At 45.2% G+C, this 71,729-nt stretch overlaps 2 protein-coding genes across 3 annotated transcripts in view; both read right to left on the bottom strand.

Moving 5' to 3' along the window:
• LOC107130694 (uncharacterized) overlaps nt 1-5,479 on the bottom strand; it is a 309,505-nt gene extending 304,026 nt beyond the window's left edge. The window contains exon 1 of the mRNA XM_073999932.1: nt 5,411-5,479. Coding sequence (XP_073856033.1) covers nt 5,411-5,479 — 69 coding nt within the window. The remainder of the gene's footprint in view (nt 1-5,410) is intronic.
• Nucleotides 5,480-50,407: 44,928 nt separating this feature from the next.
• Nucleotides 50,408-55,629, bottom strand: MYC (MYC proto-oncogene, bHLH transcription factor). Of its 2 annotated transcripts, none has more exons than XM_005564062.4 (3): nt 55,236-55,629; nt 52,823-53,594; nt 50,408-51,455 (listed from the first exon to the last, which is right to left on the bottom strand). In XM_005564062.4, exons 2-3 carry the CDS (start codon nt 53,577-53,579, stop codon nt 50,893-50,895), a joined length of 1,320 nt encoding a protein of 439 aa, XP_005564119.1. In that variant the 5' UTR covers nt 53,580-53,594; nt 55,236-55,629; the 3' UTR covers nt 50,408-50,892. The 2 variants fall into 2 exon arrangements, with proteins under 2 accessions (XP_005564119.1, XP_045254610.1); XM_045398675.2 differs by having other exon boundaries at nt 52,823-53,591.
• Nucleotides 55,630-71,729: the final 16,100 nt, after the last annotated feature.

Below are 71,729 nucleotides of genomic sequence, written 5' to 3'. Positions count from 1 at the left end.
TGGTATTTTATACACACACACACACACACACACACACATTGTAAAACATTAAAACTCTGCAAAAAAAAAATAGAGAAGAAAAACAAATTTTATCAGCCAGAAATAATTTTCCTGAATATCAGATGAGGACTTTTTGGGCACAGATGAATACATATAGGCATACATCTTGATATATAGTTGGATGCAGGATTGAAAAATAGATAAGAAAAATATTCGAAAATGTTAATATATCATAGTTGCAATTTTTAAGAAATCTAATTTTCTTTTAATAGAAGAAAAGAAAGCTAACATAAAGCTAAAGGAATTGTTAAGTTTTAAATATTTATTTCCCACATGAGAAGTACTGCTTTCTAAATAAGGCTACAAAGGCTCAGAAAAGATAATGAAAAGCAAGAAAAGAGTGACGTGATGTTTTATTTGTAGGCCTCATCATTGTAAAATCCAGGCAACTTTTTACTATTACATTTGCACATTTTCTCACATCTCCCTTTACTTCACCTATCTTTGTTAGTTGTTTTCTGTTTTTGTTTTTGTTTTGAGACAGCATCTCACTCTGTCACCCAGACTGAAGAGCAGTGGCGCAATCTCAACTCACCTCTCAGGCTCAAGCAATCCTCCCACCTCAGCCTCCTGAGTAGGTACGTGCCACCATGCCTGGCTAACTCCTGGGCTCAAGCCATTCACCTGCCTCGGCCTTTCAAAGTGTTGGGATTACAGGCATGAGCCACTGCACTAGCGTAGTTGTGCTGTTGTCTTTCAATTAAAACTCTCCATTCTGTAAGTACAGTTATCATGGTTGTTTAGTATTAGGTCTATAATTAAGTAATTTTATGTTCAGTACCAGTCTTCACCTTCTCTATATCTGCGTCCTTCTCTTTTTTTTTTTTGAGATGGAGTCTAACTCTGTCACCAGGGTGAAGTGCAGTGAAGTGCAGGCTGAAGTGCAGTGACGCGATCTGGGCTCACTGCAATCTCCGCCTCGTGGCTTCAAGCGATTCTCCTGCCGCCAAGCGATTTTCCTGCCTCAGCCTCCTGAGTGGGGATTACAGGCGTCTGCCACCATGCCCAGCTAATTTTTGTATTTTTTATAGAGACAGGGTTTCACCATGTTGGCCAGGCTGGTCTCAAACACCTGACCTCAAGTAATCTGCCCATCTCAGCCTCCCAAAGTGCTGGGATTACAGGCGTGAGCCACCATGTCCGGCCCTATATCTGCATCCTTATCTACAAAACCCATTAATTCCTTTATCAAACATTATCAAATTCCTCTTATGTGCCAGGCACTGTGCTAGTCCTCAGGACTATGTGTGCAAGAGACAGCCCAAGTCCCTGCTCTTGTTAGGTTGACATTCTAGTGAGAAGAAGCAGACAAGCCAATAAACAAGGTAATTTCAACACTAGGAAATACTATTGAGACAATAAATCTCAGCAGAGAGCTAGAGAGAAAATGGGTCAAGAAGAGAATTGATTCAAGATAATTTGACCAACAGGCCGGGCGCGGTGGCTCAAGCCTGTAATCCCAGCACTTTGGGAGGCCGAGACGGGCGGATCACGAGGTCAGGAGATCGAGACCATCCTGGCTAACACAGTGAAACCCCGTCTCTACTAAAAATACAAAAACTTAGCCGGGCGAGGTGGCAGGCGCCTGTAGTCCCAGCTACTCGGGAGGCTGAGGCAGGAGAATGGCGTGAACCCGGGAGGCGGAGCTTGCAGTGAGCTGAGATCCGGCCACTGCACTCCAGCCTGGGTGACAGAGCGAGACTCCGTCTCAAAAAAAAAAAAAAAAAAAAAAAAAAAAGATAATTTGACCAACAAGAAGAAGCCAGCTGTCCAGGTGCAGTGGCTCATGCCTATAACCCCAGCACTTTGGAAGGCCAAGGGAGGCAGATCACTTGAGGCCAGGAGTTCGAGACCAGCCTGGCCAACGTGGCAAAACCCCATCTCTACAAAAAAATACAAAAATTAGCTGGGCATGGTGGTGCAATCAGACCAGGCGTGATGGCTCACTCTTGTAATCCCAGCACTTTGAGAGGGTGAGGCGGGAAGATCACCTGAGCCAGGATTTTGAGACCAGACTGGGCAGCATGGCAAAACCCCATCTCTACAAAAAATACAAAAATTAGCCAGGCATGGTGGTGCAAGCTTGTAGTCCCAGCTCCTGGGGAGTCTGAAGCAGGAGGATTACCTGAGCCCAAGGACGTCAAGCCTGCAGTGAGCAGTGATCACACTACTGCACTCCACTCTGGGAGACAGACTCTGTCTCAAAAAATAAAAATAAAAATAATTTTAAAATAACTGCCTAGACCAGGACCAGGCACAGTGGCTCACACCTGTAATCCCAGCACTTTGGGAGGCCGAGGCAGTCTGATCACCTGAGGTCAGAAGTTTGAGACCAACCTGGACAACAAGGTGAAACCCCATCTCTACTAAAAAAAAGAAAAAGAAAAAAAAAGTATTTGGGTGTGGTGGCATGTGCCTGTAATCCCAGCTACTCTGGAGGTGAGGCAGGAAAATCGCATGAACCTGGGAGGCAGAGGTTGCAGCAGTGAGCAGAGACCACACCCCTGCATTCTAGCCTGGGCGGCAGAGTGAGACTCCATCTCAAAAATAAAAATAATAATAATAATTGCTCAGACAAAAGAAACTTGGCATTTTTGAATGTCTACCTATTGACAAAATGTTCTTCAGAACAGTTTTACCTGTGAACTTGTACATTTCCCTCTACTCCCAACCAGGCTCTATTCTTTTCATGGGGGGAAAACATTCCAGTTCAATGGGTTGGGAATAAAAAGAGAGACATTTCATTCTTGTTTTAATTACATACTGGTTTATTACCAAATTCTTGCACGCCTGATTATTGGCTCATTGTACTTTATTTTATGAACATATTTTGCTTAGGCCCATTGACCACTCTGCTGTTGAGGTGTTCATTTACTTTTCGGTATATGTTTCCTAAATTAAGTTCCTTTACTTGTTTATTTTATTACAAATGCAATGCATGCTCAGTAGTTTAAAAAAATCAACAAATATGACCAGGTGCAGTGCTTGTAATCCCGGCACTTTGGGAGGCCGAGGCAGGTGGATCGCCTGAGGTCAGGAGTTCAAGATCAGCCTGACCAACATGGTGAAACCCTGTCTCTACTAAAAATACAAAAATTACCTGGGCATGGTAGCAGGTGCCTGGGTGCCTGTAATCCCAGCTACTTGAGAGGCTGAGGCAGGAGAATCGCTTGAACCCGGGAGGCAGAGGTTGCAATGAGCCGAGATTGTGCCATTGCACTCCAGCCTGGGTGACAGAGCGAGACTGTCTCAAAAAAAAAAGAAAAGAAAAATCAACAAATATACCATCCATCAGAAATGGCCATTGTTAACTCTGGAATACACACCCTTCTACATAATTACACGCACATACACACACACACATACTCCTACATTTTTCTTCAGGTATATAGAAACAAACCATGTGCATTATTTGTTTTCTGATTTTGTCACTTAATAATACATCACAATCATCTTTTCATAACAGTACGTATATTTCTGCGAGGTTGTTTTTCAATAGTCCTGTAGCATTCCTTTGTAAGTTTATATCATATTTTACCTAACCAGTACCTTACTGCTGGGAATTAATCTTGCTTGCAAATTTCCATTTTTTTTCTTTTTTTTTTTGGCGGGGGGACGGAGTCTCGCTCTGTCGCCCAGGCTGGACTGCAGTGGTGCGATCTCGGCTCACTGCAAGCTCCGCCTCCCTGGTTAATGCCATTCTCCTGCCTCAGCCTCCCGAGTAGCTGGGACTACAGGCGCCCGCCACCTCGCCTGGCTAATTTTTTGTATTTTTTAGTAGAGACGGGGTTTCACTGTGTTAGCCAGGATGGTCTCGATCTCCTGACCTCGTGATCCACCCATCTCGGCCTCCCAAAGTGCTGGGATTACAGGCGTGAGCCACCTCGCCTGGCCTGCAAATTTCCATTATTAAACACGTTTCTGCTACAAACATCTTTGTAACTGAATCATCGCATATGTCCTTAATGATTTCCTTAAGGTGAATTTTTAGAAGTGACTTATGAGATATTAACACTTTATTTGCCATGTAAATCGCAAATATTTATCCCTGATGTCTTATTTGCCTTTTCCTTTTGTTTATGAGTGGTTTTATAAATTTGCTTTTATATCAGTAAGCTCATATTCACCAGTCCTTTAATTTGTTATTTATTCCTACGGTTTTTATATTCAGAAAGTCATTATTTATCTTGTGATCACATTTACCTGCTATAGGGCATGCTTTGATTGATGCCCCAGGATCCATTCTACTCAATGATCAGTCTAAGCCTAGCGTGTGATTCTACTTCCTTTGTTAGCGATCAATTCAGGAATTGGCTCAGCCGATCCAATTCTGGCCAATAGCATGCGAGAGGAAAGCTAGTGGGGAGCTGCTGGGAGAACTTAGACAATTCTAAGTGAGAGATAAAGGAAGAGATCACTTTTCCTCTTCTTATGTAAAAAAACAATACTCTTTGTTGTTTGAGTTTAATATTGTCCGAGCAGCATATTCTTGGTCTTGGGCATCACATCCACGGTTAAAGCAGGAATAAGTAAAAGAAGCAGCCTAAGCCAAGTATGTCCCTTTTGCCAGAAAAAGCAAAAACCTTCCAACCAATCCTTAGTAAAACAGCCTCATTAGCTAGAGCTCTTATATGGCCTCTGCTAGCTGCAAGTAAAGCTGGGATAGCAAGTATTGGAGTTTTCCAACCTCTGTAGCAGAAGCAGGCAAGGAGGAAAGGGATTAGGAATTGGGATTGTGTTAACCAAGGTTCAGTATGTGCCTCAGTCAGTTTACTTACTTGTTTGTTTGGTTAGTTTATTATTATTTTTTGAGACAGAGTCTCAGTCTGTCACCCAGACTGGAGTGCGGTGGTGCAATCCTAGCTCACTGCGGCCTCAAACTCCTGGGCTCAAGTGATGCTCCCACGTCAACCTCCTGAGTAGCTGGGACCTCAGGCACACACCACCACACCTGGCTAATGTTTTATTAATTTTTTTTTTGTAGAGACAAGATCTTGCTATGCTGCCAGGCTAGCCTTGAACTTCTGGACTCAAGCAATCCTCCCGCCTCAGCCTCCCAAAGTGCTGGGATTACAGCCACTATTCCCGGCAGAGTTCGGTTCTTTGAGTTGTCATCCCACCCACCACCTCTGACAGCCCCAGCATTTAGTGTTTTAGGTACTCCCAGATCCAGGATGTGTAGTAATAGGCCAAAGGCATCATTGTTTTCTAGAATGCATTGCACCACTTAGCAAATAAGCTCTGTGATGCCACAGGTTTTGTGATTTTCCCAAGCAAACTTCACCATCCCTTTCCCATTGCCTCATCACTTACTCTTGTTTGCACAGAGCCCTGGCTCTAATTTATTTACCTTTTCCTCAATCCTCCCATCTGTTTCTCCAGGAATCACCCTCAGAAATGAGGACACCATGACCGCCATCAGTCTAGTGAGCACCTGAATGAGGATGGCCCCCAGGGTCTGTACATTTCCTGGGGAGAAACTGAGGCTGGGGTCTGGGATCCTCTTATCTCAGTTCCTGAGTTGCTGAAATTAAAGATATGAGCCACAGTGCCCAGCCAAACTGAGATTCCTATTGTTTGAAGAGCATCTTAAACAGAAGACCTGATTTTTTTTTAATTCTAGTTGTCAGGTTTCTTCTAGTTTCCTTTGTTACTTAGTAACTTCTTAATCCATCTGAAATTTAGCTTTATTAGATTATAGAATGCTGGAACTTTCTAGGAGAGCATATGAACCTCACCAGTACCTCAGAATATGAGAATGTACATTTGCACAGCAAATCCTGCAAAAGAGCCTGCATACTAATGTTCAGAAGTTTATGATGAAAAACCATCTCCCTGATCCTATGTGCCAGTCTGGAAGAACTTCAGGAGATCTGTGGCTGTATTTCATCAGAACTGTGCAACTTAGCACCCTGGGTCAGAGTGCAGTGCTTCTGAATCCAAACTCGTATGCTCCATCCCCTAACACCCAAGCTAGCAAGATCCAAACAGAGAGAAATTTCTGTTTTATAGCTGCAACCTCTTCCTGTAAACCAAGTCAGGTGCCTTCATTTGAAGAATGAGATTATTCAAAGGAGACATTGAGTTTGAGATGCTGAAGACGACTTCAACAAATGGAAATAATTGCAAGGCAAAAAATAGCTACCATTAATCAAGCACCTAATCTCTATCAGTTACAGTATATACATATATGCATGTACTTTGTGTACATGGCACTACATTTGGAGCCAAAATGATCCGGTTCCAATGTGCTTCTGCCACTCTCCAGGTACATGATCATAAATAGACAACTTTTTGACCACACAGATCCTCAGCTTGCTTATATTTATAAATTTTAAAAATGAGAATAATAACATATTTCAAAGGGTTATACAGACGAGCAAATGAAGATTGGGGATGTAGGTGTGGTATCGTAGATGTAGGTGTGAAGATTGTGGTAGGGAGTTTGGTACATAAGCTCTTCATAAACATTTGTTAAGAATAACCAGTACTTAGGCCGGCCGCGGTGGCTCACGCCTGTAATCCCAGCACTTTGGGAGGCCGAAACGGGCGGATCACGAGGTCAGGAGATCGAGACCATCCTGACTAACACGGTGAAATCCCGTCTCTACTAAAAAAATTACAAAAAAAAAAAAAACTAGCCGGGCGAGGTGGTGGGCGCCTGTAGTCCCAGCTACTCGGGAGGCTGAGGCAGGAGAATGGCGTGAACCCGGGAGGCAGAGCTTGCAGTGAGCTGAGATCCGGCTACTGCACTCCAGCCTGGGTGACAGAGCCAGACTCCATCTCAAAAAAAAAAAAGAATAACCAGTACTTAAGTTCTTGCTGGGACCCATCTGCATCAGTATTTCCCGGGTTTCATTTGTAAACTAACGGAATAAGCCCAACGGGGTGATGACAAAGATTCTCTTCTTGACCTATCTCTTACCAGGTCTTAACCTCAGCCTATAAAGACTTGGACAGGCTGGGCATGGTGGCGCACGCCTATAATCCAGCACTTTGGAAGGCCGAGGAAGTAGGATTACTTGAGCCCAGCAGTTGAAGACCAGTCTGAGAAACAGGGAGACCCCATCTCTACAAAAATATTTTTTAAAAAACTAGTCAGACATGGTGGTGTGCACCTGTGGTGTCAAGTACTCAGGAGGTTGAGGTGGGAGGATCACTTGAGCCTAAGGAGTTCAAGGCTGTAGTGAGCTGTGATTGCACCATTGCACTCCAGCCTGGGCAACAGAGTGAGACCGTGTCTCTGAAAAAAAAGAAAAAGAAAAAAAGACTTGGACACACACTAACATGGTTCCAACAGCACAAGGACACACCCCCTAGCATGATTCAAGCCCACCCTGAAAGTGCCTGCCTATAAAATTCAAAGAGCTTACTGTTTATTCCAGCCAACACCTGAAGACAGGGTCCTGTGCTAGTCTCAGCCACATGGGCCAAGCCCTTTTCCCTTCCTGCTCTTTGTAATTTCTCACTTCCTTAACTCATCTTAAGCCCTGCCATCCCCCCGCTCACTCCTTCTCCCTTTAAAATGCCCAGATACCTGGGCACAAATTGGAATGGAGCTCAGATCTTTCCCTGTCAGTAGTATTGAATAAAATCTGTTTTAATTGCTTCAGCGAATGTCCAGCTGGTCCAACACAGATGCTCAGGTGGTGAGGCAGCTCTTCCAGGCAGTCATTCAGGGCTCTAGGTTGCTGACAACTCTTCATCTTCAATGTGTAGCTTCCAAGTTGCCCTGGGGTCACCATTCCAAACAGCCTAAAGGAGAAAAGTCTGTGTGGGAGTAAGCATGGGGTGGGGTGGGGGTTTATAGGCCAGACCTGGAAGTGATGCCCATGACATTCATCCACATTCCTTTTGCCAGAGTTCAGTGACATACGGTATACCCAAAGAAGAGGGAAAGAGATAGGTGCACAGCTGGTAGTCTCTGACACACATTCTAATGTACTCCATCCCACCCATCTCTGACTCTCTCTCTTTTTTTTTTTTTTTTTTTTTGGCCCTGTCACCAGGTTGGAGATCAGTGGCACGACCTTGGCTCACTGCAACCTCCACCTCCCAGGTCCAAGTGATTCTCATGGCTCAGCCTCCCTAGTAGCTGGGATTACAGGTGCCTGCTACCACACCTGGCTAATTTTTGTATTTTTAGTAGAGACAGGGTTTCACCATGTTGGCCAGGCTGGTCTCCAACTCTTGACCTCAAGTGATCCGACTGCCTCGGCCTCCCAAAGTGCCGGGATTACAGGTGTGAGCCACCGCACCTGGCCTCTTCTGTCTTTATAGTTGACATTGTTCCTAACAGTTTAAATATTGTATCCTCAATATCTTCAAGGAGTTCCTTGAAAGTTCTCTGTTTTGCTCTTGGCAAGCGAGAAGGGAGAAGCCAGTTATTGAGCATGAATTATATACCAGTTAGCTTTTGCTGCAGTGTACCAGTTAGCTTTTACCACAGTAACAAATAGCTCCAAAGTTTCAGTGGTTGGCAGCTTGCTTTCTTGTTCACAGATGTGCAGTTTAACTGTGGCTGTGTTCAACATGGTTCCGTGCGTCTGCTCATTAGGGGATCTGAGCAGATGGATGAACTCATATATGGGATGTGTTGTTCTCATGGCAGAGCGCAAAATCAAGGGAGACATTTCTAACTCCTGAACATGCATTTAATGATTTTTCTCAGACTTGGCATCTATCACACCCACTCACAGCCCCCTGGTCAAAGTAATTATCATTGATAAGCCCAAAGTCAATAACTCAGAAGTATATTCTACCTAGAGGGAAGCAGGGCAAGAATGGGAGAAAGTGTACAGGAGAGAACAAGCAATACAATCTCTCAATCTGGCTCAGCTGGACATTATATCAAAGACATAACAAATATTATTCCATGAATCTCAGTTTTGTTCTTTTTTTTTTTTTTAAGTGTATTTTGAGACAGAGTATCACTCTATAGCCCAAGCTGGATTGCAGTGGTGTGATCCTAGCTCAATGCAGCCTCAAACTCATGGGCTCAAGTGATCCTCCTGCCTCAGCCTCCCAAGTAGGGATTACAGGCATGAGCCACCACACCTGACCAAAACTTTGTATTGTTTTATAATACTTGTCCATATTTATGGGAATACATCAGTATTTTGATACATGCATACAATGTGTGATAACCAAATCAGTGTATTTAAGATGTCCATTACCTCAAATGTGTATTATTTTGTTGTATTGGGAACACTTTAAATCTTCTCTTCTAGTTATTTTGAAATATACAATATATTGTCATTAACTATAATCACCTTACTATGCTATCTCGAACACTAGAAATTATTTTTCTTTTTTTTTTTTTTTTTTTGTTGAGACAGAGTCTCACTCTGTTGCCCAGGCTGGAGTGCAATGGGGGGAACTCGGCTCACTGCAAGCTCTGCCTCCCGAGTTCACACCATTCTCCTGTCTCAGCCTCCCGAGTAGCTGGGACTACAGGTGCCCGCCACCATGCCTGGCTAATTTTTTGTATTTTTAGTAGAGATGGGGTTTCACCGTGTTAGCCAGGATGGTCTCGATCTCCTGACCTCATGATCTGCCTGCCTTGGCCTCCCAAAGTGCTGGGATTACAGGCGTGAGCCACTACACCTGGCTAGAAATTATTTTTCTTTTTTTTTTTTTTTTTTTTTTTTGAGACAGTGTTTCACTCTCACCCAGGCATGGCTCATTGCAACCTTGATTTCCTAGAGCTCAGGTGATCCTCCCACCTCACCCTTCTGTGTAGCTGGGACCACAGGATTGTGCCATCATGCCCAGCTAATTTTTGTACATTTTGTAGAGATGGGGTTTTGCCCAGTTGCCCAGGTTGTTCTTGAACTCCTGGGCTCAAGCAACCTGCCTGTTTTGGCCTCCCAAAATGCTGGGATTACAAGCGTGAGTCACCGTGCCCAGCCTCTGCTTTATTTGTAACAATATAATAATAACAATATTTATAACAATATTTATAACAAAATTAAGGTGATCCTTATCCAGATTTTTAAAATCTGTGAAGTGGTCATGGATCCCTTTGAGCAAATAATGAAGACTGTGAGTTCTCCACTTTGGAAAATTATACACCAACATGTACTCACAAATGTAATGGTCTGTTGATTCTCATTTAGCAGTATCTGCCATGGCTGTGGGCTACAGGAACACAGAAACATGTCTTTGCATTTTTGTATTCCTGATAGCCAGCACAGAGCTTAGAACCCAAAATAGGGTGCCTGGTACACGTTGGTTGAATAAACTAATTGGTACATAGGGAGACATTATAGCAAAACTTACATAGAGCTTATCATGTGCCAGACATTGGTCTAAGTGCTTTTTGTGGGTTACCACACTGAATTCTCACAACAACCTATGAGGTAAACACTATTATTAATCCCATTTTGTCAAACAGGAAACTGAGGTACCTAAAGTTTCAGTGGTTTATTTAAGGTCTCTCAGCTTATTCCAGAGTCCATAATTATAGCCACTACTTTATAACAAAAATGAGGCAAATATATGTGTGTATATATATATATTTTTTGAGATGGAGTCTCACTCTGTCGCCCAGGCCGGTGTGCAGTGGTGCAATCTTGGCTCACTGCAACCTCTGCCTCCTGGGTTCAAGCAATTCTTCTGCCTCAGCCTCCTAAGTAGCTGGGACTACAGGTGTGCACCACCACGCCCAGCTAATTTTTGTATTTTTAGTAGAGACGGGGTTTTACCATGTTGGCCAGGTTGGTCTTGAACTCCTGACCTCAGGTGATCCACCTGCCTAGGCTTACCAAAGTGCTGGGATTAAGGCGCGAGCCCCCGCCTCTAGCCTAAGCAAAACATTTTAGAAAGGTTTTGTCATTGTTGATGGTTTTCATTTAGATTCAGCAGATGTTTTCTGAGAGCCTGCTAGGTACCATGCATTATGCTAGGTGTTTTCAGTGTTAACTAGAGAATAATGCTCCGTTTTCTCCATCCTTGAAGGCAATCCAAGCCAGATGGATGCTCTTCTGAGTTCTTGACCTATTAATGAGGTCCAGATTGAGCAATTCTTAGTCCAGAACCAGAAGCACAGGTTCTCCCAAGCAGGAGCAGTTCCTTATAAATGACCAAGAATAATGGGGTTAATTTATTACCTTTTAAAATGCACTGACATCAACTTTAAATATCATAAGCTGGTTGGACTGGCCCATCCGGCAGGAAGTCTTTGATGTCTTGATCAACTCAGTTTATCTATAGCAAACAGAACCCTGCACCCATCTTTCATTGGTCAAACACAAAGAAGCTGATTGCTTTTTAAATTGCCATCATGGAATTTCTTGGCTCCTAAAAAAAAATTACGTATACTAAAGACAGAAGCTGTGGTGAGAAGTGCTAAGAAAAGGTATATCTGTTTTCTGCTCCTCCTCTGTTATTAAACTAGATACTTGCCTCTCAAGGTCTCAGTTTCTCATCAGTGAAATGGGAGAACTTCACAGAGTGATCTACTTTTTTTTTTTTTTAAATAGGATCTTGCTCTGTCACCCAGGCTGAGTGCAGTGACATGATCACTGTTCATTGCAGCCTCAACCTCCTGGGCTCCAGTGAACCTCCCACCTAAGCCTCCTGAGAAGCTAGCACTATAGGCATACGCCACTACAACCAGCAAATTTTTAAATTTTCTGTAGAGATGGGATCTAGCTATGCTGCCCAGGCTGGTCTCAAACTCCTGGACTTAAGAGATCCTTTAGCCTTAGCCTCAGCCTCCCAAAGTGCTGGGATTACAGGAGCAAGCCACCACACCAGGCCTTTGCAAATTTAAATAGGGAGATTGAGGGAGGCTTTACAGAGATGGTAACATTATTTAAAGCCTAGGAGAAGTGAGGGAGTAAGTCATGTGAATATCTAGCATAAGGAAATAATGGAGTAATGGAGCACCACATTGTGTAGGGGCTGGAGGACAATGTTATATAAGGCATGAGACTACATTCGGTAAGATACAAGCCATTAAATGCTTGTGAGTAAGCAGTAATGGTGCTGATTTAGCTCTTTTTTTCTTTAATTTTTATTTATTTATTTACTTATTTATTTATTTATCTGAGACGGAGTTTCGCTCCTGTTGCCCAGGCTGGAGTGCAACGGCGCAATCTCAGCTCACCAAAACCTCCGCCTCCGGGTTCAAGCGATTCTCTGTTCTCAGCCTCCCGAGTAGCTGGGATTACAGGCGTGTGCCACCACGCCAGGCTAAGTTTTTGTCTTTTTAGTAGAGATGGGGTTTCACCATGTTGGTCAGGCTGGTCTCAGACTCTTGACCTCAGGTAATCCACCCAACTTTGCCTCCCAAAGTGCTGGGATTACAGATGTGAGCCACGACAGCCGGTCAGCAGTACTCTTTTAAAAGCTAAATCAGGCTGGGTGTGGTGGCTCACGTCTGTAATCCCAACACTTTGGGAGGCTGAAGTGGGCAGATCACCTGAGGTCGGGAGTTCGAGTCCAGCCTGACCAACATGGAGAAACCCTGTCTCTACTAAAAACACAAAAAATTAGCTGGGTATGGTGGTGCACACCTATAATCCCAGCTACTCGGGAGGCAGAGGCAGGAGAATAACTTGAACCCGGAAGGCAGAGGTTGAGGTGAGCTGAAACCAGCCTGGGTGACAGAGCAAGACTATGTCTAAAAAAAGAAACCCCAAACAAATAAGATGCAGATATGGATGCAGGAAGATTATTGGGCAGTGCCCTTGGGATTAACATGGGCCTCAGAGGCCTCAGCCAACCTCACAGGGAGCCCTGCCACTGAGATGGTCCTTTAGAGAAGTTCATAGTTGGGGCAAGGGAACTTTGCCTTGGCACTCCTGGAGGTAAGCTGCCTCTGGGGAAGTGACAGAACCTTGGAGGAGTCAGCTCAGAGAGAAAGGCAGTGAGCAGCACTGCTGCCAGCTGGGATAATAACCGTCTTGGTCATGACGGACTAATTTGAGCAGCACGTTACAGTACTCACTACAAATCCCTGATTCCCCAAGGCAGTCATTGCAGTCCATTTGAATGTTATGTTTCCCACCATTTTAAATATAAAATATATATACATGTTCGTGTACACGTATAACCCATCTCTACATATACTTTTTAATACACACATACACAAACACTCAAGAAAATACATAGCCTTGTTCCATGTGTGCCTTTCTTATGTTATTATTATTTTGTTTTTGTTTTTGGAGGCAAGGCCTCACTCCATCATCCCAGCTGGAGAGCATAGCTCTCTACAACCTCAAACACCTGGGCTCAAGTGATCCTCCTGCCTCAGCCTCCCAAGTAGCTAGGACTACACGTGAACACCACCATGTTCAGCTAACTTTTTTTTCTTTAATTTTGTAGAGACAGGATCTTGCCACGTTGCCCAACCTGGTCTTGAACTCCTGGGCTCAAGTAATCCTTCCACCTTAGCCTCCCAAAGGGGTGAGATTACAGGTGTGAGCCACTGTGCCCAGCCTTCTTATATTATTATAAAGCTATTTTCACTCAATGGTCGGCACTCTATCTGTTTGCATATGTATATACACATTCTCAATAATGAATTTGTCTTGGAAAGCCATCCATATTAGGACATCCAGTTCTATTCTATTTTTCCCTCTCCTCTGTCCCTTCCCCATCCCCATTCAATGAACATGGTCCTATGTTTTAGATTAAACTGTATGAAGTTGGAATTTTGGAAGATTAAAAACATTGGCCATTTTTCCATGTGTGGTGGCCCATGCCTGTAATCCTAGCACTTTGGGAGGCTGAAGCAGGTGACTCACTCGAGTGCAGGAGTTGGAGGCCAGCCTAGCCAATAGGACAAAACCCTGTCTCTACTATAAATATAAAAATTAGCTGGGCGTGGGGCTTGCATCTGTAGTCCAAGCTGCTCTGGAGGCTGAGGCACAAGGATTATTTGAGCCCAGGAAGTCAAGGCAGCAGTGAGCTGTGATTGCACCACTGCGCTTAAGCCTGGGTGAGAGAGGGAGACTCTTTCTTAAAAAAATATATATATATATATATTTAAAATATATATATAATATATAATATATATGCCATTTTAAATATATTTAAATATATTTAAATATATATTTATATATTATACATTAATTAAATTATATATTATATATATATTTAAATATGTATATATAATACATATATGCCATTTTAGATGGTTTAATCCAAAATCTCCTCTGGAGAGACAGATCCTGAGAAAAAGGAAATGCTAAATTTCCGGAGGTGGGAATTTTACTATGCCAGTGGAATGAAAGTTTAATGCAAAGTCAACATTCAGAAAATAAAGAAAGTGGTATTTCTTGCAGGATAGATCATCACTGGACTGAGATTTAAATGTCCATCACGTATGATCTCATCCTGGATGGCTCAGCATCCACAGGGCTGCGGCATCACAGCTACCGATTGCCAATCTGAGAATTAGAGTTGATAACTCTGGCTGCCCTCATGAAAACTGATGTCCCAGGATGAGGGAAACTCTTGACAGTCACTATTGATTCATAATATTTTCACTCCTGTTTGCAAATTCAGGCTTGTCAACAGAAGTTTGTGTCTTTCAGCTGGCCAGGTGTGGTGGCACATGCCTGTAATCCCAGCTAATGGGAGGCTGAAGCATGAGAATTGCTTGAATCCAGGATGTGGAGGTTGCAGTGAGCTGAAATCATGCCACTGCACTCTTGAATTACAGAGTGAGACTCCGTCTAAAAAAAAAAAGTTTGTGTCTGAACTGAACAATGAGATCACTTGGACTCAGGAAGGGGAACATCACACACAGGGGCCTATCATGGGGAGGGGGGAGGGGGGAGGGATTGCATTGGGAGTTATACCTGATGTAAATGACGAGTTGATGGGTGCAGCACACCAACATGGCACAAGTATACATATGTAACAAACCTGCACGTTATGCACATGTACCCTACAACTTAAAGTATAATAATAATAAATAAATTAAAAAAAAAAAAAAGTTTGTGTCTTTCTCTTTGTAAATGTTGCATGTATTCTACCTCATCTAGAACACCAGAGTTTATTTAACTATGTTTAGGGATTGCTTAGGAATAAATAGTTAGGTTGTGTCTGACTTTTTTTCTTTATGTACATTGCTGCAATGAACGTCTTTGTGAACTTCAGAAAACTTCAATTTTTTTTCTTTTTCTTTTTTTTTTTGAGACAGAGTTTCACTCTTGTTGCCCAGGCTGGAGTGCAATGGCACCATCTCGGCTCACTGCAACCTCCACCTCCCAGATTCAAGTGATTCTCCTGCCTCAGCCTCCCTAGTAGCTGGGTTTACAGGCATGTGCCACCACGCCCAGCCAATTTTGTATTTTTAGTAATGACAAGGTTTCTCCATGTTGGTCAGGCTGGTCTCAAACTTCCGACCTCAGGTGATCCACCCGCCTCGGCCTCCCAAAGTGCTGGGATTACAGGAGTGAGCCACCGCGCCCAGTCGCAATTTGTTTCTTTTAATTTTACCTTTATTTTATTTATATTCTTCACATTATTTTAAAAACATTTTCACACATACAGAAAAAAAAAATACTACAGATCTACAATGTAGGTTCGTTAATTATTAACATTTCCTCATATTTGACTACTTTTCATGGCTGAGATATTTCAGAGTAAGTTACAGATTATCCCTAAATATTTGAACATGCATATCCCCAAAACAAGGACATTCTCTTAACCACAACATGATATCCACAATTAAAAAAATTAAACAATAATAGCATAATCAAGTTTTTCTAACTGTCTCTCAAATATCTTTTCTAGCTATGTTTTTCTAAAACCAGGTCCAATCAAGGACAAGGTCACGAGTCTCTCAATCTCCAAGAGTCGTTCCTGCCTCCTTTTTTTCATGACTTTGACTTTTTGGAGAAATCAGACCTGTTATCTCGTAGACGGTTCTATATTTTAATTTGTCTTTTTTTGTGTGTGTTTTCTTTCTATAGTAAAGCCCTACCAGCTCAGCATCTGAATTTGGTTTTTATACATTTTTAGCAAAATAATATTTTAGCTGGATGGATTTACAAGCAACTACAGGAACCGAATTTTAGTCCAGTGGTTCTCTATTGTAGGTAATCCCCCATCCCCGGCCCCGGGGAGCATTTGGCAGTATCTAAAGGTATTTTTGGCCATTTTACAAATTGAGAAAAAGATGCTACCAGCATTTGATATACAGAGGCCAGAGATGCTTCTAACTATTCTGCAATGCACAGGACAACCCTCTCAAAACAAAGAATTTTGTGGTCTAAATGTCAATAGTGGCTGGGAGCGGTGGCTCACACCTGTAATCCCAACGCTTTGGGAGGCTGAGGCCAGTGGATCACTTGAGACCCCGAGTTCAAGTCCATCCTGGTCAAAATGGTGAAACCCTGTCTCTACTAAAAATACAAAAATTAGCTGGGTGTAGTGGTACCTGCCTCTGATCCTAGCTACTTGAGAGGCTGAGGCAGGAGAATCACTTAAACCCAGTGGGTGGAGGTTGCAGTGAGCCAAGATCGTGCCACTGCATTCCAGCATGAGCAACAGAGTGAGACTTCATCTTAAAATAATAAATAAATAAATAAATAAATATCAATAGCTACTTACTGAGCCCGTTTTGTTTATATTTAAAAACATATAAATAAAAATGTGAATAGTGGTGAGGCTGGGAAACCCTGCTCTAATTCATGACTCTGACATTAAATTGCTCTATGACCTTGGGCAAGTGCCGTTCTGTCTCTGGGCCCCTTTTGAGGGTTCTTTCCAGCTCCAAATCAGTTGAACAGAGAAGCTCTGTTGCTCTACTGGCATCTCTACAGCTGAGACAGAGTGGTTCAGAAGCACTCCATGCCAAAACCTCCTATTTGACTGACAGTAGGTCAAGTTCACATCCTGTCTTATCACTAACATCCACTTTCACACACTGTAGACAAACTGTGTTGGGGCCAAGCTATACAAGACAGTTTGGATAGACCCAGCCGTGAGACAAATGGGATGTGACTAAACAATGCCACAGTGTTGCCTGTCTCTGGTAATTCTCATGATTGACCAAATATGTGGGTTATGAACTGGCAGAAAAGGAGAGCAATACAGAAAGCAAAATGTCAGGGCAGTCACACTCTTTATTGTGATTGTGAGGTGAGAGCAAGGGTGATCCAGATCACTGCAAAATAGGCCATCTGGAAATCACTGGACCCCGAATACCTGTTGAAGACCTCCCCTGAGATTCTGACTAGCCTTGGTTCCATATCCGTGTATAAAGCAGCCACCACAAATTGGGTCTCTGCTACGTGCCAGGTGCTTTACCAGCCATCTAAGTACATATTGTTCATAAAATGTTTAACTCGTTACAACCACTCTGTAACAAACTGTACTTCCCACAAATGACCTTAAGAAAGTCTCTCATCCTATCAGCTCTTTTTGCAGTGTGGGTTGGTATTCCTTCCACTGGCAGGTAGATTCAATGTCCCCTCTGTTTGAACCTAGCTGGGCTTGTGACTACAAGGGAAGTGATACTATGACTTCTGGCACTAGGTCACAAAACGTAATAGAGCCTCTCCTTGGAGCTCTTGGGCCATTCATTCTTAGAACTGAACTAACCTAGCCTGGGCAATATTGTGAAACCTTATCGTGACAGAAAGTACAAAAATTAGCCAGGTGTGCTGGTATGCACCTGTAGTCCCAGCTACTCGGGAAGCTGAGGTGAGAGGATCACTGAACCCAAGAGGTTGAGGCTGCAGTGAGCCATGATTGTACCACCGTACTGCATCCTGGGCCACAGAGCAAGACCCCATCAAAAAAAAAAAAAAAAAAGAGAACCAAGCTACCATGCTGCAAGGAAGCCCAATAAAGCTATGGCAAAACCCAGGCTCCCAGCACACAGTCCCAGTGCAGCTCCCAGCTGACAGCTGGCACCAACTTACCTGCCATCCATGTGAGTGCACCACCATGAAAGTGGATCCCCCGGCTGGGCGCGTTGGCTCACGCTTGTAACCCCAGCACTTTGGCAGGCCAAGGCAGGCGGATCACAAGGTCAAGAGATCGAGACCATCCTGGCCAACATGGTGAAACTCCGTTTCTACTAAAACTACAAAAATTATCTGGGCTTGGTGGCGAGTGCCTGTAGTTCCAGCTACTTGGGAGGCTGAGGCAGGAGAATCACTTGAATCCAGGAGGCGGAGGTTGCAGTGAGCCGAGATCGTACCACTGCACTCCAGCCTGGGGGACAAGAGTCAGACTCCGTCTCAAAAAAAAAAAAAAAGAAAGAAAGAAAGTGGATCCCCCAAGCGACCTTAGTTCACACTCTTTTCTCAAGAATTGAAGGCTAGTGTGGAGTCAATAGTTTGCTGGAGGTGATGGGAATGATTTTCTAGTCATTCCTAACAGTAAAAGTAGTAAAAAATACCTTCTGAAACCATACACAGTCCAAACTATTACTCTTTTGAATTTTCCATTACTATGGCTTGTAACAGTTATTAATACTATGGCTGCCTGATTGTTGATTGACTCTCTGAGGTTGAACAAGTAGAAGAAGATGGAATTTTAGCTGCCATCAAAATAGGCAGTTGAGTCTAGGCTAATTTCTAATGGGATAGTTTTCAGTGTACCTTTTTTTTTTTTTTTTTTTTGAGATGGAGTCCCGGTCTGTAGCCCAGGCTGGAGTGCAGTAGCGTGATCTCGGCTCACTGCAAGCTCCACCTCTCGGGTTCACGCCATTCTCCTGCCTCAGCCTCCCGAATAGCTGGGACTACAGGCGCCTGTCACCACGCCCGGCTAATTTTTTGTATTTTTTAGTAGAGACGGGGTTTCACTGTGTTAGCCAGGATGGTCTCGATCTCCTGACCTCATGATCTGCCCGCCTTGGCCTCCCAAAGTGCTGGGATTACAGGCGTGAGCCACCGCACCCGGCCCAGTGTACTTTTTTTTATTGTCAAGGAAAAGAATATAACTCCATTTTTCTTTCATCCCTTTTTTACTCTCTTCAAGAAGAAATGTGGTTTCATGAAAAGCATATGGGTTTTATTTATTTATTTATTACACTAATATTTTTTTTTGAGACAGAGTCTCTCTCTATCTCCCAGACTGTAAATACAGTGGCATGATCCTGGCTCATTGTAGCCTCGACCTCCTGGACTCAAGCCATCCTCCCACCTCAGCCTCCCAAGTAGCTGGGACTATAAGCATGTGTCACCAAGCCCTACTAATTTCAATATTTTTTTGTAGAGATTGGGTTTCGTCATGCTGCCTAGGCTGGTCTTGAACTCCTAAGCTCCAGCGATCTACCTACCTTAGCCTCCCAAAGTGTTGGGATTACAGGCATAAGCCACCAAGCCTGGCCTGTGTGGGTTTTGGAGTTACAGATTTCTTAGCTACAGTTCTGAAGTGGTATTTATCTATCTAATCTGTCTGTCTGTCTATCTATCTATCTATCTATCTATCTATCTATCTATCTATCTATCTATATCGCTAAAAAGAGATTTATCATGAGGATTGAGCTCACATGATTATGGCAGCTGGAAAGTCCGACCATCTGGTGTCCGCAAGCCGGAGACCTAGGAAAGCTGGTGGTGTCGCTGGAAAGTCTGAGAGTCTTGGTATAGAGTCTTGGTATAGATTCCAATGCTAGCCTGAAGATCTCAGAATTAGGAGTGCTGAGGGCAGGGGAAGTTCAATTGAGCTCCAGCAGCCAGGAAGAGAGGGAGCAAATCCAATCATCTTCTGCCTTCTTGATCTATTCAGGCCTTCAGAAGGCTGAGTGAGGCTCATCTGCACTGGAGAGGGTGATCTTTACCCAGTCTACCAATTCAGATACAAATCTCCTCCAGGAACACTTTCACCCACGCACCCAGAAACAATGCTTAGCCAGCTCTCTGGTGATCCCCTGGTCTTGTCAAGCTGACACATAAAATTAAATGAATTGTCATAGTAGCCATCTCTCAGGTTCTTGTGAACAGTTCATGAGATCATGTATATGAGAGGTACTAACATGATAAGGAAATGCCTAGTAGATTAAACTTTCTTTACTTTTCTTTTCCGTTCCTGAAGGAGACCATTATAAATCAACATATATATTAAAATACTTATATATTTATATATTATATATTTTATTTATATATTTATATGTTATATAAATATATAATATATTTTTATATATTATACACTATTTATTATATAATATAATATAATATATTATATACTATATAATATAAAATATATAATAAATTATATATTATATTATATTATATAAATTATATATTATATATTATATTATATAAATAATAATATAATATAATATTATATATTGTATATAATATATAATTTATTATATATTTTATATTATATAGTATATAATATATTATATAATATTTTATATAATATTATATTGATTATATATTAAATATTTATATGTTATATAATACATTATATTATAATATATAATATATATTTTTTTTACTTTAAGTTCTGGGATACAGATGCAGAACATGCAGCTTTGTTACATAGGTATACATGTGCCATGGTGGTTTGCTCCGCCTGTCAACCCATCATCTAGGTTTTAAGCCCCACTTGCATTAGGTATTTGTCCTAATGCCCTCCCTCCTTTTGTCGCCCACCCCCTGACAGGCCCCAGTGTGTGATGTTCCCCTCCCTGTGTCCATGTGTTCTCATTGTTTAATTCCTACTTATGAGTGAGAACATGTGGTGTTTGGTTTTCTCTTCCTGTGTTAGTTTGCTGAGGACGATGGCTTCCAGCTTCATCCATGTCCCTGCAAAAGACATGAACTCATTCTTTTTTATGGCTGCATTGTATTCCATGGCATATATGTGCCACATTTTCTTTATCCAGTCTATCATTGATGGACATTTGGGTTGGTTCCAAGTCTTTGATATTGTAAATAGTGCTATGATAAGCATATATGTGCATGTGTCTTTAGTAGAATGATTTACAATCCTTTGGGTATAAACCTGGTAATGGGATTGCTGACTTTATATGGAAATGGTATTTCCAATGTCTTTGGGATTACCAGCTTTTTCTAGGCTTAACAGAAACAAAGCAAATAAAGTAATTAACCATTTCATATTTATATATGTGCAAATTTCACGAAAGGGCATGCGTGTATGTATGAACACACACTCACATGCACTCACACACACACCACATGCAAAGTCATAACCAGACCCGAGTACAGGTGCCCTTTAGATGTATCTAAGCAAATGGAGCTGTGGGTAATCACAACTGAAAGTAAAACATAACGTAAAAGTTCCAATTACAGCTATCCCCTAAAATAGCCTGTAAATTACAGGTTTTACCAAAGATAGGATCAGAGAGCGTTTATCTGCAGCTCACTCTGTGGGTTGATAACAAATTGCTGTGTTTGCCAGGCACAGAGTAAAGATTTGACTAGACGCTGAATGGGCCTCGTTAGTAGAAACTCAGTACTTTCTACCTTCAGCAGGCAGGCTTTGATCCAGAACTCCACACACTGCAACTCTGTTTGGGGCTTGCTGAGAGTTTTAGCAAGCTTTCACCAAGCAATGCGTCGTGCAACTTATACTGAAAAAACATGTCCTACAGTATTTCTTACTATGAACATCGAGTTTGGAAGGACATACTTACATGGGCTCTGCTCTCTTCTGGGAAACTGGCTTCAGCTATTAAGAAACATGGTGTGGTTGCTAGAGGTCACATTGACTACCTCTTCCCACCAAGGTGCGGATTGACAGAGGCAAGGCCTGCCTAACTGCTGATCATTCATGATGCTTGTCTCCAGAGGAGGGCTTCGTGGGCAGGTAAACCTGTGCAGTCACAAAGGGCCCCCCCTCTCAGAAAAGCCCACATTTGGTTTAATGCTCTGTGGTAACTGTCTTGAAATTCTTAGTAACATTTGAGTAAGGAAGCCTGCATTTTCATTTTGCACCGGGCCCTACAAATTACGGGGAATCCGATTTTCCTTCCCTCCCTCCCTCCCTCCCTCCTTCCCTTCCTTCCTTCCTTCCTTCTTCCCTCCCTCCCTCCCTCCTTCCCTCCCTTTCTTTCTCCTTCCCTTCCTCCCTGCTTTCCTTATTTTCTTGTTTCCTTCCTCCCCTTAATAGCTGTTGAGTCTCTGATTTAGGTTCTCCCTATGCCGGAGGCCAGGGATTCCGGAGACGACAAGACAAAAGCCGTCTTCGTCCTTAGGGGCTGGTAAAGGAAATAGACAAATACATTTATAAAGAAACAGGCTGGGTGCAGTGGCTTGCGCCTGTAATTCCAGCACTCTGGGAGGCTGAGGATCACATGAGGCCAGGAGTTTGAGACCAGCTTGGCCAACATGGTCTCATGTCTATTAAACCTCATGTCTATTAAACCTCATGTCTATAAAAATACAAAAATTAGCCAGGTGTGGTGGTGCATGCCGCTAATCCCAGCTACTCGGGAAGCTGAGGCAGGAGAATCACTTGAACCTGGGAGGCAGAGGTTGCAGTGAGCCAAAGTCGTGCCACTGTACTACAACCTGGGCAACACAGTAAGATTCTGTCTCAAAAAAAAGAGGAAACCAAAAAAAAATTTGTTTTACATTATAGACCTTGCTGGCAAGGTGCAGTGGCTTATGTGTATAATCCCAGCACTTTGGGAGGCTGAGGTGGGGAGATCAGTTGAGGCCAGGAGTTGAAGACCAGCCTGGCCAATATAGTGAAATCCTGTCCCTACTAAAAATACAAATATTAGCCCGGCATGGAGGCGTGCCTGTAATCCCAGCTACTCAGGAGGTTGAGGAGCGAGAACTGCTTGAACCACGGAGTCAAAGGTTGCAGTGAACTGAGATAGCATCACTGTACTCCAGCCTGGGTGACAGAATGAGACTCTGTCTCAAATAAATAATAGACCTTGCTATGAAGAAAACATACAGGGTGCTGAAAAAAGAATTGCAACCAAGGAGGGAGTGGGCCCTCTTTGGGGAGGGCAGTCAGCAGTTTCAGATCCAGGCTCTACCAAAGCATCCCCCCGCTCTCTACTCTGACAAGAGCTGTCCACTCCCCCGCTGAGCTCAGGTTGTACTTCCTTCCTCACTCATTTCTCTATTACTGCACTGGCCACACTTAAAGGCAATTATATATGGACACTTTGTCTCCCCTACTGCCGCATGAGTCACCAGTTGCTTAAGGAGCAAACCCAGGTCATACGCATTTTTCTCTCTCCACATTCTGTGAAAGCTTAATAAATACTGAACCATGCCACAGTGCTTTGTTACTTTACATCATTGGTTCGCACAGGAGGAGAGGGGACAATTTGGCCTCCCAAGGGACATTTGGCAATGTCGGGAGGCATTATTAATTGTCATGACCTGGGATGGGAGAGCTACTGGGATCTGGTGGGCAAAGGCCAGAGATACAGAAACATCCAATAAGACATAGAACAGGTGGCCAGGCACAGTGGCTCACGCCTGTAATCCCAGCACTTTGGGAGGCCAAGGTAGGCAGATCACAAGGTCAGGAGTTCAACACCAGCCTGGCCAACATGGTGAAACCCTGTCTCTACTAAATATACAAAAATTAGCTGGGCGTGGTGGCACACACCTGTAATCCTAACTACTCAGGAGACTGAGGCAGGAGAATTGTTTGAACCCGAGAGGCAGAGGTTGCAGTGAGCTGAGATGATGCCATTGCACTCCAGCCCGATGGACAGAGCAAGACTCCTTCTCAGAAAAAGAAAAAAAAGATACGGAATGGTCCCTACAGCAGAGAGCTTATCCAGCCCAAAATGTCAGTAGTGCTGAGGTTGGATTCCCTGCTCAACACCTTTTGCACCACACAGAATTACATATATGAATACTATTTTAAAATACGAACTGGAATAACCTATCTCTTGCTTTCTAGCAGGACCACACTGAAGAGATTCCCCATTAGGACGCCTCTCAGAGGCAGCCCCATGGCCTTTGTGGCACACTGCAACGTCTACCAGTGTCTGCCAGAAACCAGAGTTTCTGCCTGCTTGTTCCCACTGTGACTGCATGAGCTCATGTATGCTAAGGATTGTAGTAGGCACTGGACAGACGTAGTTTTCTCTTATTCAGTCCTTCTTTTCCCCATCTTTCTTCTGACCTAAGTTTCTCCTGATGCAGCTGAAATCCATTTCCTCAGCAGGGGATGTTTCTGAGCTCACCAGAGTGCATTGCATACCATCTGGGAAGATGATTGAGCAAGGCCAAGAGCAAATAGCTGCTCAAGGGATTTGGGGTTGAGGAAGGAAAGAACTAAAATTTGGTAAGAGCTCTTATGAAGGGCCAAGTACTTTCCCCAGTATAATCTTCAACACAAAGTTTCAGGGGAGATATTATTAGCCTCTCACCCTGACTTCTCCTATAAAGGAAGAAACAGAGACACAATGATTCTTACAAAGTTACACAGCTACTACATAGTCAAACTCAGATGAAGCCCAGATATGTTCCGATGCTAATGCTTGAGCTTGTTCTGTCACTGCTGTTTACAAGTTATGCTGCCTACATTTTAATGTTCTTTCCTCATTTGAAAATGGAGGTGAGGTTCCTCATGGCTATATATTTCAACAAGAGAAAAAGTAAGTAAATAAATCAGGATAACAAAAATTAAAAAAAGAAAAATAGAATGAAGCCAAGGACAAGGTTAGTACTAAAAATAAGTGCCATACAGTCTTAAGAGCTTGCTGTAGATAGACTGCGGTTTGATTTGGAGCTTCCTACCAGCCAGGGCAAAAAGGGAAATTTCTTCATTTATTGGCTCCTAATGTCCTCAGAGCTTAAAATAAAATAAACATATTAAAAGTAAAGTTATAGGCCAGGCATGGTGGCTCGCCCCTGTAATCCCAGCACTTTGGGAGGCCAAGGTGGGTGGATCACTTGAGATCAGGAGTTGGAGATCAGCCGACCCAACATGGTAAAACCCCATCTCTACTAAAAATAAAAAAAATTAGCTGAGCATGGTGGCGCAGCTTTAAACCCAGCTACTCGGGAGGCTAAGGCAGGAGAATCATTTGAACTAGGAAGGTGGAGGTTGCAGTGAGCCGAGATTGCACCACTGCACTCCAGCCTGGGCAACAGAGTGAGTGAGACTCCATCTCAAAACGAACGAATGAATACATAAATAAATAAAAGTAAGGTTACAATCTCTGGTTCCAAAGGGAAGAGTTATCTTGGCACTGAGATAGAGGTTTCTCCCATGAATTCTTATAAAGGTGACTATAATAAAATGATGATCTTTATGGATATTCCTATTAAGTGACCACAGTTGGCTTAGATGCAAATACTAATAACTCAGGTGAACAAAATGGTAATGTGGTCTGTTGATTAACTGCAGGTTTGATTGAATTACATTTTGAGTTAAATTACAGTTGTCAAAGGGACACTGTGGTTCATATGAGTCAAAGTAAGCTAGGTATTGCTGTAGTAACAACTCCAAATTCTCAGTGACGTACGACAATGAAGGCTTATTATTATTATTATTATTTTTAATTTTTTGGAAGTGGAGTCACTCTGTTGCCCGGGCAGGAGTGCAGTAACGCAATCTCAGTTCCCTGCAACCTCTACCTCCCAGGTTCAAGCGATTCTCCTGCCTCAGCCTCCTGAGTAGCTGGGACTACAGGCATGTGCCACCATGCCCAGCTAATTTTTGAATTTTTTGTAGAGATGGCATTTGAACATGTTGGCCAGGCTTGTCTTGAACTTCTGGCCAAGGTGATCCACCGACCTTGGACTTCCAAAGTGCTGAGATTACTCGCTTGAGCCACAGTGCCTGGCCTAACAAAGGCTTATTTCTTACGCTATATGTTCCTCCTGGGTTCACTGGGTGGCTCTGTTCTGTATCATGCTCAGCCAGGAGCCCAGACGAAAATGCTCTATCCCTATGCTTCCAGTATTGCCATACAGGAACAAAGAGACACATCCAAAGTGACTTGCACACTGGATATTAAAACTTTTGCCTGGAACCGTCCTATCTCACTTCCACTCACATTTCACTGGCCAAGCCACATAAGAAGGCCACACCTAACAGAAGGGGCAGGGAAGTTAATTCTACCGTGTTCCCAGGAGGACGGAGAACTGGAAATATTTGGTGAACAAAGCTAATGACTATCTCTATGGAGTTATTTATTGATTGATTGATTGATTTTGAGACAGGGTCTCAGAGATTCTGTTTGCCCAGGCTGGAGTACAGTGGCATGATCAAGACTCACTTCAGCCTTGACCTCCCAAGCTCAGATGATCCTCCTACCTCAGCCACTCGAGAAACTGGGGCCACAGGCATGCACCATCAGGCCCAGCTAATTTTTTTTCTTTTTTTTTTTGAGACGGAGTCTCACTCTCTTGCCCAGGCTGGAGTGCAGTGGTGTCATCTCAGCTCACTGCAACTTCTGCCTCCTGGGTTCAAGCAATTTTCCTGCCCCAGCCTCCTGAGTAGCTGGGATTACAGAAGTGCACCACCATGCCCGGATAATTTTTGTATTTTTTTAGTGGAGACAGGGTTTCACCATGTTGGTCAGGCTAGTCTCAAACTCCTGACCTCAGGTGACCGACCCGCCTTGGCCTCCCAAAGTGCTGGGATTACAGGCATGAGCCACTGCACCTGGCTGAAGGCCCAGCTCATTTTTAAAATTTTTTTGTAGAGATGGGATCTGGCTATGTTGCCCAGGCTGGTCTCTAACTCCTGAATGCAAGCAATCCTCTCGCCTTGACCTCCTAAAGTATTGGGATTACAGGTATGAGTTACTGTGCGTGGCCCCAGACTAATTTTTTTTAATGACATACTAATTATCTATTGCTGTGTGACGAATTACCTGCAAAGTTAACAAGCAAAAACAATAAACACTAATTATCTCACACCTTCTATGAGACAGGAATCCAAGCTCAGCCTAGTTGGTGGTTCTGCTCCTGGTCTCTCTGGAGCCTGCACTCAAGCTCGCTGTCAAAGCTGTGGTCTTCTCAAGGCTGGACTCTGGGAGCATTCCCTCCCGGGGTCACTCACATGCCTTTAGAAAGGCCTCAGGTCTTCACTGATTGTTGGCTGGAGACATTGATTCCTCCCCCATGGGCCTCTCCAAAGTGCAGCCATCAAAGTGGCAGCCGACGTCCCCTGGCATGACTGATGGGAGGCAGAATGCAAGAAGTGCCCAAGATAGGAGCCACGATCTGTTTTTTGTTTTTTGTTTTTTCTAATTTATTACTTATTTATTTTTAAAAAGGTTCTTACAGTTTTTTCTTTTTGTTTTTGTTTTTGTTTTTGTTTTTTTTTAAAGACAGAATTTGGATCTTGTTCCCCAGGGTGGAGTGCAAAGGCACAATCTCGGCTCACCGCAACCTCTGCCTCCCGAGTTCAAGCGATTCTCCTGCCTCAGCCTCCCAAGTAGCTGGAATTACAGGCATGCACCACCATGCCTGGCTAATTTGGTCCTTACAGATTTATTACTGAACCAGCCACTAGTGCAGAGCCTATAAGCAAACAAGAGAAAACATTTTTTCAATAAAACGTGTCCCACTCTCCAGATGGGGGTGACATTTTCAGCTTGATATGTTAAGATGGTAGTGACCCTAAGACATCATAAGCGTGTGTACTATCTCAGGTACAATTCCGTATAGCTCTAGCTTGGTTCTTCTCCAGTGTCTCTTTTTGGAGTGGTACCTGATTTTATTGCTAGTTTTCATCTGAAGTTGCCCTTGGCAACTTCTGCCTGTATATTTCCTGCGTACCTTGCGGTTGGCTGCTGTGTACAAGGAAACAAAGTTTAATTACCATTGACTTCCTCCCTGCTTGCAGTTAGCTGGTGATACTCTCATTGGCATCTCATCCGAAGCAGAACCAATATTCTGAATAATTAACTGGAGCTCATGCCTTCTGGTGAGGTCACTGCACCAGTCCCAGAGTTTGACAAACAGGGGGCTGGCGGCTGATATCTGGTAGGTCTTGGGGTGGGACTGGACATATACTTTTCCCCAGGGCAAGTTCCACAGTCCCTTTTCTTTTATGTGTCTTATTGTCATTTTTCCAGTTTATGTATAATGCTTTTCCCATACAACTTTATTTTTTATATATATTTTTTGAGACGGCATTTTGCTCTGTCAGCAGGCTGGAGTGCAGTGGTTTGACCTTGGCTCACTGCAACTTCCACCTTCTGGGTTCAAGCAATTCTCCTGCCTCGGCCTCCCAAGTAACTGAGACTACAGGCACGCACCACCACGCCCAGCTAATTTTTGTATTTTTAGTAGAGACGGGGTTTCGCCATGTTGGCCAGGATGGTCTCGATCTCTTGACCTCGTGATCTGCCCTCCTTGGCCTCCCAAAGTGCTGGGATTACGGGTGTTAGCCACCGCACCCGGCCTCCCATACAGCTTTAAATCAACCTCTCCAACCAGATTGCCTTCCATAAACCCATATTTTATGGAAATATTAGAGCCCTAGAAGACCGTGGACACAGAAGGAAATGAGGGAGGAGGTATGCTGTACTTTCCTAATCAGAACATATTTAACAATTTTTCCCTCATGTATTCATTCAACCCACATTTTTTTACTGAGCATCTTCTGTGTGCCGGGTACGAAGCAGGTTCTGCAGATAAACTGGTGAACAACAAGAAAAACACGATCTTTATCTCAAGGAATTCACAGCCTGAGAAAGGCCACCGGTTCAAAGAAGTAGACTGTCTCCAGGACATGAAGAATCAGCCAGAAGTAGAGTGCAGGTGTCCTGATGCTCATCAGCTCAAACCTGGAAGTCCTCCCTTTAGTGGGCTCCAGTCCGGGCTTCCTTCCTCTTGTTGTTCTTGCCATCCATTGAATCCTATCATTTTCTTTCGTATCTCAAAGGATTTGAAGGAACCATCAAATCTATAACCAGTTCTCTCTAGCGAGAATGGAGAATGGCAATGCTGGCCTTTACCCTCAACCACAGGGACACAAGCGTGGGTAAGTCAAGTCCCTGAGAGCTTACAGTCTGGAAGATAAATTACAGTTTACTGTGGTCAGTATAATAATAGAAGTAAGCTGGAGCTTAGGGCTTCCCAAACTGGGTTATAGATACCAGTATGGAAATGGGACAGGACTTAAGGTGATATACAGAATTTGTTTTGTTTTGTTTTGCTTTGTTTTTTTTGACACAGAGTCTTACTCTGTCACCCAGGCTGGAGTGCAGTGGAGTGATCTCGGCTCACTGCAACCTCTGCCTCTGAGTTCGAGCGATTCTCATGCCTCAACCTCTCAAGTAGCTGGTATTACAGGCACCCGCCACCATGGCCGGCTAATTTTTGAATTTTTAGTAGAGACAGGGTTTTACCATGTTGGCCAGGCTGGTTTCGAACTCCTGACCTCAAATGATCTGCCCACCTCGGCCTCCCAAAGTGCTGGGATGAGAGACCTGAGCCACCGCGCCCTGACTACACAGACTTTTTATGGTAATAATTATATCTGTGTAATTTTAGTGAATATTAGGAAAAAATATAACCAACACCTTAATTCCATGTAAGATTTTCTCTGTGCATTTATTCACTTAACAAATATATATTGACTGTTACTCCACCTGGCATTACTCTAGCCCATGGGTATCCAGCAGTGAACAAACAGCTGAAAATCTCTGCCCTCATAGATTTTACATTAAATGCAAATGAATTTTTTTTTTTTTTTTTTTTTTTTTTTTTTTTTTGAGACAGAGTCTTGCTCTGTCGCCCAGGCTGGAGTGCAGTGGCGCCATCTGGGCTCACTGCAAACTCCTCCTCCCGTGTTCCCGCCATTCTGCCTCAGCCTCCCGAGTAGCTGGGACTACAGGCGCCCACCATGACGCCCAGCTAGATTTTTTGTATTTTTAGTAAAGACAGGGTTTCACCATGTTAGCATGGATGGTCTCGATCTCCTGACCTCGTGATCCGCCCGCCTCGGCCTCTCAACGTGCTGGGATTACAGGCATGAGCCACCGCGCCCAGCCTCAAATCAATTATTTAAATTTAAAAAAAAAAAATCCACAGATACAAAGAAGTAAGAGAGTGCAGCAGGCAGGAGCCAGCTCTGCTGCTTACTTGACGGGTGACTTCGGACCAGTTTCTTGGTGCCCCTGTTTCCTTGTCTGCAGCACAGGGATGATAATGGTATGTACCTCACTAGGGTTGCTATGATCACTGCATGAGTGCCTGGAACACAGTAAGCTCCACATCAGTGTTTGTTAATCTTTTCTAAAGTACAAGATAAAGGCTGGGTGCGGTGGCTCACTCCTGTAATCCCAGCACTTTGGGAGACCGAGGTGGGCGGATCACCTGAGGTCAGGAGTTCGAGACCAGCCTCAAGAAGGAGAAACCCCATCTCTACTAAAAATACAAAATTAGCCGGGTGTGGTGGTGTATGCCTGTAGTCCCAGCTACTTGGGAGGCTGAGGCAGGAGAATTGCTTGAACTCGGGAGGCGGATGTTGTGGTGATCCGAGACCGTGCCATTGCACTCCAGCCTGGGCAGCAAGAGTGAAACTCTGTCTCAAAAAAAAAAAGTACAAGATAAAAATTGTGAAGATGAAGTAACAGTTCAATGCTTGCAACCTTGGCCCAGGACATCTGCCCAAGCGCCTGGAGAACTTGTTGAGATGCATCTTCCCCAGGCTCCACCCTAGAGATTCTGACACAGTAGATTTGGGGCAGGGCCCAGATTTTAACAACCTTCTCCTTCCCGGCCTTCACTAAGAGTGAGCCATCAAGGGCTGCTTTAGGGTTCAGATAAGGACTCCTCCAGGGCAGAGCCAGGATGGCTAAATGCCTCCTTCAAAGCTGTGCCACTTTGAAGGACAAACGAACAGGCAAATAGTTGGGTTCAGAGAGAGGTGTCAGGTAGAAGGAAAAGGTGCAAGGAGGCAGGAGAGAATGGTTTGTTCATGAAACTGCGAGAAGTTTACCATGATGAGAGTGCCTGTTAGTTGCCTCTGATTTGGGGATATCCTGTGACTTGTTCCCTGACTGAAAATGCTGAATCAAGTTTAATGGAAATCTGCCAACAAGGAGGAGTATTTTGAAATTTTGAGGAGGTTTCATTTTAGACCTTAAGTTATTGCACTCAGAAGCTCAAAGCAACTGCTATGAGAAAAACCAATTCCAAGGGGATTTTGTATAAAAATCTGCAGGTTGTCAATGAGTTCCCTTTTAGCAGCAACCCCTACTCCCACCCCAACGATTTCAGAGGAGAAGGGAAGTGTAAAGAGTCTGTTAACCTTCACTCCTTAAAGAAAACAGCAATTAGTACTCAATGGTCTTATGTGTTTTCAGGAAGCTTGGCTAGGAAGCAGTCTAAAGGAATAATGTTCCCAAGAGTTGCTTTCACAACCCTATGCTGTGGTGGAGAGACTGCATTCTAGAATCTGATGAACGTAGGTTCGAATTCTGACTCCACCTTCAATCAGCTGCATGACTTTTGACAAAGTACCTTGTTGCTTAAGCCGTCAGTATTCTCCTCGGTACAACGAGAAACACATAAAGAATGGGCGAGATAATGTATGTGAAGGGCTTGGCACACTGCTTGGCGCATAGCGTTCATGAAGTGACAACATATTGTTAATTTTTCACCAAAAAAGTGAACTGACATCCAGAAACTAAAAAGAGGAAGGCACAGGCAGTGCTAGCAATGAGGAACTTTTCGCCTGGGACTTCTGGAAGAAAAAAATAGGAAGGGTGTGTGGCTAAGAGAGGACATTTGACTAAGGGTTGAGAATTTAGTTCAACTTTCAGAGGAACTCCAATGGCCTTGCACCCTAAAAGCAGAGAATAACAACATGCTTGAATAGGTGAAGGTGCTTGAAGTGAGGAAGCATTCCTTACTTCCAGAATGCATTCCCATGCACACACACATGCATACACACACGGCTTCCCCTAAACTGTCATTCAAGGCGGGAAAGTGGGAGGAAGAAAGAGAAGAGGCAGCAAGGGTGGGTGGGGAGAAGGAAGAGAAAGCCGTGTCAAAAAAGGGAAGGAAATGGGCTTGGGAGTGGTTGGCTATACAAAGGGCTTGAAGGAGAAAATAAAACTGGTTTTCAGTGAATGGAGCTCATTGCCCTGATTCAGATCTACCCCTGAGAATGGGTCTTACCTGGATGATTGAGTGCCTGCTGTGTGTACTTGCTAGTTTAGCACTGGGAGTGGAGTTGATTTAAGCTATAAATCCAGCCCTGGAGGTGCTTATCCACCTGTAGTGGACTGAATAGTGGTCCTCCAAGTTCATGTCCACCAGGAACCTCAGAATGTGACCTTGTTTGGAAATAGAGTCTTTGCAGATGTGATTAGTTAAGATGAGATCATACTGAATTAGGGTGAACCTTAAATCCAATGACTGATTTAAATCCTTAAATCCAGGCTGGGCGAGGTGGCTCACACCTGTAATTCCAGCATTTTGGGAGACTGAGGCAGTTGGATCGCTTGAGGTCAGGAGTTCGAGACCAGCCTGGCCAACGTAGTAAATCCGTAGTGAAAAATTAGCTGGGTGTGGTAGCATGCGTCTGTGGTCCCAGCTACTTGGGAGCCTGAGGCATGAGAATTGCTTGAACCCGGGAGGTGGAGGTTGCAGTGAGCTGAAGCCACGTCACTGTACTACAGCCCAGGTGACAGAGTGAGATTATGTCTCAAAAATCAAACAAACAAACAAAAATCAAGGACACACAGACATACATACACGTGCAGGGGAGGAGGCCATGTGAAGTTAGAGACCGAGATTGTAGAGATGCATCTACATGCCAAGGAATGCCAAGGAATGCCAGTATCTACTAGAAGCTGGGAAAGGTAGGGAATGGCTTTCCCCTAGAATCTTCAGAGGGAGCACAGCCTTGCTGACACCTTGATTTTAGATTTCTAGTCTCTAGAACTGTGAGAATAAATTTTTATTGTTATAAGCCACACAGTTCATCATAATCTGTTTTGGCAATCCTAAGAAACTAATATACCATCATAAGAGAAAAACAAGCGAGGTATGGCGGCTCACACCTGTGACCCCAGCAGTTTGGGGGGGCCAATGCAGAATGATTGCTTGAACCCAGGAGTTCAAGACCAGCCCGAGCAACACAGGGAGACTCCCATCTCTACAAAAATTTAGAAAGTAGCCAGGTGTCGTAAGTAGCACACGCTTGTAGTGCTAGCTACTCTGGAGGCTGAGGTGGGAGAATTGCTTGAGCTTGGGAGGTCCAGACTGCAGTGAGACATGGTTGTGCCACTGCACTCCCGCCTGGGTGACTGAGTGAGACCCTATCTCAAAATAAATACATAAATAAATAAAGAAGAAAAAGAAAAACAGGAAACAGGCTCTCCTCACTTTGTAAGGCACTGTATTCATGGAAACTCATTTGTATCAGAATTGTGTCCTCATTTTTCATGGTTCCATGGTAACCAAGGTGAGGTCTCAGTTAACATGAGATGTACTATCGCATTGAGAAAAAAAGAAAAAAAAATAGAACCGTACAAAGCAAGGATTGCCTGTATACATACGTGCACACACACATGAAAAATCACAGTCTATAATTCAGCAGAAAATTCATGAAGTACAGTCCTAGGTGGCTGTTGCCTGTAATTCCAGCACTGTGGCTGTCTCAAGACAAAGATGACAAAGATGCAGAAGGAGCTGGAGTTAGTGGGAAGGGCTTCCTGACAGAAGTTAGTTTTGATCAGAGTTTTAAAAGGTTGAAAGAACTCGGGCTGTCAGAAAAGTCACTGGGCAATGTTGGGTGTTGTTTTATTTCAGGATTCTGATAGGTTCTGATACCTACGCTACCACTTGTTGGCTATGCCATCTTCACCTACTTGCACCTGTTTTCTCTTCTGTGGAAAGGTGATCATACATCCCGGTTTGCCTGGGAACACCCAAACCTAATCAACCACAGGAGCCACTTGTACTCTCAAAGGTCGCCTGGTTTCTATTGAAAACATTGGGATTGTCTTTATGTTTTACTTTACTTACTTTTTTGAGACAGAGTCTTGCTCTGTCACCCAGGCTGGAGTGCAGTGGCACGATCGGCTCACTGCAACCTCTGCCTCCTGGGTTCAAGTGATTCTCGTGCCACAGCCACCCAAATAGCTGGGACTACAGGCATATGCCATCACACTTGGCTAATTTTTTTGTACTTTTGGTAGAGATAGGGTTTCGCCATGTTGGCCAGGCTGGTCTTGAACTCCTGACCTCAAGTAATCAGTCCGCCTTGGCCTCCAAAAGTATTGGGATTACAGGTACGAGCCACTGCGCCCAGCCTACTTTTTACTTTCCAAATGTAAAATTATAACATCATATTAAATATGCATTTCAAATGACAATTTCCCTGGAGATTCTGATACTCAACTGTCAGAATCTATGGTGGGGCATTCCCTGAACAGAGAACCACTTGACTGGGGCACCACTGAGTCATTTCCAGGCAATTCAGCCTAAGGTTTTAGAGCAAGGACTCTGGAGTCAGATCGAGCTGGGATTATACCTAAAGACCACCGCTGTTAACTATGTGACCTTGACATTCATTTACAACTGCCCTTTTCCCATTTTGGAGGGCCAGTTTTCTCATTAGTGCCATTAAGCTGATAGTAATGCACCATCTGTAGAATTGTTCACATGATTAGATGGTATATAAAATCCTTAGCACGAAACCTTTCATAAAATAATAATTTCTTAAATGACAGTTTTGGCCAGGCCTGGTGGCTCACGTCTGCAATTCCAACACTTTGGGAGGCCGAGGCAGGTGGATCATCTGAGGACAGGAGTTGGAGACCAGCCTGGCCAACATGGTGAAACCCCGTCTCTAGTAAAAATACAAAAATTAGCCGGGCATGGTGGTGGGTGCCTGTCATCTCAGCTGTCTAGAGGCTGAGGCACGAGAATCATTTGAACCCAGGAGGCAGAGGTTGCAGTGAGTCAAGATCGTGCTGCTGCACTGCACTCCAACTTGGTGATAGAGCGAGACTCCATCTCAAAAAACAAAACAAAACAGGCAGTTTAAAAAGAAAACTGAGAATTGTGTTTAAACAGCACAGAGTTTATTTGGGTTTGATATTTTGAGACAGTAAGAGTGGAGACACTACAGTCTGTAGACCACCCTATCAGCTGTGTTGTGAGTGGGGGCCGAACTCCAGTACAAACTATCCCCAAGTGTAGATAGTGAAAGAACAAAATATGCAGCCAATGACTCAAAAGATGCAACTACCCAGGGTTTGGTTATATGTATACCTTGTTATGACTTGCAGTGTTTCTGTCTCTGTGCCATTTTTTTTTTTTAAGGTAGTTGCCTCAGAGCAAGACAGCATGAAATTGTGGGGAAAATTTAAAGAATACTTCATCCTTCATGGCTTTTCAGTTGCAAGAAACAGAAACTCCTACTGGCTAATTTAGTCCTAAGAGAAATTTTCTAGAAGGGTGTTTGAGAGCTTTAGAATTGATGGAGATAGGGAAGCCAGTGTTGAGACAGGTTTGACACAGGCAATGCCAAGTGTTTAGAGAGCTGGATGACTCAGTTACTCCAGGGACAACCACCAGAAGAGATGTGCTCTGTCCAGGGTCATTCCAGTTAAGATTCAAAGTCTGGTTGGGTGCGGTGGCTCACACCTGTAATCCCAGCACTTTGGGAGGCCAAAGCGGGCAGATCACGAGGTCAAGAGATCGAGACCATCCTGGCCAACATGGTGAAACCCTGTCTCTACTAAAAATACAAAACTTGGCTGGGCATGGCACCTGTAGTCCCAGCTATTTGGGAGGCTGAGGCATGAGAATCACTTGAACCTGGGAGGTGGAGGTTGAAATAAGTCGAGATCGTGCCACTGTACTCCAGCCTGGAGAGAGAGCGAGACTTCGTTTCAAAATTAAAAAAAAAAAAAAGATTCAGAGTCCTGAGAGAAGGAGTCTGCTCTGTCTCTTGTGGGCATCTCTGTGGCTAGAAGAGGGCGGGCACTTCCTTGAGCTCACAAAGACCACCACACTGGGTAAGAGAAAATTCCAGGTTGGGCCTGGTGACATTTGCTTGTAATCTTGTAATCCCAGCATTTTGGGAGGCCAAGGCAGGAGGATCACTTGAGTCCAGGAGTTCAAGACCAACCTGGGCCACGTGGTGAGAACCTGCCTCTACTAAAAATTTTTTTTAAAAATTTAAAAATAAAGAATTTATATATATATGTGTGTGTGTGTGTGTGTATGTGTGTGTATATATATATATACATATATATATATATATATATAGACAGGATCTCGCTGTGTCACCCAGGCTAGAGTGCAGTGGCACAATCTCGGCTTACTGCAACCTCCGCCTCCTGGGTTCAAGTGATTCTCGTGCCTCAGCCTCCCGAGTAGCTGGGATTACAGGTGTGTGCTACCACACCCGGCTAATTTTTGTATTTTTAGTAGTAGAGATGGGGTTTTGGCATGTTGGCCAGGCTGATCTCGAAATCCCGGCCTCAAATGATCCACCCGTCTTGGCCTCCCAAAGTGCCGGGATTACAAGTGTGAGCCATCACGCCTGACCAAAACTAAATTTTTTAAAAAAGAGAAAATTCCAAAAAGAGATGGGGGTGCATTACCGGAAGAGGAGGAAAGAACATTGAGCAGTCCCAACGCCATAAAGGCTCCCTGGAAGTGAACTTGACCTGCTGTCTCAACCTTTTCCTGAATGTATGTGTCCTCTGTGTGCAGTCTGTCTCCTGTCTGGACTTCAGCTTTTTCACCTGTAAAATGAGGTGGTTCACTCACGTGACATTCGTAGTCTTTCCATCCAGACTGTTCTCTGGACTCTGGCAACTCGCACAGCTCTGATCTTTCATTTTCTTGCATTTAGACTCCCAAACCTCTCGCCACCAAGGTCACAAAAGGAGACTGAGAAATCCGAAGCCAGTTTCTGAAGGGCAGATCACTGGCGGGAGGCCCTCTGGCAAAAGCCCACGGGCGTATGGCAGGCATTCCACAACAGTGTTCACATTTATGCTGCAGAAGAAGGCAGTCCCGGTGCCTGGGAGGGAGACTGTTTGCAAGGTGAGGGGAATGACAGCCTGGTTTGTTAGGGAGAGAGAGAGGGCCCTGCCAGGCTCCTGCAAAAACAACCTCAGGATCCCTGTCTGGCCTGAGTAGACCTGGTGAGGGTTCACAAGGCTGGGGTGCAAGGGTGTGGTTTCTGCCCGCTCTGTGTTCGTCACGCCACAGTGCTATTAGATCTCAAGGAGGCCCCCACGCCTCAGGGAATGCTTCCTCAGTGCTTCATCTGGGAGCCATCCAGAGTCACACAGGGCACCTTGCTAAAAGTTCAAAGCAGCTGAAACAGCCTTAAAACATGTTAAACTGGCACGAGCCATCATGGATTTTTCAGGTTTTGAAACTTCCTAAAGTTTCCTTTTTTTTTTTTTTTTTTTGAGACGGAGTCTCGCTCTGTGGCCCAGGCTGGAGTGCGGTGGCCGGATCTCAGCTCACTGCAAGCTCCACCCCCTGGGTTCAGGCCATTCTCCTGCCTCAGCCTCCCGAGTAGCTGGGACTACAGGCGCCTGCCACCTCGCCCGGCTAGTTTTTTGTATTTTTTGGTAGAGATGGGGTTTCACCGTGTTAGCCAGGATTGTCTCGATCTTCTGACCTTGTGATCCGTCCATCTTGGCCTCCCAAAGTGCTGAGATTACAGGCTTGAGCCACCGCGCCCGGCGAAACTTCTTAAAGTTTCTTAGCGGTAAGAGATGGCAGATGAGTCAGGCTGGGTATCATAGCAGATTCGGACTTGAATAGCTCTTTCACTTTTTTGCTGGGGGACCTTGCCCAGTTTACTTAATTCCTTAATTCCTCAGTCTTTTTTTCTCATCTGTCAAATGTGCATAATCATAGTTACCTATTCATGTGGTTGTCATGAAGATTCAATGAGAAGTGTTTTGCACAGTACTAGGTACATAGAAAACACTCTATAAATGCTAGTGTCATTATTCTTTTTGTTTGCTTGTTGTTTTGAGTCATCGTCTTACTGTATCACCCAGGCTGGAGTGCAGTGGTGTGATCATAGCTTATTGCAGCTTTGACTGCCTGGGCTCCAGTAATCCTCCCACCTCAGCCTCCTGAGTAGCTGGAACTACAGGCACAACACCATGCCTTGCTAATTTTTGTATTTTTTGTAGGGATAGGGTCTTGCTATGTTGCCGAGGTTGGCCTCAAACTCCTAGGATCAAGTGATAATCCTGTCTCAGCCTCCCAGAGTGCTGGGATTACAGGTGTGAGCCACTGCGCCTGGCCCACTTCTTCACTGAAACTCTTTTTTTTTTTTTAAAATGGAGTCTCACTCTGTTGCCCAGGCAGGAGTGCAATGGCATGATCTCGGCTCACTGCAATCTCCGCCTCCTGGGTTCAAGCAATTCTGCCTCAGCCTCCCGAGTAGCTGGGATTACAGGCACGTGCCACCATGCTAGTCTAATTTTTGTATTTTTAGCAGAGACGGGGTTTCACCATGTTGGTCAGGCTGGTCTCGAACTCCTGAAACTGTGATCTGCCCACCACAGCCTCCCAAGGTACTGGGATTACAGGCGTGAGCCACTGCGCCCAGACTACTATTCTTATTATTACTGCTTTAAGTAATGTCTATTAAGACCAGACATTACCTGGTCTGGACTTACTGACCCATGCTACAGGCAGGATACTAAGGCCTGGAGGGAGATAATTGCAGTGCAGAAAATCCAGTGTCCAGTCATACCTGTAACCCTAGCACTTTGGGAGGCTGAGGTGGGCAGATCACCTGAGGTCAGGAGTTCGTGACCAGCCGGCCAACATGATGAAACCCCATCTTTACTAAAAATACAAAAATTAGCCAGGCGTGGTGGCAGGTGCCTGTAATCCCAGTTACTCAGGAGGCCGAGGCAGGAGAATCGCTTGAACTCGGGAGGAGGAGGCTGCAGTGAGCCAAGATTGTGCCACTGCACTCTAGCATGGCGACAGAGAGAGACTCGAACTCTGTCTCAAAAAAAAAAAAAAAAAAAAAAGAAAATCCGGTGTCCTAACATTCAGCACCATGACTTTGCCCCCACCCACATCCCCTTTTTTTTAAGACGGAATCTCGCTCTGTCACCCAGCAAGGAGTGCAGTGGCTCAGTCTCGGCTCACTGCAATGTCTGCCTCCTGGGTTCAAGTGATTCTCCTGCCTCAGCTCCCCAAGTAGCTGGGATTACAGGTAGCTGGGATTATAGGCCCACGCCACCACGCCCAGCTAATTTTTGTGTTTTAGTAGAGATGGGGTTTCACCATGTTGGCCAGGCTGGTCTCAAACTCCTGACATCAAGTGATCCACCTTGGCCTCCTGAAGTGCTGGGATTATAGGCGTGAGCCACCATGCCTGACCTACTTTCCCCTTGACCATGGGGATGGTGCCACCTTGACCACAGGACACAGACAGCCCTGGTGAGATGATCAATGTGACCTTCCCCACTGAGGAGTTTGTCTTTAGACAACTGTCCAAACTGTTTTGCGAGGGCGCTGGAGGATCTGGCTTGGGCCCACCCATGGGTCTCCCCCAGGGGCAGAAATTCTCTTGTCCTTCCTGCTCCTTCCACTCTGCTTTGCTCTCCATTTCCTGAGCATGTCTCCCCTCTCCCATAGCAGGGTCTCAGGATATTTGGCTTACCTAACTCCTACCCACCCTCCATGTCTTGGCTGAGAACCTTCCTGGAACTCCTAGGCTGTCAGATGCCCCCACATACTCTGTACTTCCTCACCCCACTACTTTGTGCCTTTGCATTTGTTTAGGTAATTACGTATGCAAATACTTGTATCATGCCACTCTTCTCCACTAGACTGTTGACTCTGTTTCTTCCACACTGGTGCCTCCTTTATTTATTGGAGGTGACTGATAAATATTTGTTGACTGGGTCAGTCTGGGTGCAGGGATAAGACCTGACACGGACTTGGAAATGGGGTGAGTTTGAAAACTGCATCTCAGTAGTAAGGCAACATCCTGCATCTCAGAAGACCTGAGGTCTTACTTTGCTTTGATATCAGTTAGGATTCAACCAGGGCCCTGAGGTCGTAAGCTAATTCAGCCAAAAGCCGGTAGAGGAATCTCAGGAAGATTGCATCTTCTTCAGGTGCTTCATCTAGAAAGCGAATGCTAAGGTTGTCTCCAGCTCTGAGTCATCGTCCTATATTTTAACCCTCAAGCAACCAGGCAGGTACAAACTCCTTTGGGCATAAATCTATCACCAGTTTCTTTCTGGCCATGGATCTCAACACCTGAGCACACTGACTGCATTTATTCAGCCATGTAATTGGGTCTGTTCTATGTACCCAGCCTGTGCTAAGCATGGACGACATCATGACATACAAGCAAGTAGCTCCAATTCTAATGGGGAAGCAAGAGGGGGAAATAGGCAATTTCAATATGGTGTGGTTGATGGGAAGTAGCAAGAAGTGGAGAAGGCTGGTGACAAGGAATCAGAAAGACCTAGGGTTGAATCTTCGCACTGCATTGCTATGACCTTGAGAACGATACCTGCTGACTCTAAATCTCAGTACCCTGAAGTGTAAAAGGAGGAAGTGTAATTTTCTAAGGGGGTGTTGTGAAAGAAAATGAAACATGAATAGCCTGGCGAATGAGAAGGGTACCACAGTGGATAATGATTGCTGGCTATTGTGATCAAGATAACCATGGATAAGGGAAACCAGGAAAGTAGAGATCAGGGAGGGCTTCCATGAAGCAGTGACATTCAAAATGAGACATGGAGGATACGGGATGGGAGTTGCTGCATGAACATCACTCAGGGAGAGGAAAGAGCAAGGGTAGAGATCCAAGGGGAGTATGTGCCTAGCATTTCAGAGACATTAGAAATTACTTCCATAGGTTGTAACCTAGATCAGAGCAGGTGATATGGCAGGAGATGAGGCAGGACAGGTAATCTGGGGGCAGATCTTGAACAGGTAGGAAGATGATTGTACTTTATAATCAGAGTAGGGAGAGTACTAAATTCCTATATGTCGGAGAGTGATCCGCTCAGTTGGCTTTTGAAGTAGCCTACCCCTGTGCCTTCGAGAAGCCTGCAGGGAGAAGATACTGCAGAAAGCCCCAGGCACAGGGTGGTGGTAGGCAGCAAGAGAGCAGTAGCAATGGGCCAGGGCATGTGTGGACAGAGACTAGAGTGTTTCAGAGGCAGAATCTAAAGGACTTTGTGATACATTAGAAAGGGAAGGTGAGGCCGGGAGCAGTGGCTCACGCCTGTCATCCCAACACTTTGGGAGGCCGAGGCAAGTGGACTGCTTGAGCCCAGAAATTTGAGGTCAACCTGAGCAATATGGCAAAGACCCATCTCTACAAAAATTTTCAAATTAGCTGGGGATCTGTAGTCCTAGCTAGGGAGACTGAGGTAGGAGGATCACTTGAGCCTGGGAGGTTGAGGCTACAGTGAGCTGTGATCATACCATTGCATTCCAGCCTGGGTGGCAGAGTGAGATGCCATCAAAAGGAAGGAAGGAAGGAAGGAAGGAAGGAAGGAAGAAGGAAGGAAGGAAGGAAGGAAGAAGGAAAGGGAAGGAAGGGAGGAAAGAAGGAAAGAAGAAGGAAGGAAGGAAAGGGAAGGGAAGGGGAAAGAAAAAGAGAGAGCGGGAGAAGGAGGGAAGGAAGGAAGGAAGGAAGAGAAAGAAAGAAAGAGAGAGAGAGGGAAGGAAGGAAGGAAGGAAGGAAGGAAAGGAAAGGAAGGGAGGGAAGGAAGGAAGAGGGAAGAGAAAGAGGGAAAGAAATTCTCATTTACTAAACCTGTGCTGGACCATTTCTCATATCTTTTCTCATTTAATTGTCTCAAAAGCACTGGCAGAGAGATACGGCTCTCACACTCTTCTGGCCACTCCTTTATTTCTTTCCCTGTTGCACATCAGGAAAGTTAGGCTCAGAACAGCAAGGTCTGCTCTAGGTCAGGCAGCTATCTGGGGGCACAGCCAGATTGAAACTCAAGTCTGTGGGACTTCAGAAGCCACTTGCCATCTACTCTGACATTCATTCCTAAACTTATTTGTTTCTCCCTTCCCCTGTGGCACTTTGTATTTTTTTTAGAGCTGGGGTTTCACTTTGTCACCCAGGCTGGAGTGCAGTGGTGCAATCATAGTTCTCTGCCTCCACAAACTCCGGGACCCAAGGGATCTTCTTGCATAGCTGGGACTTCAGGCATGCATCACCCAGTCAGTTTTTAATTTTTTTGTAAAGACAGGGTCTCACCATCTGGCCAGAGTTAGTCTTGAACTCCTGGGCTCAAGCAATTCTCCCACCTTGGCCTCTCAAAGTGCTGGGATTACAAGATCTAGCCACCAAGTTGGCCTACTTGTGGAGCTTTAAAAAGTATGAAATCCTAGGTGTCACTCTCTGAACATTCTGGTTTAGCAGTTCTTTTTTTTTTTTTTTTTTTTTTTGAGACGGAGTCTCGCTCCGTCGCCCAGGCTGGAGTGCAGTGGCCGGATCTCAGCTCACTGCAAGCTCCGCCTCCCGGGTTCACGCCATTCTCCTGCCTCAGCCTCCCGAGTAGCTGGGACTACAGGCGCCCACCACCTCGCCCGGCTAGTTTTTTGTATTTTTTTAGTAGAGACGGGGTTTCACCGTGTTAGCCAGGATGGTCTCGATCTCCCGACCTCGTGATCCGCCCGTCTCGGCCTCCCAAAGTGCTGGGATTACAGGCTTGAGCCACCGCGCCCGGCCGGTTTAGCAGTTCTTAAGTGGACTTTTGAAATCTCTATTTCACAAAAGGTAATTCTGAAAACCAGGTTTTTAAAAACATCTGGGCTACATTCTATATAGCTCTCAGGAGCTTAGCACCACAATTGCAGAGTCAATGCAGAGAACAGCTGTTCCTTTCTGCGTGCCCATCCTTTCCTTTTAGAACTTGTCTTTCCCCTTCCTGATGGTGCTACCAACCGCGGGGCCCCAAAGCTACCACAGGTTGGGGGCTGGGATCTGATTGATCCACTGGCCTCAGAGTGGGCACATGACTGTGGGAGACAATTGGAATCCTGCCTAATGCTTTTGCCTTGGAGGGAAAGAGGGGTTCTGTCTTTGAGAAGCTTGTGTAAGTCTCCAAAGGCTGGCAGCCACCTTTGCCCCAGGTGGAGATAGATCCTGACTGAGATGAAGCTATAGAGACGGGCTATTGTGTAAGCCTCTAGATTAAGTCATTCCTGCTTTTTCAGTTACATAAACTAATACACTTTTTTTTTTTTGCTTTTGCCCATTTGAGCTGAGTTTCTGCCATTTCTCACCAGGAGATCCTGACTGATAGATTCAGAGAAGCTATTGCTGAGGTTTTTGCTGTCTGGAATGAAGTAGGTAGACATAGGGGAAGAGATTTGGTTTGAGCTGAGGAGGCAGCATATAGGACTGAGTGGGGTGAAAAAGACTGACAGTCCCAGGAAGTAGAAACTTAAACTATATGCAAATACATGCATTTGTTCATTCATTTGTTTATACGCTCATTCATTTATTCAAAACAATTTCAGATAATGGACATCATGCCTGGTCTTCAGGATATAATTATGAAAGAGAAAGACAGTCTTTGCCCACAAGGAATCTAGCAATAGAGAAAGAGAATTAAACAGGCTATTTACACACATGAGCACATGAACCTGTGCTGTGTTAGAGGACCAGAGAAGGAGACCCGGCCTGGCATTTGAATTTCCTACCTGGAAGAATCACCACCTGGAAGTGAGGCTGTTTTCGGGAATGCATTCTTCCTTACCTCAGTTCCACACACAGCTGAGAGCTCCTGGCACTGAACGAAGATGAAATCTGCCCTAGAGATACCTACATCTGGCTACATCATCTCCTTTGCTCCTGTATCTTCAGTTCTCCCTCTCTCAACTCTGTCCCATCAGCATCTAAACTAATTCTTTCTTTTATCTTTGATAATATAAAGTAAAATTTGGACTGGGTGCGGTGGCTCACGCCTGCAATCCCAGCACTTTGGGAGGCCTAGGCGGGTGGATCATGCGGTCAGGAGTTCAAGACCAGCCTGGCCAAGATGGTGAAACCCTGTTTCTACTAAAAATACAAAAAATTACCTGGGTGTGGTGGCAGGCACCTGTAATCCCAGCTACTCGGGAGGCTGAGACAGAGAATTGCTTGAACCCGGGAGGCAGAGGTTGCAGTGAGCCGATATCACGCCACTGCACTCCAGCCTGGATGACAGAGCAAGACTCTGTCTCAAAAAAAAAATAAATAAATAAAATAAAAATAAAAATAAAATAAAATAAAATTTGAATCAATCAAATCAATCCAAATAAAAATCACTTGATGTATTCATCTCTTTCCTTCTCTTCCCAACTGAGTCTCTTGAAAGGTGTTTGAGAACTTTACTTTTGCTTCTTCTGCTACTCATGCTCCAACATCCATCACTCCATCAGAATGGGTCTTTATTCAACCATTCATCAAAGGATTATTATTATCATTATTTGAGATGGAGTCTTGCTGTGTCGCCCAGGCTGGAATGCAGTGGCACAATCTTGGCTCACTGCAAACTCTGCCTCTTGGGTTCATGTGATTTTCCTGCCTTACCCTCCCAAGTAGCTGGGATTACAGGTGCCTGCCACTGCGTCTGGCTAATTTTTGTGTTTTTAGTAGAGACAGGGTTTTGCCATGTTGGCCAGGCTGCTCTTGATTTCCTGACCTTGTGATCCACTCCCGTCAGCCTCCCAAAGTGCTGGGATTACAGGAGTGAACCACTGTGCCAAGCCCCATCAAGGGCTTGGGGGATTGAGGATTATTGAGTCACTATTAGATGCTGCGCACTTACGTCGCCACTGAGGATTCATTGTTAACCAAGACTGATAATGGGTCCATTCCTCAAGGAGTTGATTTAAGAGGCAGGATGAGTGATTTTCGCAGAAGTGAGCAGTATTATCTCAGGCACTCCCATTCCCCTGTGGAACCTTGTCTGGAGGTCAGAGATTACTAGAAGGCGAGCCACAAAGGATGAAGAAGAGCATGGCAGGCTGGTGGGTAGCAGTGTCAGTGGATGGGTAGGTGGTGGGTGAACAGTGCTTTGAACAGAAGAACAAGGCAACTGAAAAAACTCACAGAACATGGACAACTGGGAAGAATGGCTTTGGACTTAATTCTGAAGATAGCAGGACCCCTCTGGATGGTTTTAAGCAGAGATGGGCATCATTTTATCTGTGATTCAGAAGTATCACCGGGATTGCAGAAGAGGATCACTGGGAATGATGGAGAAGGCAGACGGACTCAAACTTCATCGAGCCCTCCAGGGCAGATTGAAACAGTTTTCCGGGCCCCATCTCCTGAGATTCTAGTTCAGGCTGTGTACCTGCATTTGCAGCAAATTCACAGGTGATGTGGATGCTGGTTGTCTGGAATCATTCTTTGGGAACTCTTGGAGAAGATAGGGCAGTGTGCTGGGAGAACAATAAAGGAGCCGTTTCTGGAGATGGATTGAATGAAGGGAATGAAGGAGAGGATGCCAGGTGGACGGGGCTGTCATCCCACTTAGGAGGGGTATAGCCAGGAAGCTGCCTTCATGTGATTAAATCCAACAGACCTTCCTCTGCTATCTTGCTGTGCTTCTTGCTGCCTTTGACACACCAAACATTGATTACACGCTTTCCTCCAAGCTTCTCCTCATCTCTCTGAGGATGTCTTCTCCTTTGGCTCCTCTTCCAGAATTTCCTGGGCTCTTTCCTGGATTCCATTTTCTCTAGGGGAAGGAGGAACGTCTTTAACAGCTCCTGGAGCTTGAACCTCCTCCTGCTACATAGTAAGCTCTAAAGTGTTTGTAAAATAGAGTCAAATTGCCTGTTTTCGGCTGGGCATGGTGGTTTATGCCTGTAATCCCAGAACTTTGGGACGCCAAGGCAGGTGGATCACCTGAGGTCAGGAGTTCGAGACCAGCCTGACCAACATGGTGAAAACCCATCTCTACTAAAAATACAAAATTAGCCAGGTGTGGTGGTACATGCCTGTGATTCTACAAGATTACTGGGAGGCTGAGGCAGGAGACTCGCTTGAACCCGGGAGGCGGAGGTTGCAGTGAGTCGAGACTGCACCACTGCACTCCAGCCTGGGCAACAAGAGAGAAACTCTGTCTCAAAAAAAAAAAAAAAAAAAAAAAAAATTGCCTGTTTTCTTTGTTCTCCACTAATCCATAACCCCTCAGGGCCAGGACCTTATCCATCCTATTTATCTTGGTATCGCTTCCTACCTCTAGCATGGTGTGGGCAAGCAGCATGCTCAAATGTTGGTAAATGAATAAATAATTTCTGCTTTCATCATTTTGCCAGCTCTGTGAATGCAGGCAACTTACTTAATCCCTCCAAGTTTCAGTCTTCTCATTTGGGAAATGTGCATTGGAGATAGAGTTTATCGCCTAACCACTGCTTTGGGGATGAAGTCCCAGATAACACATGTAAAAATGTTTAGCACACAGTAAATGTTAACTACTATAGTAGTTAGGGTTTTGTTTGTTTTTGACACAGAGTCTGATTGATTCTGTTGCCCAGGCTGGAGAGTGGTGCAATCATGGCTCACTGCAACCCCCTCCTGCCGGGTTCAAGTGATTCTCCTCCTGCCTCAGCCTAAGCTGGGACTACAGGCCGTCACCACGGCCGGCTAATTTGTGTGTGTGTGTGCGTGTGTGTGTGCATGTGTGTGTGTATTTAGTAGAGGCGGGATTTCGCCATGTTGGTCAGGCTGTTCTCAAACTCCTGGGCTCAAGTGATCCAACCGCCTTGGCCTCCCGAAGTGCTGGGATTACAAGCGTGAGTCACCGCGCTTGGCCATATTACTGTTTTTTTGTTGTTGGTCTTTGTGTAATTTGGGGACAGCCATTCAACTTGCCTAAACCTCAGTATTGTCACATTCAACAACTGTCACATTCTTCCTGTTGGTGTTGTCGGGTCTGGTGAGATGGAGAGTCTGGAAGAGTGTATGTATGTAATAAAGGTTCGTTCTGTCTCCCCGAGCTCTCTCCTTTCCCACCCCCATAGACCTCAGACTGCACTGGAGTGTTTTATCCCTTAGTGCGCTGACCCGGATGACAATGGAAAGAAAGTGTTGGGGATTGTGGCTGAGCTCCCAGGCATTGTTTGAAAACAAAGAGTATTTCTTTCAACCTCAGAAGATCTACACCCCATGAACACTTGTTTCCCTCAACTCTGTCTTCCGAAAGAGCTTAGTGGAAGCTAATAATGAATGAAATAAAATTAAAAACGAAATCAACTTACAGCCATTTACAGTCATCTCCAACCAGTTTGGCAAAGCCAGCATTTCTGGGTGTTTTCCTCTAAATGGAGAGTAAGTGTAAGTTCTCTCCTGAAGGAGTTAGAAAAAAAAAAAAAAAGACTTTTTGCTAAGGCTTTGGAGGTAGGTAGCAGAGTCTTTTTAGTTTTATTTTTTAAAATGAGTCCCTGTTCCCATCCTGCTGGCTTTGTTTTTACTCTTTTTCTCCTTTATTTATTTATTATTATTTATTTATTTACTTTTGAGATGGAGTCTTGCTGTGTCACCCAGGCTGGAGTGCAGTGGCGCGATCTCAGCTCACTGCAACCTCTGCCTCCCAGGTTCAAGCGATTCTCCTGCCTAAGCCTCCTGAGTAGCTGGGACTACAGGCGCGTGCCATCACGCCCGGCTAATTTTTTGTATTTTTAGTAGAGACGGAGTTTCATCGTTTTAGCCAGGATAGTCTCCATCTCCTGACCTCGTGATCCGCCCACTTCAGCCTCCCAAAGTGCTGGGATTACAGGCATGAGCCACCGCGACCGGCCTCTCTTATTCTCCTTTAATATAGGCCTATAATGGTCTATAACCTCGAAGGAGGAGCCTTTCACAAAGTCATCTAGCCGTGAATTTATAGACAAGGGTGGAGAACATCCTTCAGCATTTTCTAGACTAAGGATTATTTATCGTTGGGAAAAAATGCTACAGGGGCCCTTAGCATGTATACGAAAAAATAATTATTGACTGAGCCAATTATAGTTATTGCAAACAAACCACAGAAAACCCACTAATGCAACATGTCCTTTTTCCCAAGCTTTGTGTGAGAGTTTGTCTTAGAGACCAGCAGAGAACTCTTGACTTCTGCATCCAAGCTGTGAGCTCTCTAAGTATTAGGCTGGGATTGTGAAAACTTTGTTCATTTTCAAATGTGATTGATTGTTTTCATACTGTTGATCTCCTTTGTTACTTCCAAATGGCAGCATAAAATAATACTTCCTTCCTCTTTATACATTCCGTCCCTAAACAAAATCATTCCAGGAATCCCCTGGGAGAGTCATTAATTCCTGGATAGTGTCATGGGTAAAGGGCGTAGTCAGAATTAGCTTATTCCTTCTTATATATTCCTGACCAAATTGCAAACTCCTCCCCTTCACCTCCGATTCTTCATTATTATCTAGAAAATAGATTGCACAATGGCAGAGACCCCTGGGACTCCCTGCATAGGCTCTGAGGGCCAATTTGTATTGTGGTCAAGATCAGCCTGACTTTCGGGAAGGAAGTTGGCATCTGTCCTGTTTTCAGAGCCGTTCTCTGGCTCAGTAAAGGTAAGAGTGGCCTAATAGGCACTTGGAATGGTTCCTTTCTATTCCCATAGCCAAGCTCCACATCCCTAAAGTTCTTTCCTGATCATTTGGAATGGAGAGTTGTTTTCCTTGCTAGGAACGCTCTCTCCTATTCTGAGGGCTTGCCTGGACTTAGTGATTCAGACTAACACCTTCCCGATTCCCAAGTGAGTCACCCCAGAGCTGCACTCCAGCCCTGGGCCACAAAGGGGCAAAGACTGAGCTGTTTAAGAGCGCCTCGCTTTTGTAACACTTTGAACTACTCAACTTCTGTGGATTGCATCTCCCTTTGAGTTTCACCTACATAGCTTGCCAATTTGAATCTGTAATGGCGGTACTTAGGACTCAAAAGAAGAATCAAGAAAAAGACATTAAGGTCTTGAATAGATTATTCTAGGAGTCAGAGTCAAAGACAGTAATTATTTATTGATTGATGGGTGGTGGTAGATTAAAATCCCGAAGCACAGGGAGCTGAAGATCTACTTTGAGACTGAGACAATGAGGTAATGAGAACAGCAATAGTATCTTTCATTTACCTATATAATCAACATCATTTATGGTGTGGGCCATAGGTTTTCAGAGGCTTATAATTAACACACATGTTCAAAAATACCTTTTCAAGGACTCAGGATGAGCATGTGTCTTGAATATGAGAAAGAGGATGGAAGCAAGGAGAGTTTGTAGTTTCTAAAATAATGACTCCCACAACAAAGAATAAATGTTTTATTTTATAATCTGAACTGGCTTCTTCCCAGGCGCCATCGTGAATCTGATTCAACAAATCGCTAAGGTAGGATTCAAAGTGTTGACCTTTTCATTGTGAAAGGAAAAATTAAACAATGAACAACAAAATAAAAACAAAATAAACAACAAAAAAAGGGGAACTGATGCCTGACCAGGCTTAGATGTTAGACTTAAAATACATAACCCATTGGACTGTAACTCCTTTACTCACAAGCAGCCAGCTGATTCCTACTGTCCTTTGAGAGGTGGCTTGGACAGGTTAGGAGTAAACAGCCTGGCTTCGAATCTCATTTCTACTCTTCCCTATCAGTGAATCTTGGGCATGTGGATGAGTCTTTCTGTGCCTCAGCTTCCCTCTCTACTTCTAATATGGGGAAATCAAGAGTATCTCCTTCATGGGGTTGATGTAGAGTTAGGAATAAAATGCTTAGGACACAAACAGAGCTTAACATTGTTATGACTTGAGTCCATCCATCAAGCCCCAAACCTTCTTGATCTCAGCACATTAGACCCAGATGAACCAAGGCATGATAGTGAAGGGGTAAGTGTTTTGAACAGAATGGGTCCGGATTGCTGCTTTGTATTACCTGCGTGGCTACAGATAAGTTACATAACCCCTTTGAGCTCTTCTATTTCCTTGTTTGTGAAATAGGGTTAATAGTAGCATTCCTCCCAGAGATCCTTTGGGGTTTAGGAGATAACCCAAGGATGGGACTGGCACCTGGTTGTGAAGGCAGCAGAAGCTGGTTCCCGCCCTGTCCCCATCAACTGTCTCACTGGGCAGAATTCCTGGGTTTGGAGTGAGCAGGGGACTGGCACTGGTTAACTAAAGTAACAAGTTTCTTCCTCACCTTCCTCCCAACTCACCAGTCCTTACGCCTCTTTGTGTACTTAACTGTTATCTTTGACCTCTTGTATCTCTTTTGCCTACCTTTCACCTTCTCACCCGCCTTCTGCCATTCCTTCTAACTGTCAACTCTGGCTCTTATCATAATCTCCAGGAAACATCTTAGAACCTCTGAGAACTTAAAGACCTTAAGGCCCCCAGACCCATTTCAACAGAGGAAAACTCTTGCCTTTCTTAAGACCACCCTCTGAAGGACCAATTGATGAAAACAAACAGGGATGGTGGTGGTTGGGAGGGGGAAGAAATGAAACAAAACACTCACGACTTAAGATTTGGCTCAATGATATATTTGCCAGTTATTTTATTTTTTTCTAAAAACAATAGAAAAAAAATCAACTTTAAAAAGCAAAATGTACTTAAATAAAAAAAAATTAGAGTTTATAGTACCTGTAATACTAGGTACTATATAGTAGGACTGAAATTCCGTGTGGCTGCTATAAACATTTTATTAAAGTTATTTACATTTAATGGCAATATTTACAGAGAAAAATTGTGTAAATCTTAAAATTTTTTAAAAACAATTCTTAAATACAAATCTGTTAAAGAAAAAAAAAAAAAATGATGGTAAGCATAAAAAAGTTCTTTTATGCCCAAAGTCCAATTTGAGGCAGTTTACATCATGGCTAAATCTTTCAGTCTCAAGACTCAGCCAAGGTTGTGAGGTTGCATTTGATCATGCATTTGAAACAAGTTCATAGGTGACTGATTGGGACCAGCTCTGTTAGAAAGAATCTTTTTCCTTCCTTTTCCTTATGCACAAGAGTTCCGTAGCTGTTCAAGTTTGTGTTTCAACTGTTCTCGTCGTTTCCGCAACAAATCCTTTTCAGAAATGAGCTTTTGCTCCTCTGCTTGGACGGACAGGATGTATGCTGTGGCTTTTTTAAGGATAACTACCTTGGGGGCCTTTTCATTGTTTTCCAACTCCGGGATCTGGTCACGCAGGGCAAAAAAGCTCCGTTTTAGCTCGTTCCTCCTCTGGCGCTCCAAGACGTTGTGTGTTCGCCTCTTGTCATTCTCCTCGGTGTCCGAGGACCTGGGGCTGGTGCATTTTCGGTTGTTGCTGATCTGTCTCAGGACTCTGACACTGTCCAACTTGACCCTCTTGGCAGCAGGATAGTCCTTCCGAGTGGAGGGAGGCGCCGCGTAGTTGTGCTGATGTGTGGAGACGTGGCACCTCTTGAGGACCAGTGGGCTGTGAGGAGGTTTGCTGTGGCCTCCAGCAGAAGGTGATCCCGACTCTGACCTTTTGCCAGGGGCCTGCCTCTTTTCCACAGAAACAACATCGATTTCTTCCTCCTCTTCTTGTTCCTCCTCTTTAAGAAAGGAAATAAAAATCACTCAGCAAGTTTCCATGAAAATAATCAATTACTAGATTAACGCTGTACAAATACAAGGCATTAATATGTTAGAAAGATCTCTGGACAAAATTATCTCCACAAAGAGCCAAATCTAGGCCGGGCGCTGTGGCTATAATCCCAGCACTTTGGGAGGCTGAGGTGGGTGGATCATGAGGTCAGGAGACAGAGACCATCCTGGCCAACATGGTGAAACTCCATCTCTACTAAAAATATAAAAATTAGCCTGGCATGGTGGTGCACACCTGTAGTCCCAGCTACTTGGGAGGCTGAGGCAGGAGAATCTCTTGAACCAGGGAGTCGGAGGTTGATTGCACCACTGAACTCCAGCCTGGTGACAGAGTGAGACTCCGTCTTAAAAAAGAAAAAAAGAAAGAAAGAAAAAAAAAAAGAACCAATCTAGCCAGCCACTCTTACTTCTCTCACTATGAAGGTAAGAGTCTCATAAAGGGAGAAGGACAGCTGGGTTATGGCACAGACAAGAAAACTACAATTTCCCAGGATATGACATTGATGCCAATTCTTACCTAAGACTTAATGAGGCTTTGGACACACCCAAAGCAAAGCACATTCCCAAGCACCTCCTATTTTTAAGGTACTTTACCAAGAACACTTCAGGTGTTGCAAATGATAGCTACAAATTGCTTGGTATGACTTTAGCAACTCCCTATTTTACTGGAAATGAAAAAGAAAAAAAAATTGCAGTTTTGCCGTAAGTCCAAGAGGGTGGGGGAAGGAAAAAAAAAAAAAAGTCCAACTTTGGCAAGGATTTGCTTTTCAGTGTTCAAAACAGGCTGAGAAGATCCCAGCTCCTCAGCCCACCCACTCTTGAGGAAGTTCACTGGCTACCGCACTCAGGCAGACCCTGCCTGGCCTCTAAACACAGCCCCTCATTTTTGTAGATAGTTCATTAAATCCCACCACTTCTCGGAAGTTAAGAGGGAAGCAATTCATTCACTCTCTCAGAAATCAATCCTCTCTTATCCTCATTCACACTCTCCCCCCCCCCACCCCACCCCTGGGCAATTAAAATGCTAACGGGAGGTAAGAAGAAGTGGATTGAGTTGTAAGATAAGCCAGAAGGTTTAAAAACCTAAATGAAATTCCTGAGGTGTGGGAGACAAAGGGGGAGGGGGGTTAGCAACAAGGGCGGTCTAAGGATAAGGGATGGGAGGAAACGCTAAAGCCCAAGGTTTCAGAGGTGAATCTCTCCAGATCTGCTCTCTCTCCCTTCTAGTAAGAGGGGCCCGTTGAATAAGCTGCCAATGGAAATGGGAAAGATATCCAGCCCCCACTTTTGACAGGCCTGGGCGGGCTTCGCTTACCAGAGTCGCTGCTGGTGGTGGGCGGTGTCTCCTCATGGAGTACCAGGGGCTCTGGGCTGGCCTGCGGGGAGGACTCCGTCGAGGAGAGCAGAGAATCCGAGGACGGTGAGAAGGCGCTGGAGTCCGGTGAGGCGCAGGACTTGGGCGAGCTGCTGTCGTTGAGAGGGTAGGGAAAGACCACTGAGGGGTCGATGCACTCCGAGGCGGCGGCGCTCAGATCCTGCAGGTACAAGCTGGAGGTGGAGCAGACGCTGTGGCCGCGGGCAGGGTTCGGGCTGCCGCTGTCTTTGCGCGCAGCCTGGTAAGAGGCTAGCTTCTCTGAGACGAGCTTGGCGGCGGCCGAGAAGCCGCTCCACATACAGTCCTGGATGATGATATTTTTGATGAAGGTCTCGTCGTCCGGGTCGCAGATGAAGCTCTGGTTCACCATGTCTCCTCCCAGCAGCTCGGTCACCATCTCCAGCTGGTCGGCCGTGGAGAAGCTCCCGCCACCGCCGTCGTTGTCTCCCCGAGGGGAGAAAGGCGTGACCGCAACGTAGGAGGGCGAGCAGAGCCCGGAGCGGCGGCTAGGGGACAGGGGCGGGGTGGGCAGCAGCTCGAATTTCTTCCAGATATCCTCGCTGGGCGCCGGCGGCTGCAGCTCGCTCTGCTGTTGCTGCTGGTAGAAGTTCTCCTCCTCGTCGCAGTAGAAATACGGCTGCACCGAGTCGTAGTCGAGGTCATAGTTCCTGTTGGTGAAGCTAACGTTGAGGGGCATCGTCGCGGGAGGCTGCTGGAGGGGGCACACAAAGCGGGCGGCAGTCTTGAGTTAAAGGGCTCTTGGCGCAGAAACCTGGCGCAGCGCGCAGTGCGCGCCACAGTGCCGAACCACTCCCCTTGCAGAACTATCCCCTAAAGCGGTCGGGTGGTCTTGGTGGGGGAAAAAGGGGGGCACCCTTTCACCTCCTTTGGGCAGTCCCCTACTATCTCGGACACGCACTTAGTGAACCAGCGGCTTGGTGCCCGCCGAGCCCCCGCCCCCGAGAGCCCGGAGCGTAAAGCCCGGGAGTCGGCCACGCAGCGGCAGAGGACTCGAAACCGGCCTTGGCCCCCGTAAGAGGCCGCGGGAGGTAGCGGTGAGGAATACAATTTGCCAAAACCCAAGGCACAAAGTTTTGCGCCACCTGAAGGAGAAGGCGAGAGGCGCCTCGGCGCTAGCGGCTGCGTGCACCCCGCTCCCGCGCCGGGGCCCCTCCGCGGCGGCTGTTCCCACTCGCGCCCTCGCTACGCTCCTACCCCCGCCGGCGCCGCAGCCCCTCCCAACCTCCCCTTTCCACCGCCCCGTCCCTACCCCCAGTCCCCCCGTCCCCCCCGCCCCCCCACAAACACTCCTTCATTTGCCGGCTTTTCTTCTCTTCTCTCGCCGGCTGGAGTGGCGAGCTCAGCCGCGGGCTTTAACACCCCTCCATAAATACAAGGGGGGTGTCAAATAATAACAGGGGCACCTCCCTTCGCACTCAATACGGCGACGCAACTGCGCCAGAGACCCTGCTGCGATACCTCGCCCGGAGCCACCCCACCAAGGGTAGCAGCTGTTCTGGAACATCCTAGAGCCCCGCTCCTCGCAGTTCCACCGCATCTCAGGGGCGCGAGGACACCCGAGGGCGGCCGCGGCAGGCGAGTCCGGGCTGGGTGCGGAGATTTCCCCTGGTTTTTCCAAGTCAACGATTCCAGGAGAATCGGACACATCTCCGCCTCCCTTTTCCCCTGTCTGTGCCTCCCCAACACCACATCCTAACATCTCTGGCTTCCCAGGTTTTAATTTGTATTATTGCTTTTTAAAAAGCCAACTGCCAACTCCTTAAAAGGATCAGGGCGAGTTGGAATCGCCGCGGGGACAGGCGGGTGGGACGCGCCGCAGTGTCCGTCTCCGGCTGTCAGAAATGCAGTGAGCCGAAATTTAAATGCCCTCCCGGAGACGGGGAAAAGTCAGCGGCTGCGGAGCTCTCTGGCTCACACAGGCAATATGCGGTCCCTACTCCAAGGAGGTCAGGATGCAAGGGGCTTTCTGCCCACCGCAAAGCAACCCCCAGCCCCCCAAAACTCAGCCAGCAATTAACCCAATAAAGCAGGAATGTCCGACCGGCCGGGAGTCAGCGTGAATATATTCATGAGGCAGAAATCTCGAAAGCCTAGTCTTAAAAACCATTCCCGTTTTCCCTCTGCCGTCTCCTCTCCCATCTTGACAAGTCACTTTATCCCGATCCAGTTCTGGATTAACCCCCCACCCCAGCTCAAGCTACCACAACTACTCTGAGAAAAGTGTCAATAGCGCAGGAATGGGAGAAAAGACACCCTATTTCGGCATTCGACTCATCTTAGCATTAAAGCGATACAAAAATAAATTAAAAGACAAATGGACCTCGGTGCTTACCTGGTTTTCCACTACCGGAAAAAAATCCAGCGTCCAAACAGAGGCAAGGAGAGCCTTTCAGAGGAGCGGGTCCTGGCAGCGGCGGGGAAGTGTCCCCAAATAGGCAGAATAGCCTCCCCGCGTCGGGAGAGTAGCGTCCTTGCTAGGGTGTTGTAAGTTCCAGTGCAAAGTGCCCGCCCCCTGCTATGGGCAAAGTTTCGTGGATGCGGCAAGGGTTGCGGACCGCTGTCTGGGGGGTCAGCGGGAGGGCTGGGCCGGAGGCGAAGCCCCCTTTTCGCTCCGTATCTCCCTTCCCACGACGCCCGAGGTGCAGCTCTGCTCGCCCGGATCTTCCACCCTCGCCGGCCCGCCCGCTCGCTCCCTCTGCCTCTCGCTGGAATTACTACAGCGAGTTAGATAAAGCCCCGAAAACCGGCTTTTATACCTCAGCACGATCCCTCCCTCCGTTCTTTTTCCCGCCAAGCCTCTGAGAAGCCCTGCCCTTCTCGAGGCAGGAGGGGAGCCAGGGACTGCCGGGACCCGGCAGTGGCGGCCGCGAGCAGCACAGCTCGGGGGTCCTCCGCCGCGCAGACCCTCGCATTATAAAGGGCTTGTGGGCGGAGATTTGCGAGAGAGGATCTTTTTTCTTTTCCCCCACGCCCTCTGCTTTGGGAACCCGGGAGGGGCGCTTCTGAGGAGAGTGGGGAGGGTGGGGAGGAGACTCAGCCCGGCAGCCGAGCACTCTAGCTCTCGGATGTAAACAGTAAGAGAGCCGCATGAATTAACTGCGCGCGCCTACCATTTTCTTTTGCTCCTGCTCAAACCCTCTCGCTTTCTCTGCTGCTCCTCCGTAGCAGCACTGTTTGACAAACCGCATCCTTGTCCTGTGAGTTTAAATCATCGCAGGCGAAACAGCTGCCCTTCACACCGCGAACACACTGCGCGCCCACCGCCACGCCACGCGCGTACCAGGCGGTAGGGCGCCTCGCTAAGGCTGGGGAAAGGGCCGCGCTTTGATCAAGAGTCCCAGGGAGAGTGGAGGAAAGAAGGGTATTAATGGGCACGAGTTCAGAGCGTGGGATGTTAGTGTAGATAGGGAGGAATGATAGAGGCATAAGGAGGAAAACGATGCCTAGAATGATTAAAATAACTCAGCAAAGCATTGCCACGTATACTTGGAGAGCACGTTATGAATAAACTCCCATTGCATTTGTTGGGGGGTGTCATGCATTATGCATTATGTATGCACAGCTATCTGGATTGGATACCTTCCATCCAGACTGAGTCCCCCAATTTGCTGCCAAAGCAGCAGATACCGCCCCTCCTGCCCCGCCTGCTCTGGCTTCCGTGGGGCCCCGTGCGGGAGGCGTCTGTTTAGCCCTGAGATGTGTCTGCTTGTTCCAGAGCTGGACTAGGGCGGGAGGGAGGTTGCCTGCTCTCTGCCAGCCTGTACCCCACCGTCCCACCCCCGCGCCGCTCACACGGAGTTCCCAATTTCTCAGCCAGGTTTCAGAAGAGACAAATCCTCTTTGCGCCCTGTGGCGCCGGTTTGCACCAGTCTCGGGCTCCCGGGTTTGGGAGAAATCAAAGGCGCTAGACAGGAGAATATGGGAGGGGCAGGGGGGACCCGAACCGCGGGACCGGACTTCCTAAAAGGGGCAAGTGGAGAACTTGTGGACCGAGCAGGGGGAGTCAGCAGAGACCCTTGTGAAAAAAACCGTTAACTCTTTCCTCCCCGGACAAACTGGACGTTTAATTCCTTTCTAGGTCCTCTTTTCCCTTTTTATTATTGGAAACGTGGTCATGCACAAAAAAATGCATCGATTCTGATCAAAGAAGAGGAGTATTACTTCCGTGCCTTTTTTGGGGGGGAGAGAGGGGGTCTTGAGCTAATTAAAATTTGGCTGCCTTCCAGGCATGAATTTCCTAGTTCACTGACTCAATTTTTTTTCTGAATACTAGTGAAAGTGCATTGTATGTAATCCGCAAACATGTATTCACATTTTATTCACACTTCGACTTAGCTAGTTGCCCAGCCCGACACATGATTTGTTTGTTCCCTGAAATGATCTATATTTAATATATAATGCATATTCCCTCGGGATTTTTTATTTTGTGTTATTCCACGGCATGAAAAACAAAAAACATTCTTCTCATCCTTGGGCCCTCACCCAAATGCATTTTAAGTAAACTTTTCTCTCCCCCCACCACCTCCAAAAGAGACAACAATTCGGGGGAAAGGGGTGCGCGTATAGCATGTACGTTTTTCAAGATGGGTTATTACCCATTGAGTTTGCAGCTCAGCGTTCTAGTGTTAAGTGACTATAGTAGCTTCCCCCAAATCCGACGCACTGCACAATTCAGCTTTAAGGATTGTAAATTACTTCTGCCTCTAGGCCTTTGCCGCAAACGCCGGGGAGCAACCAATCGCTAGGCTCGATTTTGCTGCAAAGCGTCTTTCCCTCCGCCCCCTCTCTGGGCTGTACCCGCGTTCAGGTTTGCGAAAGTAAAGTAAGTGTGCCCTCTACTGGCAGCAAAGATCACCGCGCCTGGATGTCAACGAGGGCGGGGGTCAGGTGGGGGCAGGAGTAGGGGCGTCCGAGGTGCAAGGTTTCCAGCGGGGGAAGGACAGTTGGTTCCTTAAAACAAGTTTCCAGCCACCTCCTTGTTATTCTTTCAGGTTGGCTGCAGAAGGGCCGAAGAAAGAGGAGTTATTGGAGGAAAAAGTGGTTCAGAGGTGACGATTCAACCGCGTAAGAGGTGGTGAAAATTAACCTATCACTACTTATTGCTAATGAACATCGCCCTGTGGAGAAACGGTTATGGCAAACGTGAAATAATTCACAAGTACACAGACGAAAAAATATTCCAACAAACCCTAAAACAGCGAAACAAGCTTTAGCCCCCACGTCTTAGAAACTCATCATCTTTTTTAACCACCAAATTTGAAAGCAAGACACTGGATTTATAGGGGAAAGGGGAGGCACGGCAGAAGGTGATGGGTATTTGATTTTGCCTATTATTAATTATTAATAATAGTTATTATTATTTTTGAGACAGGGTCTCCTTCTGTCACCCAGGCTGGAGTGCAGTGGCATAATCAAAGCTCACTGCAACCTTGATCTCCCAGGCTCAAAGCGACCCTTCCACCTCAGCCTGATACCCCAGCCCAGTAGCTAGGAGTACAGTGCGCCACCACACCCGGTTAATTTTTTAAACTTTTTGTAGAGAGGCAGTCTGGTCATGTTGCCCTGGTTGGTCTTGAACTCCCGGGTTAAAGCGATCCTTCGGCCTTTGCCTCTGAAAGTGCTGGGAATACAAGTGTGAGTCACTGCTCCTGGCCTTGGTTTATTATTTTTACTTTTAAAATATTGGGCTCGTGAATAATAAGTGGTTGTTTTAATAGCAAGAAGGGGTATTTGAGATCTCATAGAAAAAAGTGTGAAGGAATAGGACCATTTGATTAAAAGTTTTAATACTACAATGAGTATGCAGTAAGGTTGAAGTAAATGTGAAGGAAATTTACCTGGCATGTGTCCCTGGTCAAGTAGGTTTTTACTGGGCAAAGGATCCCTGATGGTGTCCGATCACTTAGATGCCCTCAGGACTGCTGGCAGTGGCGGGTCCTTCCTGCAGGAGCCTTGTAGGCTGATTTCCCAGGAATCTGGCACTTTTGGCATTACCTAATTGAAGCTAAATGAGTGCTCTCCACAGGGGCACACACTCCCCCCCCACCTCAAAGAAAACCCTCAACAACAAACAAACAACAATCACAAAACCAAAAGTAGGTCCAGCTTGACCTCATAGGGTAGTGTTTGAAAGTTGCTAAAGATGTCAGATATACCATATCTTCAGATCTGACTCTCAAATTATGCCAGTTCAGTGTAGGGTATGTGAACCCCAGGCAGATATAATGCCTGTGGGTTCAGGACTCAACCTCACTCTCCCCCAGGCTGGTGACATCACCTGAGGTGTTACTTTCAAGTCACAACTTGGAGTTGTTTTGTGTCATCTCCATTTTCACAGGAGAGAAAACAAAGTCAGACCTCAGCCAGGTTAAAGGACATAACTGATTTTCTTTTAGTAATATTTGAGACATATTTGACCTAGAATAGATATTTGCTGGGTTGAAAAATGGCTGAGATTACAACTGGTATATATGATTACCAAAGTGATACATGTCCATTGGAAAAATCCATTGAGAAATAGAAAAAGAAAGGAAAAGGCCGTGTGTGGTGGCTTATGCTTGTAGTCCCAGCACTTTGGGAGACACAAGTGGGAGGATCATTTGAGGCCAGGAGTTTGACAACAGCCTGGGCAATGTGGTGACATGCCATCTCTAAAAAAAAAAAAAAAAAAGAAAGAAAGAAAGAAAAGAAAAGAAAGAGTGTTTCCTCTTAATTTTTTTTTTTTTTTTTTTTAATTTAAAGACAGGGTCTCACCCCGTAGCCCAGGCTGGAATGCAGTGGAACGATCATGGCTCATTGCAGCCTTGATCTCCCTGGGCTCAGGTGATTCTCCTACCTGAGCCTCCTGAGTAGCTGGGTCTACAGACACAAACCCCACACTTGGCTAAGTTTGTATTTTTTTTTTTTTTTTGCAGAGATGGGAGTCTCACTATGTTGTCCAGGCTGGTCTCAAACTCCTGGACTCAGGTGATTCTCCTGTCTCAGCTTAAGTGATTCTCCTGCCTCAGCCTTCCAAAGGCATGAGCCACCACACCCAGTCTCTTCTCCTTCTTCTTCTTTTTTTAAAATAGAGATACATTTTTGGTAGAGATGAGATCTCACTGTGTTGCCCAGGCTTGGTCTCGAGCTCCTGGCCTCAAGAAATCTTCTGGCCTCAAGCAATCCTTCTGCCTCAGCCTCCTGAGTAGATGGAGTTAGAGGCGTGAACACTTGGCCTGAAAGTGGTTCTTAATCCTGACCAGTCAGAGGTAGTTGATGAAGTTTATCTTTTATGAAGACATTTTAGGGACACCCTTGGTCTTTCACCTCCAATTTGTTTTTTGGAAGACCATGGAAAGTGTCTTCTGACTGATTGCCCCTTGCTTGTTGCTCTAGCAGCACTCGTTTGTGTTGGTGCCCCCTCTTATTTGGAGCTGCTATTGAGTGGTTTGGGCTTCTAAGAAAAGGCAGGTCTCCTGGAGGGCCGAGGTTGGGACTTCAGGTCAACAGTCTGATGGGGCGGCCTCACGGAAGGCAAGAGACTAGTGTGTCGCTAGGGGAAACATTTGTTCACATAGGAAGGTACAAATAAGAATCATTCATTCTTGGCTGTGCACGGTGGCTCATGCCTGTAATCCCAGCACTTTGTGAGGCCGAGGCGGGCAGATCATGAGGTCAGGAGTTTGAGAACAACCTGACCAACGTGGTGAAACCCTGGCTCCACTAAAAATACAAAAATTAGCCGGGGGTGGTGGAGCACGCCTGTAATCCCAGCTACTCAGGGGGTTGAGGCAGGAGAATCTCTTGAACCCGGGAGGCAGAGGTTGCAGTGAGCCGAGATCGTGGCATTGCACTCCAGCCTGGGTGACAGAGCGAGACTCTGTCTCAAAAAATAAATAAATAAATAAATAAAAATAGAAAGAATAATTCATTCTCACAATCACATAGTCTCACAGTAGTAATCATTTCATTTTTATACTTAGGAAAAAAGAAAGAAGTGCAGAAAGAATGAGCAATTTGATCAAACTTTCTCGTTTCTCCCCAGAGACACAAAAGGGGAGATTCAGAATGTGTGACTTATATAAAATAACACCAGTTTCCCCTAACCCCAACACCTTCTTTGAATATCTCTGTCCCCACCTCTCAAAAAATTTCCTACTGAGTTGGTCCTCTAGTGATAAGAGCAGTTAATCATATGGAAAGCAACTGGACATAGTGATGAAAAAGCCAGCGAACTTGGGGGTGAGACTGAAGCCCCTCAGGGTGGCTGACTGAGCTGTTATTTTTAAAATTTCTTTAAGTCACGTGCAGCCTGTCAAGAGGTGAGGTGAAGGAAGAGAATGATAAATATCTATCTCCAGTGGAAAGATCATTTTGAAAGAAGGGCTGTTAGATTAAAAACCAAGCTAGCCAGGGAATGTTAAAGAAAGAGAAGGTCTCACAAGCATTTTAATGCCAACCATGTGTTCCAATGAGAGGAACACAGGAAAGCTCTTCAGCAGATGAGAAAATGATATTCGGCATCACTATTTCATAGGAATGATAACAAAAATGGCAGTGATGAAAATCTGTGCATTTTCAAGAATGCATGTTTTTTGGTTAGTGTTGTTCCTTCCCCTCCTGGCTTTTAATGAATGCAGTATACTGCATTCATTAAAGCAGCTGAGAAAAAAAAAATAGTAGATGTTTTCAACGTAAGGCCTGAGAGCTTCCATATCCCGTGTTGCATTGAGTTTTGGGTTTGTTTCCTTATTCACTGTCTTCTAGATCTCAGACCCCAGCAGAAGGTCTCAGGATGGACCTAGTAAACTCTGGTCACATCTTCAGCTTGGCCTTCTTTTATTTTTTTGTTCTTTGCTGCAATCCTGCCTTACTTTGTAGCTACCAGAGTGGACAAATGGTTCCTTTGTTGAACCTCTTCAAAGGCTTGGTTTATTGTTCTATAAGTGCCAAGCTCAAGCCAGTCTCAAAAGTTTCCACACTTTGGCTCACTGGCCTGTCTTTGCTATGGTCCTTTTGGGCAACATATGTCCCCGCGATGAGCTCTTGCTTGGTTGGACCTACAGGTCACTGCAAAGGAAACCCTCGGAGAGAAACTTTTGCTTTTTACAATTTGATCTTCATAGGAAGTCAGTAGAATAGGAACCTATTCTTTTAGGGACCAAGCTATGGCTTCTGACTTGCTTTTCAAAGGCATACTTTCTGAGAGCAGCTCACCCTCAGTTGCTTTTATTTTTATGCTGTTTGTTTCCTCTGTAACGTCTTCTGCATGGACTTCATGTTATAGAAGGTGCTTTCTTGAAGGTATCTCATGACCTCCAACCACTGAAGTCAATGGCCTCACTCTCATTTTATTTTTGGACGTTGCTGTTTGCTGTCAGGCTTTTGGAAATGATTATTCTTTTGGTTTCCATAAATCAGTGGGTCTCAGCCAGAGGCAATTGGCAATGTCTGGAGATATTTTGGGTTGTCACTAAGGGATGGGGCCTTACTTGGCGTTTTTAGTGAGTAGAGGCCAAGGGTGCTGCCAAATGTCTTACATTGCACAGGACAGCTCCCACAACAGAGAGCGGGGCTCAAAATGTCACCAGCGCCCAGGTTGAGAATCCCTGGATTCACTCCACATTCTCCTGATTATATTCCCACATATTCAACTCGTTCTTCTGTTTCCCTTATTGGCTCACTTTCCTCTTTTACCCACTACCTGTAACTGTTAGAATCGTCTTGCAGTAGATTCCTAATAGCTCCTAGTCTCTGCCACTCCATTTAACCTTGCATGCTGATTAATTTTCCTCTTCATTTAAAATTCTTCAGTTGACCCTCATGGTCCAAAATGAGTTCTTCCTTATGAGCTTGGAATTCCAAGCCCTCATGCGTCTGGCCTCTTCCTTATCTTACCCTATTTCTTACCAACTCTGCACTTCAGAGAAACAGGTCTATTTACAGCCACTCTGAGTGACACACAAGTTTCCACCTCAGCACTTTGGTTCAGGCAGTTCCCCAGACTTACTGTCTCTTCTCTTCTTGATTTATCTAAGAACCACCTTTCCTCCCAGCCCAAGCTCAAGCCCCAGTTTCTCTGTGGACTCTTCCTTTTCACACGATCGTCTTACAGAATCATAAAAGTATGGAGCCAGAAAAAGTTCTGGAAAGCATCTAATTGAGCTGTTCTGAAACATAAACCTTTGTTCTCAGGGTGGAATCTGGGGTCTCTGGCTAAAATAGACTAACTGTGGCCTTTTGTAGCTATCAGAGAAAGGCCTCCTTTTTCTCTTTTTCATGAGATTATAAATGTCTAGGGGAGGGATAGCATTAGAAGAAATGTCTAATGTAGATGACGGGTTGATGGGTGCAACAAACCACCACAGCACATGTATACCTATGTAACAAACCTGCATGTTCTGCACATGTATCCCAGAACTTACAGTGTAATTAAAAAAGAGAGAGAGAGAGAGAAATAAATAAATAAATAAAACAGAATGTTACCAGCCCCTGCCAAGGAAAAAAAAAGAAAAGGCCAGGAATCAAGTCTGGCCCATAATTAATGCGAGTGAATGTATGCTCACTCTACACTGGGTAAGAGAATGAAGTCAATGGGCAGACTTTCTCAATACGTTTTTGGCTATACAAAAATTAGAATATAAGGACAGTTTGCTGAATCAGCTTGGTTGGAGACCTACTCTGCCATGATCACCTGATAAATCTGTCAAGTCACATGACCTCTCTGTACTCACTTTTCTCATCTGTAAAATGGGACTACTATAATTGTAGCACCTATCTTATTGAAGGTGTTACAGGAATTAAATGAGGTAATGCACTTAACACAGAGTCTGCTGCCTGGCCCCCACTCAGCAAATGTTAGCAGTTGTTAATGTGAGTCCCAGATTTAGCAGAAAGTTACGTACTGAGCTGTTTTAAGTTAAATGTTTCAGTATTTCATGGTGGTTCATGTGAGTTCCATGAAATTGATGTCCTTTATCACTTCATCGAGCGTGAAAAATTGTGGACTAATACAAGCTTGTCAAGTTGAGGTTTAGAATCACAAAGGGATTGTCTAATGTTTGGAGACAATTCCAAACCCACCCCCTTCCTATCTCCAACTCTTGCAAGACTTACTTACTATTCCAAGTGTATGCGATTTTACAGATCACTCTATTCAGAAAAAGCAAAATTCTGGAAGTTCAGGAAGGCAGAATCAGGCATTGTTCCTACTTAGTACGAATCAAGGCATTACATTAGGATTTCCCTCCTTTCACTGAATTCATATGATGCACAGAGGCTGATTCCTGGGGTGTGGTCCTGGAAACCCAGGGCACAGGGTAGTACCTTTATTCCTGACTAGACAAGGTTGCTATTGAAATCTACAGCTTTTTTTTTTTTTTTTTTTTTTTTGCCTTGGTGAGCTGTTCTGAACATTGGAAAAACTGTTTTCCTTCAAAGCATAAAGCGTAGATCAACACCCAGGTTTAGAAACTTTCTAACTTCTGATCCATATTTTCCGCTAACACATCAAGGGTTGCCAACTCAGGTGCTGACAGAGGTTTGGCAGGAAATGTAAACGAAGAATACAATAGGGAGTGGTGGAGACTATGGTAAACTGGAGAGCATTTGCCTGTGTAGATCTGGTGGCTTCCATTTGGCACCTGCTCTGGTGGTTACCCTGAAATATGGGCTGATGGGTGGCAATATTTCCTGTTTTTCAGGGAAGGTGGTAATCCAGGTTTTAAAATGTTGGCAACTTACTGTAAGAATTATGTGGAGATTTCAAGCCAACAGCAGTGTGTTGGGAAAAAAATGATATGGAGAAGCAAAGTGTGTCTGTGGGCAGAGTCGGCCCTCAGGTTGCCAGCCTAACATCTCTACTCGTGTGCCTTAGTAATCCAACTCAAGTGTCATCCTGTAGGAGCTTTTCATGATCCCTTCCCCTTCCTTTGAGAGTTTAAACAATCCCCTCATTCTTCTGTGTTAGAAAATACAAGTTTGGCCAGGCGTGGTGGCTCACACCTATAATCCCAGCACTTTGGGAGACCGAGGCCGGCAGATTGCTTGAGTCCAGGAGTTTGAGACCAGCCTGAGCAACATAGTGAGACCCTGTCTCTACAAAAAAATTAAAAAAAAAAAAAATTAGCTGGGTTCAGTGCCGCATGCCTGTAATCCCAGCTACTGGAAAACTGAGGTGGGAGGAAGAGGATAGCTTGAGTCCAGGCTGTCAACGTTGCAGTTAGCCAAGACTGTGCTACTGCACTCCAGCCTGAGTGACAGAGTGAGATCCCATCTCAAAACAAGCAAGCAAACAAGCAAGCAAGCAAACAAAAATTCAAGTTTTGGCCAGAGATGTGGTGGCTCATGCCTGTAATCCCATCACTTTGGGAGGCTGAGGCGGGCAGATCACCTGAGGTCAGGAGTTCGAGACCAGTCTGGCCAACATGGTGAAACCTGTCTCTAGTAAAAATACAAAAATTAGCCAGACACGGTGGTGCATGCCTGTGATCCCGGCTACTTGGGAGGCTGAGGCAGGAGAATTGCTTGAACCTGGGTGGCGAAGGTTGCCGTGAGCTGAGATGGTGTCACTGCACTCCCGCCTGGGTGACACAGCAAGACTCCGTCTCAAAAACAAACAAACAAACAAACAAAAACCCAAAAAACAACTTCATAGCTTTTGTGCTTTTTAATGTCTGATTCCTTGAGCAGAAGCTTCTGGGGTCAGTATGGATTGTGTGTTACTCACGTTCTCACCCATGAAGCCTCAAGGTGCCCTTCACAGAGTATGTGGTCTCCAGAGCCCAGCACAGTGCCTGGCACGTGGTAGGCACCCTGTAAATGCTTAATGAAGGAATGCTATTAGAGGGCGCTTCCGAGCTGAAGGCACACCTAGCCTAATCCAGTTTTAATCATATACAGAGAGAAGGGTTGAGAACTCTTCCTTGCCCTTGCTTCGGTTCCATCGATGGGTAGGGCTCTGTTCAGGTGTCCTTGTTGATGAGCTGGGCCCCAACATTGTTGGAGCAAGGGTGACGAGGATGGGAGCCAGTCCAGATGCATTGGCCTCATTGACCGAAAAGCAAATGCAACGAAATAAAAACCACACCACATTTCAACAGAAGTGTGGAACAGCACCCCCTGCAGGCGATTTCCTTACAACTTTATAATCCCTCTGGAGGAAAATCCTATCTGAATTGAAGAAGGAAGGGAAGAATGGGAAGATGGTAACAGGAGCTGGGCTAGGGAGAAGCTCATAGTGTCAGAGTTTTCAAATGGCAAATGATGACCCCTTAGTGGATCATGAAATCAATTTAACAATGTTCACTCTCGGGATAATGAGTACATTTAATGCCCAGACGTGACGACTATGCAGTGTATACATGAAAGAAATCCTCACTTGAGTCCCCTACGTGTATAAAAATTTAAAAACAGCAAAAAAGAGATGAATTTAATCAATTATGATGAGCAATTTCACAAAATGGGCTAGCACAGAAAATATCCAAGTGTATTGCAGATGAAGTATTCTTTTATGAATCCTTTTTCTCTCTCTCTCTGTGTGTGTGTGTGTGTATGCACTTGGACGATACGGGAAATGCATCTCAGTGAGTTAAAAAGGTTAGAAAGCCCCACTGCATTGCCTCCTTAAATCTCCATAGTAATCCTAGGAGGTGTAGGTTAATATTTCATTTAACAAATGGGGAAAATTGAGGTGTCGCACGGACTTGCTTAAACTCACATGGTGAGTAGCAGATATGAGATTCAGCACTGGAAACCTTTTGATATCATAACCTGGGTTGCCTCTGCCCTGTCACTGCCCCAGTCAAGCCTGGCGCCCGGCGCTTTCTATTTCTCTGCTGCTGGTGATGACCAGGGCAAATTTCCTTAGGGACATAAGGAAGGAGAGGTTACCTCTTACTTTTGCCATTTTCCTGGGGGCATAATGCCGAGGGGTCAAAGGCACCATGAGTGTCAAGACAGTGGATACAGAAAAATGGACAAATCCTTGTCCTCCAAGGGGCTTGCTAAAGCATATATTCTTTCTCTTTCTTCTGGAAAATTTCATAAGACAAGTTAGTAATATCTGTGCTTGTAAAGTAGACTTTGGTTTTGGTGAGAAAATGAGGGCAGAGCGACCGGGCACGGTGGCTCACGCCTGTAATCCCAGCACTTTGGGAGGCCAAGGTGGGTGGATTACCTGATGTAGGCAGTTCGAGACCAGCCTGACCAACACGGAGAAACCCTGTCTCTACTAAAAATACAAAATTAGCCGGGCGTGGTGGCACATGCCTGTAATCCCAGTTACTCAGGAGGCTGAGGCAGGAGACTCCCTTGAACCCAGGAGGCAGAGGTTGCTGTGAGCTGAGATTGTGCCATTGCACTCCAGCCTGGGCAACAAGAGTGAAACTCCATCTCAAAAAATAAAAATTAAAAAAAAAAAAAGAAAAGAAAGAAAATGAGGGCAGACAATGAGGCAATGATGGTGCACAGGAGAAGAAATGGGTTAGCTAAGCCTTGGCAGTCTCATGAATCCTCACAAGCCAGAGTTCGAATTCTGTCACTGCGCTTGACTGGGTGTGCTGCCTTAGAATTACTTCACTTAATTGAGCCTCAGTTTCTCAATCTGTAGAAAATGGCAACAACTATAGCTGTCTCTCAGAGCTGTCCTGAAGGTTAAACGACATTGCAGGCACTCGAAAATGGTAGCTGCCTTGTTGATATTAAGATTAGCAGTATTCTGGCTGGGCGCGGTGGCTCACGCCTGTAATTGCAGCACTCTGAGAGGCTGAGGTGGGCAGATCGCTTGAGCTCAGGAGTTCAAGACCAGCCTGGGCAACATGGTGAAACCCCATCTCTATAAAAGATTAACCAGGTGTGGCGGCACATGCCTGTAGTCCCAGCTATTCAGGAGGCTGAGGTGGGAAGATCACTTGAACCTAGGAGGCAGAGGTTGCAGTGGGATGAGATTGTGCCACTGTACACTACAGTCTGGGCTATAGAGAGAGAGACCCGGTCAGGAGAAAAAAATAAAAAGCAGTATTCTTTTTAAATTAAAATTAAAAAAAATTATTTTTATTTTTCATCATGATAGGACCTAATCCAAAGCACCACTCTTTGAGACCAGTCTGGGCAACAAAGTTAGACCTCATCTGTACAAAATAAGTAAATAAATAAAAAGTCAAAAAACACAAAAAAACTCAAAGCCATTTTCTTCGTCTCAGAGTCTCTGGTTTCTTCGTTTCATTTCCTCAAAGTGGAGCGTTAGTGCCCACCTCAATCGTGATTCAAGGATTCCATGAGAGAATGTACAGTTCAGCCTAAGCCCCGTGCTGTGGTGGGCAACCTGGTGACATCCATGCGTGGCAAGCCTTATCACTGGGGATACAGCTGAGGCTGGGAGGTTCTGCTCCACACTTTCTGCTTGCGGTCATTGCACCCAGATTCCCAGTCTGCAAAATAAAGAGGACTCCTCTCTGTGCGCCTCCGTCCATACATATTTAGAACGTCAACGATTTTCGAAACCCTTGCCTGTAGGCCATGTTGGAATTCTTACCCTCGCTGCTCTGTAGGGTGGGATGTGAGGGAGGGAGCAGACGTTGGAAACTGGCCAGGGGACTTCACAGACCCAACAAAGACTTTTTTTCAAGGGTTGATTTGGTAATAGGCAGAGGGGAATTCCAAGGATAAATAATAATTTATGCAAGGAATGCCATCTGCTTCTCTGGTGAAGCATTAGTGCATAATTGCAGGCACAATTTCCTTCCACTCTTGTCCTTTACCATTCAGCTCCTTAAGTCATTATATTGACACCTCCCGCCCGAGCTGGATTTTTGGGTGGGTGGAGAGGCATGGGGTGTCCAGCTTGGATGTTGGCTGAAGACAGTTTGCCATAAAACTGAAATAATTAATTGGAATGCATTAGAGGATTAAACACTAAATACGAACATATTGAAGTTCTGGCCAGTATATCCAAATACTGTGCTGGAAATTAATAAAAACTGACTTCATTGGGGATATAAAATTGTAAATTAAATTTGGTCTTTGAACAAAGAATCTGTTATAGGGCTCTCTAATTAGATTAGCAATCGAACACTTTATGCCCCACTCCCTCTCCATGCCACCCTAGCCTTACTTTGGCATCTTTGAGAATGTTTTGGGACTCTTTATTTATGTATGAATTCTTCCGTCTCTCATCATAGCTTGGATAACTTCTTGCAGAGGTGGTGAGGGGTAAAGTGGGTTTAGGCAGGGCGAGGTGGAGGTGGAAGGTTTTGAAAGTCATGCTAAAGTACTCAGAGGCAGCAAACTTGCTTGAGGACCAAGTCTTGCTTACTGGTAGGTTGGCTTGGATGACAGGTTTTGGCCCTCTCAGCATTTATAACATTTAAAAATAGGTGCCAACACTCACAAGTCAATAGATTTCACATTAAAAATCTGAATTTGTGCTTTTCCTTCAACAGGCAGACTTGGTAATTCTGGGTCTACATGCAGAAGTGGATGGAAGTTGAGGAGCAGCTGATTTCTTTTAAAAGGGCCAGGAGCTGTTCAGTTTGCCCCAGTCTCCACCGCTCCCATACGCTCAGCCCACTTAATTCATCCATAGTCCCTTTCTGGCTTGTGCCTGTCCTTTGTAGGCATTTGTTCCCTGATTTAAAAAGTTTCCTGGTATATTCATGGTTCTGATTATAAGGAAGAATTGCATTCTCAGAAAGAAGGTATTTTTTTTAAAGTTTGTTTACTAATGGTGATACTATTTTAGCTAATATTAGACACATATGTGCTCACGCGCCTGCCTCGCTTTTTAACTTTGTAATGACAGCCTTATTGAGATAAAGTTCACATGCCATACAATTCATGCACTTAAAGTGCATGGTTCAACAATTTTTAGTTATTCACAGGGTTGTACAGCTATCACCACAATCTTATTTATTTTGAGAGAAGGGGTCTCGTTCTATCACCCAAACTGGTGTGCAGTGGCCCAATCATAGCTTACTGTGGTTTCAAACTCCTGGGCTCGAGTGATCCTCCCCACTTCTGACTTCTGAGAATCTGGAACTGCAGGCGTATGCACCTGGCTCATTTTAGAAAACCTTTTAGAGACAGGGTCTCACTATGTTGCCTACGATGGTCTTGAACTCCTGGGCTCAAGCCATCCTCCCACCTCAGCCTCCAGAGTAGCTGGGATTGAGGGTGTGAGCTGTGGTGCCTGCCCACAATTAATTTTAAAACATTTTAATTTCCCTCCAAAGAAACCCTGTACCTATTAGCAGTTATTCCCCATTTCCCACAACATAGTCAGCCCTTGGCGAACATCAACTTACTTTCTGTCTTTATGAGTTTGCTTATTTTGGCCATTTCATATCAATGGAATCATACAATGTGTGGTCCTTTGTCCTGGCTGCTTCAATGTGGCATAATCACTTCAAAGTTCATCCATAATGAACTTTGGTGATTATGGATGAAAATGGTATAGCATTATCAATACTTCACTTGCTTTTATTGATAAATAATATTCCATTGTATGGATACATCACATTTTATTTATCCATTCATCCATTAATGGACATTTGGGTTGTTTCTACTTTTGGGGGGTTGTGAATAATACTGCTATGACCATTTCTGTACAAATGTTTGTGGGAATATATTTTTTTTTATCTTGGATCTATCTATCTATTGATGGATGGAAATGCTGGATCATATAGTTTTGCTTTTTTTTTTTTGAGATGGGGTCTCCGTCTGTTGCACAGGCTAGAGTGCAGTGGTACAGTGGAACAGTCTCCACTCACTGCAACCTTTGCCTCCTGGGCTCAGGCAGTCCTCCCACCTCAGCCTCCCGTGTAGCTGAGACCATAGGTGCATGCCACCACGTCCAGCTAATTTTCGGTATTTTTGGTAGAGGCAGGGTTTCACCATGTTGCCCAGGCTGGTCTTGGAATCCTGAGCTCAAGCAATCCACCCACCTCGGCCTCCCAAAGTGCTGGGATTACAGGCATAAACCACCACACCCAGCCTTCATATAGTAATTCTATTCTCACCATATGAGGAACTGCAGAATTGTTTTTCAAAGTGGCTGCACCATTTAATTAATTAATTAATTAATTATTATTTTTTGAGATGGAATTTTGCTCTTGTTGCCCAGGCTGGAGTGCAATGGCACAATCTAGACTCACTGCAACCTCTGCCTCCTGGGTTCAAGCGATTCTCCTGCCTCAGCGTCCCTAGTAGCTGGGATTACAGGTGTCTGCCACCACGCCTAGCCAATTTTTTGTATTTTTAGTAGAGATGGGGTTTCACCATGACAAGGCTGGTCTCGGACTCCTGACCTCAGGTGATCCTTGGCCTCCCAAAGTGATGGGATTAGAAGAGTGAGCCACTGTGCCCGGCCAGCACCATTTTATATTCCTGCCAACAGTATATGAAGTTTCAGTTTCTCCACATCCTTATCAATACTTGTTATCTGTCTTTCTCTCTTTTTCATTATAGTCATATCAGTGGGTGTGAAGTGGTATCTTACTGTACTTTTTGACTTACCTTTCTTTTTTTTTAATTTTTTTTGAAACAGGGTCTTTTCTGTCACCCAGGTTGGAGTGCAGTGGCACAGTCACAGCTCACTGCAGCCTCGAACTTGAGAGCGCAATTGATACTCCCATCACAGCCTCCTGAGTAGCTGGGACAGCTGGGACTACAGCCATATGCCCCCATGCATGGCTAATGGTTGTATTTTTTGCATAGCGAGTGTTTCACCATCTTGCCTAAGCTGATATTGAACTCCTGGGCTCAAGCAATCTGCCCTGCCTCAGCCTTCCAAAGTGATGGGATTATAGGCATGAGCCACCATGCCCTGCCAACACTGAGCAACTTTCTATGC

The sequence above is a fragment of the Macaca fascicularis genome, chromosome 8 (assembly GCF_037993035.2).
Source record: "Macaca fascicularis isolate 582-1 chromosome 8, T2T-MFA8v1.1".
Classification (NCBI taxonomy): domain Eukaryota; kingdom Metazoa; phylum Chordata; class Mammalia; order Primates; family Cercopithecidae; genus Macaca; species Macaca fascicularis.
Note: the sequence above shows the minus strand (reverse complement) of the source record. Positions and strands in the feature narration are given on the sequence as shown.

Coding starts and splice junctions, on each gene's coding strand:
- MYC (XM_005564062.4), bottom strand. CDS start 53,579: ATGCCCCTCAACGTTAGCTTCACCAACAGGAACTATGACCTCGACTAC. Junction 51,456..52,822: donor CACCACCAGCAGCGACTCTG/GTAAGCGAAGCC, acceptor CCTTTCTTAAAG/AGGAGGAACAAGAAGAGGAG.